Below are 51,706 nucleotides of genomic sequence, written 5' to 3'. Positions count from 1 at the left end.
TGTATACTACAGTAATTGCTATATGTTCATTATTTAACCTAAATTTAGCTTTATCGAGTTTTAAATTAATTCCTAGCCTATTTTTCCATTTCACTTTGTTGTTTCATTTTTAACCTTAATTCTAATCAGTTAGTATCTTGCTACTTAAATTAATTAATTCGTAGACTTGTGCCTCTATTGCAATAATAAATCCATCCGAAAATCCTTTTTTTACCCAATTTAAACACCCTTGTTCAGTTAATTTTCGAAATCTCGGCATTCAAACTCCTGCATTGGTAATCTAGTGTTGCCAGTTGTCTGCCAAATCTTCCTTTTCTTGCATCTGAAACACGCATCTTCCATAACTTCCTTTCTCCTTGAAGTGTTCACTTGAATCATAACCTTATCTTGTTAATATTCTATACCGTATAATTTGAACAATAATCCTCTCTTTATCTTTAAAGTCTTTTGAACAATTATTTATATCGATCCTAACTAATCGTACTTCAAATCAAAGGGTCACCCTATTTGTTGGTTTAAGTTTTCAGTAGTGACGTCACAATTGACTTTTTAGTCAATTGTTCTCAAAGCATTTTTTAACCTCCTAGCTCATCAAACTTATTTGCAGTACCGTAATTAACTGATATTCAAAGCCTAATTCTAATTGCATTTAGTAACGTTGAGTCTATGTAAAAAAAAAATAATTATCAAATTTTAAGTAGTAACCTCTGATTCAACCCTCTTGTAATCCGCCAGTAGTTCTTTGTTTTTGTAATCCGTTACTTTCAATTTCTAAACTTTGAGCTGTCGCTGTAAATTCCGAAACATCTTAAACTTAACCAACTTTTTATATATTATATTTATACATTTTCTACTGAATATGTCACGCCATTTAAGTCGCACAGGTTCAAAGACTTTTCAAGATAACCTGGCCGGTGTTGATTTTACCTCCCCGTCTGCTGAGTCCACTAGTTTAGGCTGGCCGACGAGGAAGCAGGTTCCTGTGAGTGGGCACTCAGTCCCACTCAACCCAGATGGTGAAGCCTCACCGGTAGACTCTATTGCTTTCACGAACTCGTTGCTTCGTCGTGGCGACGAGTGTCCGATCCGTGATCCCACACCACACAGTGGCTTACCTGTCGCATGCCACGAGTCAGCTCCACTATATCTGAGGTCGAATAGACTGCAGTCCGTCTGCCCTATTCGCCTCACCCTCCCCAATCTATTCCCCCTTTTCTGTCATTTCTCCATTTGCAGGAGGGCATCTCGCCCTTACCGAGATGTGCAGGCGTATCAGGACCATATGCGAGCATTCCATGGTTCGCGCGCCGAGTTCCTGATCACCTGTAGCAGGTGCTGCCGTGTTCTCCCTCGAGCTTACAAGCTGGATGGGGCCTTAGAGCACTGGCGATCCTGCCCCAAGGGCCTTCAATTGCCAACCTGCCTTCCCTGGCCGAGCAATGACCCGACGCCGTCGGAGAGCCAAACCAGGCCCCCTATGATGACCAAGCCTGGGCCTTCCTACGCCTCTGTTGTTAGGCATGAAAGGCGCCGGCCCTCGACTGCAGGCGCATCGGTCGAGGGGTCATCCCTTCCTTCCTCTTCCTCTGTCATCCGCTCTCAAGTCTTCTGGCGCCAAGACCTGGAAAGCACTTCCACTTTGCCCCCCCCACCTGACTTTATACCAGAACTTTTCCGTACTGTTCTATCCCATTCAGGCAAGACTTCGCTCAGCCCAGCTGATGCTGACAGCTTGCCTGATCTAGATGTGCTGTTTCTTCCTCGCCTGTCTTCGGCCGGACCTGGGTCGGAAAGTGGGGACTCTTCCGACTCGTCGAACAGCAAATCTCTTTCCTCTTCCTCCACTTCCTCGCCTGATAGCCCAACCACGAACGGTTACGGCCCTACTGTCAGTGCGAATCCTTTTCTATATGCACCTCTACGCAAGCCGACCTCCACCGGAGCCGTGGCAGTGGACTCGCTCGGTTTATCCAAGCCGGCTTCGCGCCCATCTTCTCTGCCTCGGACGGCTACCACCGGAGCTGAAGCTGGGGACTCAATCAGCTCTTCCAAGCCGCCCATGCAGACCTCTTCTTCCAAGTCTCTCCAACACTACCAATCTCACTCCTCCTTATCTTTTAATCCTGTTTCCATCTGCCCTATACAATCCTGTACCTCGACGCTGTCTGCCGAAGCCCGACCCTTTACCTCACCTACCCAAACCACCCACAATGAATTCCATTCCACTATCTCTTCCCAAACCTTGACTCGACCCCGAAGCGACACCATGGCATGCAACCAAGCCATGCATGACCCCGGACTCCCACAGACTACCCCAGGGATGTCCATCACACCCAACACTCAACGATCCATCCAAGACCCTGTTGAACCGGTCAGGGAAAGTAAGACGAAGAGCTCCAGGCGGGCTCTTTGCAGTTTAGTGAACCTTACTTTAGCGGGTGGCATAAATTTCGACCAGTTCTGCATTGAATTGGAAGAGTGGACCGCTGGCACTTCGCCGCCCAAGAGGACACGTCCTCGCAAACCACGCTTCAATCGTGGCGCCCGGGCTCGCGCGGCTCGCCGTCGTTCGAACGGGGGTTCTCCTCGGTCGGACGGCGGGGGTTCGCGCGGGAACGGAGCCCGATATCGTAGGGGAGTGGAGTTGCGAGCCGCCTTTTCGCGGGATGCGAAGGGAACGGTCCGTCGGATCGTTGAAGGAAAAAACTGCGACCTTCACTGCGAAATTCCCCCTCAAGAAATTGAGGAGAGATTTCGACGTGACATGGCCGCTCCTAAAGCTGGGAGTTGCTCGCAGATGCCTGAGTGGATGAACGCCCACCGTTACGAGTATGGCAATGTAAACCTCTCCCTCATCGATGACGGTGAAGGTCCCATTACGGCCCGGGAGGTGGAGGCGGTCCTCCAGTCGCTTGATGTCGGTTCCGCCCCTGGTTCTGACGGATTGTCCTACGGTTTCTGGAAGACCCTGGACCCAAGAGGGGGACTCTTGGCCAGCCTTTTCGAGACCTGCCGGATCAACCGTCGTGTACCGGACCAGTGGAGAACCAGCAGGATCACACTCATATGCAAAGACCCTGAGGGTGATCTGCACGACGTCAGCAACTGGCGGCCCATCTCCATCTGCCGAAACATATATAAGATTTACGCCGCCGTATTGGCCCGACGCCTGCAGCGATGGGCGGTGGAGGGGAATGTTATCAGCCGAGAGCAAAAGGGATTCATGCCCACGGAGGGCGTTTACGAGCATGTGTTCATGCTCGACACCATCCTCTCGGATGCACAGTCACGCAAAAGGCCTGTGTCGGTTGCGTTTCTGGACATTCGAAACGCCTTTGGCAGTGTCCGGCACGAATGCATAGCCAAGGTCCTGCGTCATTTCGACGCCCCCACAGACCTTATTGAGTGCATCTCCGACATATACGTCGCTAACACCTGCACCGTCCGCTGTGGCAATGGTGAAACCGACCGTATCCCTGTGGGGCGGGGAGTCCGTCAGGGCTGCCCGTTGTCTGGGCTGCTATTCAATTTGGTCATCGAGGTGCTCCTCAGGGGCGTCCGTGACAAAACGGATTGCGGCTACAACCTTCCTGCTAAAGAAGACGTCAAAGTACGTTGTATGGCATATGCGGACGACATCTGTCTCGTTTCTTCCGATCGCGAGCAGATGATCTCCCTCTTATCTACTACTGATCCCTTCTCTTCCTGGTCCGGGCTACGGTTCAACCCACGCAAGTGTGGCACCTTATCCTATAGGAAGGCGTCGGCGTCTCGTCTGCGGGTCGACCCGGAACCTTTCTCCCTAGCCGGGGAGGAAATCCGAGTCATCCCCAAAGGCGAAACGTACAAATATCTTGGCGCTCGAACCGGTTACGCCTCGGATGCGTCCCTTACCCAACCTTTCATCTCCACCCTGGAGAAACACATTTCCTCTTTAATGAAATCTTTCCTTACTCCAAGCCAGAAACTTCTGGCACTTAATTCTATCATTCTTCCGTCCGCGTCATACCATCTGCGAGTGCGGCGCTTCAGACAGTATGAGCTTCTGAAGCTCGATCGACTGGTATTGCAGTGTTTGAAGGTGGCGTGGCGTCTTCCCAGGTGGGCGTGCAGCGCTTTCTTTTACTGTAAGCCTGCATTGGGGGGCTTTGGTGTGTTGAATCTGTGTCGCGAAAGCGACACGCTTTTGATAGCCCAGGCCTTCAAGATGCTGACGTCTCCTGACGACCGTGTCTCTGCCATCGCTTTCGGGCAGCTTAGGCGTTGTGCCAGTCTGAGGTTCGGCACTCCAGATCCTACCCCGTGCCAGCTAGCCAGTTACTTGAATAAGGACCCCCCACCTGAAGGTGCCCGTTCTCGACCGTGCCCAACAGGCGAAAGCTTGTGGGGCCGCGTCCCGGCGGCTACCCGTCGTCTAAATGTACGTTGGTCCGCACGCCCGGATGGCGGTCTCGAGTTGACCGCGGGGAGCTCCAAAATCACCCCTCCCCTAAGAAAAAAAGTGGTTCCGACCCTCCACCAACACAATGACTTGTGGTGGAGGAGACAGTGGGAATCCAAACCTGACCAAGGCAAGACGGTCAGTGCCCACTGTCTGTCCGGATTTTCGAATTCTTGGACTCGGCGACCGGAGCTCCTGGATCACGCGAACCGTGCATTTGCTTATAAAGCCCGCCTAAACCTACTTCCCTTGAAATCAAAACCAAGCCATGGCCACCCATATAAACCTGCCATATGTCGCGCGTGTGGGAAAGCGGAAGAGACTCTCCCTCATATATTGAATCACTGCCCTACCGTGATGCCTGTTGTCACGGAACGACACAATTCGGTATTGTGGGAGATCGTGAAGCATGTACCTGCCGAATGGCAACCCTTGCTTACCATAGATAGTACGGTTCCACAACACGTGGAAGCGGGCGGTGCTGATCTGCGCCCTGACATTGTCCTGCAACGCCCTGACGGTGTCACGGTTGTATGTGACGTCACTTGCCCGTTCGATTACGGCGCGGATTCCCTTCGAAAAGCCGCCGACAGGAAACACGACAAGTACGGCGAGTTATGTGTAAACATATTGGAAGACAGGAAGCGCCCTTGCAGGGACGTCCTGTCACTTCCGTTCGTCGTAGGCTCCCTCGGGAGCTATGCTCCGTTGAGCTCTCGGGCTTTGGCGGCCTTGGGTGTTCCTGCTCGTGGGGTAGCAGAGGTGGCTAGAAAAGTGGCCTCCCTCTCAATCGAAGGTTCCCTCCGTGTCTGGAAAGCTTGGAACGCCGGGCTCACTCGTGGAGGGGCTACGTCATAGAAAAGACGATTCCAGCGATCAGAAGCTCAATTCCCCAACAGCAGAAGCTCTGCAGTAAGCATCCGAGCGCGCAAGATAGCAAACCTCAAAACCCGCCAGTAATTGTGTGACGTCATAGTATGTTAAATCCATTGTTTCATTATCAATTTACCTGTAAACAATTGTCGTTTCATCAGCATGCTGCAGCTCAATGAAGAATACAATCATCATCAATAAAATAAAATAGCAATATATGAATTAAGTATATATTGCATATCGTGAATGGACTCATATCATCATCAATGACGTAATATCATTAACAACACTGGATCTGTATTTTCATATTTCAATATTTTAGATTATCACACACTACCTTCTCCCGATATGCTGCTCTTTCCCGCTCGGATCAACCTCGCGTTGCTTTTAACTCATCGATAATCATGATTTCCCGATCAACTCGATGCAACCTCCAAAGTTTCATCCCACTATTATATATTTTTCCTGGTAACGTAGCCTAGTCATATCTACGCTTTGATCGCTAGTCCCCCCGACCCATCTGGGCGAACCTGCCTCAATGTCTGGCCAGTGCACATCCGTGCTCGTTGGTTCAACGTCAACACTTTTTCGGTAGGTAAAGCATACAATATATTCCCACTTACCATCTTTTTTTTTACACCAATTAATTGAGCCTTTGCTCCAGATTTTAAATAATTTTCGTCTCCCACGAGTATTCAAATCGTCCTTGTAGCTAAGCTTCTCTTCCTCGTGGGAGACCCCAAAGTTTATCCGCTCTGCCTACGGGCAGACCGGGTATAGGAGTCAAACGTACCTGTGTTACGGTCACGTGATGGAGACGTGGGCGCTGCCTGGCTTTATAAAACTTCTGTCGCCCGGCCCGTCGTGAGCTGACCTTTTTGCGTTTGCAGAAAGCAAATCCCGTCTCCCTGGCCCGTTCCGCCATTCTAACTTTTGCGGACGAGTCGCACAAAAATCTCGATCCACACTTTCCTTCCACAGGTACCTAGACTCCCCAGCCTGGCCCCCGCGACCTAAGCTGGTGGACTTCCCTTCCGGGTGCATCGCCACCCCATAATCACGCCGCTCCCCGCCTCCACGGGGCGTGGCAGGCCGGTTCTTTAAAGTCTCTGACCTGGCTATGTTTATTGTGTTCTTCTCGCCGTGTCAATTATTTTGTACTCGTGCGTCGTTGACCAAAATAAAACAGTTCATCATCTTCGACTCCAGCCACCCGCACTTGCTGTTGTTTCTCTGGGCAAGAAACTTTACGATAATTGCCTCTACCCAGTGATCGATTTCGAGTAATGGGTAGTACCAAATTTAAGTCATAAGTAGAGTAGACAACCGGAAACAGACATTGCAGTCGGCTGCAGCGTGGGTCAAGTGTATGTCGGAAGGCGTACACCAATGCATAGCGCTCAAGTCCGCTTTCCCGCAATGCAGGATAAATAGATGAAAAAAAAAAAAACAACAGCGCACGGGTACAAATAATTGACACGGCGAGAGAGCACAAGCAAACATAGCCAGGTCGAAGACTTTCAGAAACCGGCCTGCCACACCCCGCGGCGGCGGGGAGCGGCGTGATTTAGGGGTGACGATGCACCCGGAGGGGTAAGTCCACCAGCTTAGGTCGCGGGGGCCAGGCTGGGGAGTCGAGGTACCTGTGGAGGGAGAGTGTGGATCGAAAACGTTACATGACCCGTCCGCAAATTTAGAATGGCGGAGCGGGCCAGGGAGACAGGCTCTTTCTGCATTGCCCAGAAAGATGGCCTGCGACGGGCCGGGCGACCCGTCGCGTGTGGACGCTGGAACCGGCAGTAATTGACCGCCGGGCGGCGCCCACGTCTTCCTCACGCGACCTCGGCGCAGGTACTTGACTCTTATACCCGGTCTGCCAGTAGGCAGAGCGGATAAAATTGGGGTCTACCACGAGGAAGAGAGTCAACTATTTAAGGATAATTTGGCTCTCGTGGCAAACAAAATTCAAATAAAAATGTGGAGCAGAGGCTCGATTAATCAATAGAAACAAAAAATATAGGTCGGAATGTAATACATACTCACTGGAGAAGAGTAAGCTTTGATTCGGCGAGCACGGATGTGCACTGGCCAGACGTTGACACAGGTTCGCCCAGCTGGGTCGGGTAGGCTAGCGATTGAAACCAGAGGCACTGATAGGCTACATTACCAGAAAGAAGTAGAAAATTGGGGTGGAAATTTTGAGGCTGCATCGAGTTGATCAGGGGATCGTGTTGATCAATGCGTTGAAAGCAGAGCGAGGTTGATCCGAGCGGGCAAGAACAGCGTTACAAGGCGAAGGCAGCGTAAGATAATTCGAAACAATTGATTGATTAGTACATAAAGATATAGTGATGATTGAAGTTACTTAATTGCTGTTAAACCAGTCTCGATTCACAATGTACATTAGACATTTTATTCCTTTCCTTGATGACACTGGTTTATAGACATAAGATATAAGGTTATGACAATAATGATATAAGGTTATGACGTCTAAACGGTTTGCTGTCTTGCGCGCTCGGATACTTACTGCAACGTTTTTGTTATTGGGGAATAAGTTTCTGATCGCTGAAGTCGTCTTTTCTATGACGTAGCCCCTCCACAAGTGAGCCCGGCGTTCCAGACGCGGAAGGATCCTTTGATTGAGAGGGAAGCCACTTTTCTAGCCACCTCTGCTACCCCACGAGAAGGAACGCCCAAGGCCGTCAGTGCTCGAGAGCTCGTCGGGGCATAGCTCCCGAGGGAGCCTACGACGAACGGAAGTGACAGGACGTCCCTGCAAGGGCGCTTCCTGTCTTCCTTTATGTTGACACATAACTCGCCGTACTTGTCGTGTTTCCTGTCGGCGGCTTTTCGAAGAGAATCCGCGCCGTTGTCGAACGGACATGTGACGTCACATACGACCGTGACACCGTCAGGGCGTTGCAAGACGATGTCAGGACGCAGATCAGCACCGCCCGCTTCCACGTGCTGTGGAACCGTACTATCTATGGAAAGCCCGGGTTGCCATTCGGCAGGCACGTGCCTCACGATCTCCCTCAATACTGAATTGTGTCGTTCCGTGACGACGGTCATCACGGTAGGGCAGTGATTCAATATGTGGGGGAGAGTCTCTTCCGCTTTCCCACAAGCACGACACATGGCAGGTAGGTAACGGCGGCCATGGCTTGGTTTTGATTTAAGTGGCATTAGATTCAATCTAGCTTTGTACGCAAATACTCGGTCCGCGTGATCCAGGAGCTCCGGGCGCCGGGTCCAGGAATTTGAAAATCCGGACAGGCAGTGGGCACTGACCGTCTTGCCTTGGTCAGGTTTGGATTCCCACTGTCTCTTCCACCACAAGTCATTGTGTTGATGGAGGGTCGGCACCGCTTTTTTCCTTATAGGAGGGGTGATTGTGGAGCTCCCCGCGGCCAACTCGAGGCCGCCATCCGAGCGGGCGGACCAACGTACGTTCAGGCGACGGGTGGCCGCCGGGACACGGCCCCACAGGCTCTCGCCTGTAGGGCACGGTCTAGAACGGGCGCCGTCAGGAGGGGGGTCACTATTCAGATAACTGGCCAGGTGGTCAGTCGTGGGATCTGGAGTGCCGAACCTCAGACAGGCATGACGCCTAAGCTGCCCGAGAGCGACGGCAGAGACAATGCTGTCAGGTGACGTCAGCATCTTGAAAGCATGAGCTACCGAAAGCGTGTCACTTTCGCGACACAAGTTCGTGATGCCCAAACCTCCCAATGCAGGCTTACAGTAAAAGAACGCGCTGCAGGCCCACTTGGGAAGACGCCACGCCACCTTCAAACACCGCAAAACCAGTCGGTCAAGCTTCAGAAGCTCATACTGTCTAAAGCGCCGCACTCGCAGATGGTATGACGCGGACGGGAGAATTATAGAAGTGAGTGCCAGAAGTTTCTGGCTTGGGGTGAGAAAAGATTGCATTAAAGAAGAAATGTGTTTCTCCAGAGTGGAGATGAAGGGTTGGGTTAGGGATGCGTCCGAGGCGTAACCGGTTCGAGCGCCGAGGTATTTATACGTCTCGCCTTTGGGGATGACTCGAATTTCCTCCCCGGCAAGGGAAAAAGGTTTCGGGTCGACCCGCAGACGGGACGCCGACACATTCCCATAGGACAGGGTGCCACACTTGCGTGGGTTGAACCGTAGCCCGGACCAGGAGGAGAAGGGTTCAGTAGCAGATAGGAGAGAGATCATCTGCTGGCGATCGGAAGAAACGAGACAGATGTCGTCCGCATAGGCCATACAACGTATTTTAATATCTTCTTTGGCAGGAAGGTTGTAGCCGCAATCCGTTTTGTCACGGACGCCCCTGAGGAGCACCTCGATGACCAAATTGAATAGCAGCCCCGACAACGGGCAGCCCTGACGGACTCCCCGCCCCACGGCCACAGGGATACGGTCGGTTTCACCATTGCCGCAGCGGACGGTGCAGGTGTTGTTGACGTATATGTCGGAGATGCACTCAATAAGGTCTGTGGGGGCGTCAAAATGACGCAGGACCTTGGCTATGCATTCGTGCCGGACACTGCCAAAGGCGTTTCGAATGTCCAGAAACGCAACCGACACAGGCCTTTTGCGTGACTGTGCATCCGAGAGGATGGTGTCGAGCATGAACACATGCTCATAGACGCCCTCTGTGGGCATGAATCCCTTTTGCTCTCGGCTGATAACATTCTCCTCCACCGCCCATCGCTGCAGGCGCCGGGCCAATACGGCGGCGTAGATTTTATAAATATTTCGGCAGATGGAGATGGGCCGCCAGTTGCTGACGTCGTGCAGGTCACCCTCAGGGTCTTTACATATGAGTGTGATCCTGCTGGTTCTCCACTGGTCCGGTACACGACGGTTAATCCGGCAGGCCTCGAAAAGGCTGGCCAAGAGTCCCCCTCTTGGGTCCAGGGTCTTCCAGAAACCGTAGGACAATCCGTCAGAACCAGGGGCGGAACCGACATCAAGCGACTGGAGGACCGCCTCCACCTCCCGGGCCGTAATGGGACCTTCACCGTCATCGATGAGGGAGAGGTTTACATTGCCATACTCGTAACGGTGGGCGTTCATCCACTCAGGCATCTGCGAGCAACTCCCAGCTTCAGGAGCGGTCATGTCGCGTCGAAATCTCTCCTCAATTTCTTGAGGTGGGATTTCGCAACGACGGTCACTGTTTTTTCCTTCAACGATCCGGCGGACTGTTCCCTTCGCGTCCCGCGAGAAGGCGGCTCGCAACTCCACGCCCCTACGATATCGGGCTCCGTTCCCGCGCGAACCCCCGCCGTCCGACCGAGGAGAACCCCCGTTCGAACGACGGCGAGCCGCGCGAGCCCGGGCGCCACGATTGAAGCGTGGTTTGCGAGGACGTGTCCTCCTAGGCGGCGAAGTGCCAGCGGTCCACTCTTCCAATTCAATGCAGAACCGGTCGAAATTTATGCCACCCGCTAAAGTAAGGTTCACTAAACTGCAAAGAGCCCGCCTGGAGCTTTTCGTCTTACTTTCCCTGACTGGTTCAACAGGGTCTTGGATGGATCGTTGAATGTTGGGTGAGATGGACATCCCTGGGGTAGTCTGTGGGAGTCCGGAGTCAATCGTGGCTTGGTTGCATGTCATGGTGTCACTTCGGGGTCGAGTCAAGGTTTGGGAAGAGATAGTTGGCAGGAATTTAGAGTGGGTGGTTTGGGTAGGTGGGATAAAAGGTTGGGCTTCAGCAGACAGCGTCGAGGTACAAGGTTGTATAGGACAGATGGGAGCAGGATTAAAGGGTAAGGAGGAGTGAGATGAATAGCGCTGAAGAGAATTAGGAGAAAAGGTTTGCATGGGCGGCTTGGAGGAGCTGATGGGGTCCCCAGCTTCAGCTCCGGTGGTAGCCGTCAGGGGCAGAGAAGAAGAAGGGCGCGAAGCCGGCTTGGATAAACCGAGCGAGTCCACTGCCACGGCTCCGGTGGAGGTCGGCTTGCGCAGAGGTACATGTAGAAAAGGGTTCGCGCTAACAGTAGGGCTGTAACAGTCCGTGGTCGGGCTATCGGGCGAAGAATTGGAGGAAGAGGAAGGAGATTCGCTGTTCGACGAGTCAGACGAGTCGGAAGAGTCCCCACTTTCCGACCCAGGTCCGGCCGAAGACAGATGAGGAAGAAACAACACATCTAGGTCAGGCAAGCTGTCAGTGTCAGCAGGGCTGAGCGAAGTCTTGCCTGGATGAGATAGAACAGCACGGAAAAGTTCAGGCATAAAGTCAGGTGGGGGGGGCAAAGTGGAAGTGCTGTCTAGGCCTTGGCACCAGAAGACTTGAGAACTGATGACAGAGGAAGGGGGAAGAGGGGATGACCCCTCGACCGATGCGCCTGCAGTCGAGGGCCGGCGCCTTCCATGCCTGACAACAGAGGCGTAGGAAAGCCCAGGCTTGGTCATCATAAGGGGTCTGGTTTGGCTCTCCGAGGGTGTCGGGTCATTGCTCGGCCAGGGCAGGCAGGTTGGCAATTGAAGGCCCTCGGGGCAGGATCGCCAGTGCTCTTGGGCCCCATCCAGCTTGTAAGCTCGAGGGAGAACACGGCAGCACCTGCTGCAGGTGATTAGGAACTCGGCGCGCGAACCATGAAATGCTCGCATATGGTCCTGATACGCCTGCACATCTCGGTAAGGTTGAGATGCCCTCCTGCAAGTGGAGAAAGGACAGAGAAGGGGGAATAGATTCGGGAGGGTGAGGCGAATAGGGCAGACGGACTGCAGTCTATTCGACCTCGGGAAGGGTGACTCGAAATGGGTGGGGTAGCCACGATGTGGTGCGGAATTGCGGATCGGACACTCGTCACCGTGACGAAATGACGAGTTCGCAAAAAGCAGTGAGTCTACCGGGGAGGCTTCACCATCTGGGTTGAATGAGTGACCACTCACAGGAACCTGCTTCCTCGTCGGCCAGCCTAAGCTAGTGGACTGAGAAGGTGGGAAGGAGAAACCAACACCGGCCAGGTTATCTCTAGAAGTCTTCAAACCTGCACTACTTGAAAAGCGAGACATAATTCAAATGAAATAATTATAAAAAGCTGGTTATTACAAAGATTTAAAGTTTACGGCGACGTTTCTAAATTTAGAGATTTAAAAGTGACGATATAAGAACTGGTAGCAGGTTGTGATGAAATGAATTTAAAAACCAACGATTTACTAAAGATTTGACTGATAAAAAGCAATTTACGTTGATTTAACGTTACAGGATAATATTAGAATGTAAAAATGTTAGTGACAGATAAATAAACTAAAAAAAAATTTTAATTACGAATTGGTGGGAGGAATAAGAGGAAAATGATAAAGCTTTAAGAGCAATTGAATGAATGTACAATTGTGACGTCAATCCGTAAACTTTACTCCAGCTAGCAGAGTGACCCTGCGACGATTAATAAAATACAACAATTAAATATAATATAATACGCCAAAAGTCGTTACAATTGATTGGAAATAAATCAGTTAAATGGTTTCGGATCAACGATTAAGGATTCAGTATAAAACAATTAAAAGCGACACGTAATTCAAGCTTAAAAAGAGAGAATATGAAATTGAATTTGGGGAGCACTGGCAACACTAGTTTTTTTTTTTTTTTAAATTGATGCTAAAAAGCTATGGTGAAGAAATAATCAAAATGGGTGGAGTTTGGGTAGCCTAATTAAATGGGAAAAATAACTTATTTTTACAAAAATTTGAAGACACAACAGGCTGGTTATACAAATTAACTAAAAATTTTGAAATTGGTAAAAACTGAGCGACAATATTAGTACAGAGAAGGTCAAAAATTAGGCTAGGATTTTTTTTTTTAAATATTGCAACTGTTTTTTTTTTGTTTTTAAATTTACAAATCAAGGTTACTATTAAAATGGAAATAAAACACAAATAATTACGGTTTTAAAGTCTTTTTGTCCTTTCTTCTTAAGCTAAAAATTCTGTCTTCGGGGTAAAGATGGAGGGTAACAAGACTGGGCTGGAATTGCGAATCCCGGTGCTTGTTAAGGGTGGGAAAGGTTAACAAGGGTAGAGGTTGGGTACTGAAGTCTTTCCCGTTGATTGGGTAGGGGTTGATTATTAAGCTAGTCTTCTTAGTTGATTGCAGATGAATTTTTCTTGAGCTTTTTTTTTTTTTAGTCTTTAATTTTTCCGAATGGCTGAAAACTGTGTAGGCTACTTTTGTACTGGCAATTTTCTTTATCCAAAACTGTCTACTTTCCTGGCCAAGTTTGTTTTGCTTAATCGGCGTAAGCCAAGAGCGTCTACAGAGGCTCATACGACATTCTTACCTTTGTGGAAAGAAAACAAGAAACCAACCGTCGCCAAGGATATGCACTGTTGAAAAGGAGCGATCTTCCTGCCGTCAGCAGTGGTTTGGACACAGAATAAATCTTTCGCCTTTTACTAGAGATTTCCGTGGGAAGGAGCACTACAATGAGTCTTATCGATTTTTCGACCTCTGCTACGGCGAGGATATTTAAACATGATTAAAAACCGTTTTAGTCATCACTTGATGGAGGTAAGACCTTTTTTAGATACAGAAGGTAACGGCAACTGCTAGACGGTAACTGCTAACGGCAATCTCTGGATATTGGCAACACCTACATATGGAACACAAAACGGTCCACCATTCAAGCCCTGTGGGTGATGATGCCAAAAAACAAAAGACATAACATACCTTTGTCATCTGACATTTCCAAACCTTCTTCTACGGTCAGAAGAATCAGTGGAGACTCTCTCTCTTCAACCGCCCCTCTCAGCCGTCATCGATGGTAGGGACAACTGATTGCAGTGGTGGGTCTCACTAGCTCAGTACGGTCGTATAACATCTTTGAAGGAATTTAGACAGCCAAGGTCGTAACAACCAATCTTTAACCCGTCCCTCTTACTCATCTGAAACGCCCGATGCGGAAGAGTGGTTGCAGCGGGAAGTCTTTAACCGTACCTCTCCGTTATTCCACTCGCCCTGGGATGACAGGATTGCAGCGGCCCATCCCAAGAAGGCCGCCCTTCTCTGGCATCTCCGCCAAATTAGATGTCAGACTGCAGTGGCCTGTTTTCCACAAGCAGCTGCTTGTCTTCAAGCGGGCAACAAGAAGAAACACACAAAGAAACAAATTCAAATTAAATTAAAATCAGTTTTTTACTAAAACGCGCTAGTTCTCGAGCTTGACCCGCCATCTCCTAGTCTGCTCCAACATCAGCAAGAGGAAAGTCGAGACTGGCAGATCAGCTTGAGGCAGCCAATAACCATCCTTTTTACATCCACAAATTGCCATCTGCCGCGGTGGGTCCCTTCGGTCAGAATAAGTCCCTCGGTAAGGTACTTCCATGTAAGTAGGCCTATGGTGTGCCTGCTGAGTGTTTGAGTGTGTGGACGGCTCCCGGAGCGGACGCACTAATGATGAGACAGCGAACAAATCCATTTCTCTTGCAAGATGTAGTGATATCCATCTTGAACTCTGAGCATTGCACGAAGAAGAAAAAAAAAATCTTTCGCCTTTTACTAGAAATTTCCGTGGGAAGGAGCACCACAACCACAATGAGTCTTATGGATTTTTTTACCTCGCTTCGGCGAAGTTCATAACCTTATAGATAGGCTACTATTGTTGTCATTACTAACTTTTGGTTAAGCCTACAATAGTTTTGCAAGAACATCACATCACTAGTTGCAACTATCACTATTGTCGTATTCTCACCTACCACTTTTTTACACTAATTCATTGAGCCTTTGCTCCAGATTTTATTTAAATTTTGTCTCCCACAAACACCAAATTTCTTTAAATAGCTCAGCTTCTAATCCTCGTTGGAAACCTCAATTTTATATTGGAGTTAAAGGGACCTGTGTTAAGGTGTTATAGCAGCCACTCCTACGCGACCTCAAGCTGTAACAATTTGTTTGTTACAGGTTGAACAATGCAAATCGAATACCAACATCGCAACTGCATGTGCAATAAAGCTACATTGCATAACATGGCTTTGTGTATGACCAGAGATGTACGTATACGCCGCAAATTCTACGCCGCATACTTGCGGCGTAGAATTTTTGTTTGCGCTAACGCTTGCGGCCACATTTTTTTGGATAGTTTGCGCTTGAGGCTACGCCGTAAAGTTTTCGCGTTTTTTTAGCGCATAGCGTCAACGCATACTTTTTAATGTATTTTTTTCTCTGCAACACGACAATACCTTCCAGCGCTGCAGTTGAAAGAATGTTTTTAATGGGCGAAGACATATTGGAACCAAAACACAGCAAAATGTCAGATGAACACTTTCAGATGCTTGTGTTTCTTCGTGGAAATTCAAAATAAAACTTGTTTGTTTCGAGTGGTTTATATCGTGTGAATGTTTGGCACCTAGCAAACAAAATTAGTTTACGCTAGCGTATGCGCTGACGCTGACGCCGCCAACTTTTTTTACAAGTTGCGTTGACGCATACGGCGTATGTTTTTTCGAACGTTTGCGTTTACGCTGACGGCGTCAATATTTTTTGTATGCGCGTACATCACTGTGTATGACATACAAAAATGTAAGTTTGAATAGACCTTCAACCTTTCTGAACTAGCACAGCAGAGTGGCGCAGTGGAAGCGTGCTGGGCCCATAACCCAGAGGTCGATGGATCGAAACCATTCTCTGCTATGACGCTGTGATCGTATAGTGGTTAGTACTTCACGTTGTGGCCGTGACAACCCAGGTTCGAATCCTGGTCACAGCAAACTTTTTCCCTTTTATTTTTTATTATTTTTCTCTTTTGAAACCTATTGCAGGTTTGCAGAAAGCTTTATATTGTATAATTTCACAATTTCTTTGAAATATTTACTGTCGCGTCGATTTTACTCAGCTGCGGTAAAATTACTTTGCCAGCACCGTCCACATCAGAGTCTAACGTTGAGAGGTTGCAAAAATTTTATCCTCCTCAGGTGTCATCTATCAAGTTTATTGGTTCAACCCAGGCTTAATGGACTACAGCAAGAAAATAGAATGCATAATAAAATGCCCTAATTTAAAGCTAAAAATAGCTGATGAGGTTGAATTTATTATTAAAATGTTATGTAACGCAATGACGTCGTTCAAATCAAAGTTTTATCGAGCAGAAAGATTTCTTTTAGGAGGAGCAAATGTTTATTTATCTTTTTGGTGTCATCAGCCTGTTTTGCAGTTACCGGAACTTACCACGAGAAGATTGACATCAGTATTCCTGGAATCTGAATAATCCTTTCTCAAACACAAGAAGGAGATAAACTCTTGGTCATTTTCAATTATTCTTTTAGGACCGATGGTCTATCCTTTCACCACCTTCATGTTCACGATGTTTCCGGACTACACTGGCATGTTTTAAAAAGAACACTCGGCATAGTTAGAGAAAACAACGAAAACCTAGGGTGGCAAAAAGGTTCTCTGCTCCAAAAGTTGTTAAAACGATGACAGCGTAAACATACGCTCAACTGTAATGGAGGATTGGAAATATGAATAAGATAGCAGATAGGAAAGCATGCGCCAGTTTCAAAACGCTTTTCTTTGTAAGATCAAAAACACCGGTCAATTGTAGAGGTTCTCGTTTGTTTATAGGCTCCTAGTAAATTCCCAGTCTTTCCCCAGAAAACTCTTCCAAGGTTTCTCCTATGATTCGCCGAACTTATTGCTCTGACTTTCGGCTGATTACATTTTTGTTTTGAAATCATTAGATGATTGTTAATCATTATGTCTTTATATTCCTCACACAAAGTTACATCAAGGAGCAGTCGTCGAGAATTGTTAAATGGCAAGTAAAATGGAAAGTGGCAAGTCAATGGCAAGTCAAATAGCAGCACACCTCTATGAGCACTGGAAAAGATTAAATTAATTTGCAAACCAGTTGAGTAAGCAACGCGTTTATTTCATAAAATTCTCTTAATTATTGAGGGGACACAGATTTTTCTCTCTTGAATCCACTGCTAAAAATATCCTACGCTTGCCCAACGCTGCTGGTTTCGTGAAGAAGATGCATTGGGAGAAAAATTAGCAAGAAAATATTGCAAATATGGAAAACATTTACTTGCTTATTTCCTCAGTTTTGGGACAACATGTGACCAGATGCCCTCACAGCCGAAAGGGACCAAAATATTTTAGAAGGGTAAAAGGGAAAAAATTCCCAAATTGTTTTTTTGTTGAGGGGCTACTCGTGGAGGGGCTACGTCATAGAAAAGACGATTCCAGCGATCAGAAGCTCAATTCCCCAACAGCAGAAGCTCTGCAGTAAGCATCCGAGCGCGCAAGACAGCAAACCTCAAAACCCGCCAGTAATTGTGTGACGTCATAGTATGTTAAATCCATTGTTTCATTATCAATTTACCTGTAAACAATTGTCGTTTCATCAGCATGCTGCAGCTCAATGAAGAATACAATCATCATCAATAAAATAAAATAGCAATATATGAATTAAGTATATATTGCATATCGTGAATGGACTCATATCATCATCAATGACGTAATATCATTAACAACACTGGATCTGTATTTTCATATTTCAATATTTTAGATTATCACACACTACCTTCTCCCGATATGCTGCTCTTTCCCGCTCGGATCAACCTCGCGTTGCTTTTAACTCATCGATAATCATGATTTCCCGATCAACACGATGCAACCTCCAAAGTTTCATCCCACTATTATATATTTTTCCTGGTAACGTAGCCTAGTCATATCTACGCTTCGATCGCTAGTCCCCCCGACCCACCTGGGCGAACCTGCCTCAACGTCTGGCCAGTGCACATCCGTGCTCGTTGGTTCAACGTCAACACTTTTTCGGTAGGTAAAGCATACAATATATTCCCACTTACCATCTTTTTTTTTACACCAATTAATTGAGCCTTTGCTCCAGATTTTAAATAATTTTCGTCTCCCACGAGTATTCAAATCGTCCTTGTAGCTAAGCTTCTCTTCCTCGTGGGAGACCCCAAAGTTTATCCGCTCTGCCTACGGGCAGACCGGGTATAGGAGTCAAACGTACCTGTGTTACGGTCACGTGATGGAGACGTGGGCGCTGCCTGGCTTTATAAAACTTCTGTCGCCCGGCCCGTCGTCAGCTGACCTTTTTGCGTTTGCAGAAAGCAAATCCCGTCTCCCTGGCCCGTTCCGCCATTCTAACTTTTGCGGACGAGTCGCACAAAAATCTCGATCCACACTTTCCTTCCACAGGTACCTAGACTCCCCAGCCTGGCCCCCGCGACCTAAGCTGGTGGATTTCCCTTCCGGGTGCATCGCCACCCCATAATCACGCCGCTCCCCGCCTCCACGGGGCGTGGCAGGCCGGTTCTTTAAAGTCTCTGACCTGGCTATGTTTATTGTGTTCTTCTCGCCGTGTCAATTATTTTGTACTCGTGCGTCGTTGACCAAAATAAAACAGTTCATCATCATTTCCGTGGGAAGGAGCACTACAATGAGTCTTATCGATTTTTCGACCTCTGCTACGGCGAGGATATTTAAACGTGATTAAAAACCGTTTTAGTCATCAATTGATGGAGGTAAGACCTTTTTTAGATACAGAAGGTAACGGTAACTGCTAACGGCAATCTCTGGATATTGGCAACACCTACATATGGAACACAAAACGGTCCACCATTCAAGCCCTGTGGGTGATGATGCCAAAAAACAAAAGACATAACATACCTTTGTCATCTGACATTTCCAAACCTTCTTCTACGGTCAGAAGAATCAGTGGAGACTCTCTCTCTTCAACCGCCCCTCTCAGCCGTCCTCGATGGTAGGGACAACTGATTGCAGTGGTGGGTCTCACCATGGCCACCTAGTAGAATATGGCCGGCTATGTCACATATGAAGGCCTTTTTACAACGGGCCGATAGAAAAATACTTGAAATTTTGAGGAACAAAGAAACTGCTCTTACTGGCATGGGGAACAAAAAAGCAGATATTTTTCAGACTTGTTAGGCGTTTTTAATGCATTTAACAGGTGCCTGACCTTACATTTAGACATATTGCATTACCAAACTGGATAACGAATGGTGCAAGTTAATAATTTGTAAGTGAACAAACATCTCAAAATAAGCAATAACAAACAGCACAGACTATTTTTTACAACAGAAATAGTGTAAGGACATGCGAAAATAATGATATATGTTTTATTCGATGAAGTGGGGCGGAACTACAAAGACGATAGTAATCATGGTGACGCAAAAAAGACATCCCATAACTACAATAGAATCTTAAACTACTTTTGCCTTTGCTTAAATGCTACAATGTTATCCTTTCTTTTTGACTCATTTATAATCTTTTGGTACGGTAATTATTATAATAAATATTAACAACAATTTTCGATGCAAAGTGGTTGCCCCAGACCACCTGTGTGTCACATGCAAACTTTACACCGGAGAAAAGATAATTTTTGAAAACATAGGTTACTGCATAGCTTTTCGACAAGGCAATCCACATTTGAGTACCTTTTCTTCAACAACATCTAAAGCAGCAAAAGCACTATAAACAAAATCAGAAAGTGGCTGAGAAGGCACATTGAAGCCTCCCTTGACAAAAGCTGAAAGTACAAAGGAGCTTTAACTGCAGAATCAGCTGTAAGTAAACTTTTGCACATTGCACATTTGGAGCGTTTAACAAGTTTTTTGCAATATAACCGGCTATTGTAAAGCCAACTTCTGCACTATTAGAAGATAATGTTGCGTTAAACATTTCAATGGCAACTTCATCCACATCTTCCTGAAACTTTTCAAAGCTTGAAATGCATGGATCACTTGCAGCTAGATCCTCTTTCCGAAATTGAATATCCCTTTTCAACAAATCTATTTGCACATGCAAATTTCGATCTACTAACAGCTTCAGCAAACTTGGGAATGCCAGACAACTGGTCAGAAATAATGTTGCAAAAAATTTATTCCCGACAGTAGCCTATTGGAAACCTTCTGGGCAGTGTGCCTCATATGTCACTGAAAATAAGATATTCTGTTTTTCTGCGAGAAGTTTACCAGTTCATCAAGTTGTTTTATATGAATTTTGGGTGCTTTTCGTGGAGGTGCTGCTGGTGCTGGAGTTGGTAAAGCTGATGGAGTGATGGCGTTTTAATGCTTGAATTGAGTGAACTGACGGAAGTGGATTTAGATGCCACTTGAGGTTATTTCTTTTACCATAACTTATAAATTTCTCTTCAAAATGTTTCATACACAAAACAGACTTTTTGTAGGCTCCCAGTCAGATCGGTGAACAAATTTTATCCATTGCGGCAGCAACACTATACTATATCCAGAGGAAAAGCAAACTTAGAAATATTGGTAACAGAAATAAAGTAGCCTGATTTGCAACCAAACGCAACGCATTTGTTAGGCATTCTGTCACTTAATTCCTATAAAATGCAATGAAACAACAAGTCCATCATCTACTTGAACATGTGAATTTCAGATCATGACCGATTCGTGGTCATGTATAATTGTATAGGCTATCCTACATGCCAAGACTTGCATTACGGTTCATACATTGGTCAAAGAATTACAATATTTTGCTGACAGAAAACGATTGGTTTATCTAGTTTAGTTTTGCAAACATGAAGTTAACCTGCTTTCCTTTCGTCAACTGACTACAAAGTTAAAGTAGGCTACAGTAGCAATTAAAAAGTATGCTGAAGTGAAGATACAACTAGGTCTGTAGCCATTGCATATCAGAAGCTTGATTTGCTCAGTAATCAGCTGCATAATTTCGGTACCGTGCATTACTTTTCTGTGCTATGTTGCTTGAGAATATCACATGAAAACTAACTGCACAAGTGCACATATTGTGCGACTTTATTGTTTTCCTTTTCACTCTAGCTGCTAGATTTGCCTATGCTGTGACTAACTGCGTATGAGTTTACTTCTTGGTTCACTCCCATCAAGCAAAATGTCCAGCTGCGCAATGTTTCAGCTCTCAATTTACAAACTTTCTTTACATTGACTCAACGTCCACAAACCTGCGATTCATGTCTACATTCTCTTAAGGCAAAAGTAATGTGTTTTGTCTGCCGAACTGCCACGAAACAGTCGGCCCGGTATTTTAAGGCTTCAAAATGTGACATAGCCGGTCATCTCTACTAGTATGGTCATGGTCTCACTAGCTCAGTACGGTCGTATAACATCTTTGAAGAAATTTAGACAGCCAAGGTCGTAACAACCAATCTTTAACCCGTCCCTCTTACTCATCTGAAACGCCCGATGCGGAAGAGTGGTTGCAGCGGGAAATCTTTAACCGTACCTCTCCGTTATTCCACTCGCCCTGGGATGACAGGATTGCAGCGGCCCATCCCAAGAAGGCCGCCCCTCTCTGGCATCTCCGCCAAATGAGATGTCAGACTGCAGTGGCCTGTTTTCCACAAGCAGCTGCTTTTCTTCAAGCGGGCAACAAGAAGAAACACACAAAGAAACAAATTCAAATTAAATTAAAATCAGTTTTTTACTAAAACGCGCTAGTTCTCGAGCTTGACCCGCCATCTCCTAGTCTGCTCCAACATCAGCAAGAGGAAAGTCAAGACTGGCAGATTAGCTTGAGGCAGCCAATAACCATCCTTTTTACATCCACAAATTGCCATCTGCCGCGGTGGGTCCCTTCGGTCAGAATAAGTCCCTCGGTAAGTATCTTCCATGTAAGTATGGTGTGCCTGCTGAGTGTTTGAGTGTGTGGACGGCTCCCGGAGCGGACGCACTAATGATGAGACAGCGAACAAATCCATTTCTCTTGCAAGATGTAGTGATATCCATCTTGAACTCTGAGCATTGCACGAAGAAGAAAAAAAAATCTTTCGCCTTTTACTAGAAATTTCCGTGGGAAGGAGCACCACAACCACAATGAGTCTTATGGATTTTTTTTATCTCGCTTCGGCGAAGTTCATAACCTTATATATAGGCTACTATTGTTGTCATTACTAACTTTTGGTTAGGCCTACAATAGTTTTGCAACAACATCACATCACTAGTTGCAACTATCACTATTGTCGTATTCTCACCTACCACTTTTTTACACTAATTCATTGAGCCTTTGCTCCAGATTTTATTTAAATTTTGTCTCCCACAAAAACCAAATTTCTTTAAATAGCTCAGCTTCTATTCCTCGTGGGAAACCTCAAGTTTATATTGTCGTCAAAGGGACCTGTGTTAAGGTGTTATGGCAGCCACTCCTACGCGACCTCAAGCTGTAACAATTTGTTTGTTACAGGTTGAACAATGCAAATCGAATACCAACATCAAGTTTGAATAGACCTTCAACCTTTCTAAACTAGCACAGCAGAGTGGCGCAGTGGAAGCGTGCTGGGCCCATAACCCAGAGGTCGATGGATCGAAACCATTCTCTGCTATGTCGCTGTGATCGTATAGTGGTGAGTACTTCACGTTGTGGCCGTGACAACCCAGGTTCGAATTCTGGTCACAGCAAACTTTTTCCCTTTTATTTTTTATTATTTTTCTCTTATGAAACCATCTGCTTATGAAACCAATATTGCAGGTTTCTTCAGAAAGCTTTATATTGTATAATTTCACAATTTCTTTGAAATATTTACTGTCTCGTCGATTTTACTCAGCTGCGGTAAAATTACTTTGCCAGCACCGTCCACATCAGAGTCTAACGTTGAGAGGTGGCAAAAACTTTATCCTCTTCAGGTGTCATCTATCAAGTTTATTGCTTCAACCCAGGCTTAATGGACTACAGCAAGAAAATAGAATGCATAATAAATGCCCTAATTTAAAGCTAAAAATAGCTGATGAGGTTGAATTTATTATTAAAATGTTATGTAACGCAATGACGTCGTTCAAATAAAAGTTTTATCGAGCAGAAAGATTTCTTTTAGGAGGAGCAAATGTTTATTTATCTTTTTGGTGTCATCAGCCTGTTTTGCAGTTACCGGGACTTACCACGAGGAGGTTGACAACATTATTCCTGGAATCTGAATAATGCTTTCTCAAACTCAAGAAGGAGATGAACTCTTGGTCATTTTCAATTATTCTTTTAGGACCGATGGTCTATCCTTTCACCACCTTCATGTTCACGATGTTTCCGGACTACACTGGCATGTTTTAAAAAGAACACTTGACTTAGTTAGAGAAAACAACGAAAACCTAGGGTGGCAAAAAGGTTCTCTGCTCCAAAAGTTGTTAAAACGATGACAGCGTAAACATACGCTCAACTGTAATGGAGGATTGGAAATATGAATAAGATAGCAGATAGGAAAGCATGCGCCAGTTTCAAAACGCTTTTCTTTGTAAGATCAAAAACACCGGTCAATTGTAGAGGTTCTCGTTTGTTTATAGGCTCCTAGTAAATTCCCCGTCTTTCCCCAGAAAACTCTTCCAAGGTTTCTCCTATGACTCACCGAACTTATTCCTCTGACTTTCGGCTGATTACATTTTTGTTTTGAAATCATTAGATGATTGTTAATCATTATGTCTTTATATTCCTCACACAAAGTTACATCAAGGAGCAGTCGTCGAGAATTGTTAAATGGCAAGTAAAATGGAAAGTGGCAAGTCAATGGCAAGTCAAATAGCAGCACACCTCTATGAGCACTGGAAAAGATTAAATTAATTTGCAAACCAGTTCTTCTTCGTCGTATGAGCTGTTCTTCCGGACTATATGTTTGGGCATGATGTCATCAGCCACTCGACAGTCTCGTCATCCAGGGCCTTCAGTCCAAGCGTTCCATGTGGTGGTTGATGGATTGGGCAGTCATGGACGACATGATCTGGTCTGTGCACTGTAAATGAAAAAGGTTCGTTTAGGGTTCTTTTAGGGTTCTTTTTTCGAGAAAAACCCTAGGCTTAGGGTTCTTTTAACAAAAAAGGTTCTTTATTGCAAAAAGAACCCTTTGCTTGTCAAAAGAACCCTAAGCCTAGGGTTCTTTTTCGGAACTTGTTTCGAAAAGAACCCTGCAGAAAGGTTCTTTTCGAAAAGGTTTTTTTGGAACCTTTCTGTGAGATTATTTTAACAACAACGCAACTACACTGTAAACGAAAAAGGCTCGAAAAATAACCAATAAGGGAGCTACTGCGAATGGGGTTCTTTTTAAGAAAAAACCCTTTGGGGTTCTTGAAAGAACCAATACAGGGTTCTTTCAATAACCCCCAAAGGGTTTTTTTCTTAAAAAGAACCTTTTTGAGGTACTATAAGGAACCTTCTGAAGGTTCGATAAAATACATTTTAAATTTTTTTTTAATTAGTACCTTTTTGAGGTATTATTATGAACCTTCGATAAAATACCTTTCAGGGTTTTTTTCTTATTTAGTACCTTTATGAGGTACTATTACGAACCTTCGATAAAACACCTTTCAGGGTTTTTTCTTATTTAGTACCTTTTTGAGGTAAGCCTACTATTATGAACCTTTGATAAAATACCTTTCAGGGTTTTTTTCTTATTTAGTATCTTTTTGAGGTACTATTATGAACCTTCGATAAAACACCTTTCAGGGTTTTTTTCTTATTTAGTACCTTTTTGAGGTACTATTATGAACCTTTGATAAAATACCTTTCAGGGTTTTTTTCTTATTTAGTATCTTTTTGAGGTACTATTATGAACCTTCGATAAAACACCTTTCAGGGTTTTTTTCTTATTTAGTACCTTTTTGAGGTACTATTATGAACCTTCGATAAAATACCTTTCAGGTTTTTTTTCTTATTTAGTACCTTTTTGAGGTACTATTATGAACGTTCGATAAAATACCTTTTAGGGTTTTTTTCTATTAGTACCTTTTTGAGGTACTATAAGGAACCTTCTGAAGGTTCGATAAAATACCTTTTAAATTTTTTTTAATTAGTACCTTTTTGAGGTACTATAAGGAACCTTCTGAACCTTCGATAAAATACCTTTCAGAGTTTTTTTCTTATTTAGTACCTTTTTGAGGTACTATTATGAACCTTCGATAAAATACCTTTCAGGTTTTTTTTCTTATTTAGTACCTTTTTGAGGTACTATTATGAACGTTCGATAAAATACCTTTTAGGGTTTTTTTCTATTAGTACCTTTTTGAGGTACTATTATGAACCTTCGATAAAATACCTTTCAGAGTTTTTTTCTTATTTAGTACCATTTTGAAGTACTATTGTGAACCTTCTGAAAGTTCGATAAATTACTTTTCAGGGTTTTTTCGTATTTAGTACCTTTTTGGGGTACCAACCTTCGTATGGTTCCAATAGACACCTTTAGATAAACTTACAGTACTATAACTGCTTAAGGTTTTATTGAAAAAGACGGTACAAAGCAAATACCTTCACAAAACACGATTATCAAGTAATAGTGTTTTGTAGAAATGAACAAGTGGAAAGAAAACGAAAAACGATGAAGCATCTTTATTCTTTACATAATACAGAAAAGTATAACTTATACAACTTGCACTTGATTTTCTTTGCAAAAAATGTGCCCATTTTGTAGAAAAAAGCTTAGTAGTGGGGGTGAGGATCCCGGGGATGAAAGGTGAGATATGCCTTAGTCTACCTTATTTAGGTCGCCAATCGTCCCATTATACCCAGTAAACATCACATTATTGGGCCGATACTGTTTTTGTATCGGCGCGTATGGGGTTGGGTAACGTTTGCACCGTATCGGGCCGATACCGGACAGTACGTAGGCTACCGTATTGTATCAAGAAATGGTACAGTTTGTCCGATACAAACCCAGTATCGGCCCAATACAATGTTGTAAAGTTTGTACTGTACAGTGTGTGTAAGGTCACACCGATATCGGCACAGTAGAGTTTTGTAAAGGCAAAACTATATAGTTTGTGTGAGGGCAATCCGGTATTGGCACAGTAGGCTACAGTTTAGTAAAGGCAAAACTGTACAGTTTGTGTATGGGCAATCCGATATTGGCACAGTACAGTCTGGTAAAGGAAAGACGGTACAGTTTGTGTAATGGCAATCCGATATTGGCACAGTAGGCTACAGTTTAGTAAAGGCAAAACTGTAGGCTACAGTTTGTGTAAGAACAATCCAATATTGGCACAGTACAGTCTGGTAAAGGAAAGACGGTACAGTTTGTGTAAGGGCAATCCGATGTTGGAATACAGTTTGATAAAGGCAAAACTGTACAGTTTGTGTAAGGGCCATGTGTGGGCCACAGTAGCCTATGTAAGGCCATGTAAGGGCCACAGTAGCCTACAGTCTACAGATGGTGAGGCACTCACTTTTTCAAGTCACGTTTACAATAATTTTTCTTTAACAACAACAAAAACGATATCATACTAATCAAAAAAATAACAATTAGCAGCATAATTTCACATTTATTTAAAAATAAAATTCATGCGCGATATATCCTTTTGAACAAAAACATCTGTTTCCTTTATTTATGACTTCAACTTTAGATTGGAAGTTTAGTTTTGAAAAATCTCTCAGCTTAGATACTAAGTCTTCGGTGATTTTAGTTAAATTTTGTATGAAACAGTCCTTTACATTTACACTGCAAGAAATCACATAGGCTACACGTACTTTGCGGGCGTTCCAGCTTGACGAAAAAGGTTTCATACTAGCTGTGACGTCACATTTTAGACATGCCTCAAATCATAGCTAAATCGCTCATGATTTCTGGGCGACTTTGCGAAAGAAAAAGGCAGGCATAATGCAGTCTATGGAAGTTTTCTGATCTGAAGTGAGGCACAGCTTGGAGCTGCCTTTCCTCGCGTATTTCAACAATTTTGACCACGTGAACGCTCGATATGAATATCGCCACGGAAACAGAAAAAATTAAAGCACAGTTTGGGTGTAGAAACGTAAAATTTGCGGGAAAGGGGGCACGACTACAGCAATTCACACAAATTAAAGCACCTAAAAACGTGCAATACTTACTACTTTTTAACAAATAATATTAATTCTGTGATAAATAATTCTTTGATATAACCTTTGCTTGACCAGGGACGTGTAGTCAGATGAGGCACTGCCTCACCTGCCTCCCCTGACTACACGTCCCTGGTCTACACTCTACAACATTTGTAAAATGAGATGAAACGACACACGAATTTTGATTTGGTTTTTGTTTGTGCTTTTAATATGCTTGATGTGCATTAATTTATGCTACTTTAATGTGCGTATTAGACAATTTCACTTGCGCTGTAACTTTTGAGCTTTCGATTTGTGGACTGTCTTTGAAAAATTGAAATGAGCAATTTTAGAATGAATACAAATCGACTTATCAGTTACGAATCCTTTTTTTCTTTTGGCCATCAGTGCAAGAGAGTGCAAAACAATAAAGAACGCATGACGAAATATAGGAACACAAGTAGGCTAAACAAAAAACTAACGTAAATTTATCAAAACAACTTGTTGCTGGTTTAAATTATGCGGTTCACATTACACAAGACGTGCGGAACGAGGCCAAGACTTAGAAAAACAAATGGCGTGGCTGGGACTATAGGCCTACTGGTCAACAACAACAAAAATTCCGAGTTAATTTCAGTTTGAATATGGTCTAGGGGTAATTTGAATGCGCTGAATCAAAAAATGAAATTATTTTTTCTCTGTCACATCAAGTTTTCTTGCAATTTTGGAATTTATCTTTCCGTAAGCTTTTTTACGCTTATGACAACATCATGTTACTTGCATTTAACCTTCCAGAAACAAAGTGAAATTTCAATCTGTCACTGCATATATATTTTTTTGCACTGATCAGAAAACTGCTTAATTGTGCTACTGTAGAATGATAGATTGATATGCGACAGAATTCCACTTTAGGTCTTATTTAACCGGTTACAGATGGCAGCTGTTACTTCTTACACCCTTAACTAAAAAGTAGTTAACTTGATCGCTGATGAAATGACAGCGCAGAACACTGTATCTGTGCTGTTCATCTTATATTATCACCAGAGCTGTCATAAAGAGCCTACTTGGTCAGTTGCAGACTTTGATTCCCTTACAAAGCAATTGTTGGGCTACCCAAGTCTGGATTCTGCTACATAGACCTGTGGCTCATTGCAGTGCAATTCTTAAGCCAGTATATGTACCAAATTCCCTGATCTTGGAGACAATGATTTGGTCTATAGTTGAAATCATCAGACCAGGAACATATGTCGATTTTTAGAGATGAGTTTACCCATCCTAATGGAGTCTCCTACAAGTCAGCAGTTGTGAAATGAGCAATCAGTGACAACTGAGCTAGCAACATTTCAGCAAGCGCCTGAAGTTGGTAAAGGATGAAACTGAGCAAGCAACAACTGAGCAAGCCGAAAATTGGAATGTCACAATTATGTCACCAAAATAAGTTTGACAAGCGATGACCAAGCAAGTTCGACGTGAGCACGTAAATCTCATTTGTGGACTTGGCAGTAGCTAAAATGTTCTTGCTGAGGTGAAGCACTTGCTGAATTGTCGCATGCCGAGTGGTCCGACGATCTTCTAATGTGTCATTGAAGCCTTCGTTATCTAACAGAACAGATTCAAAATGATTACATATTTTATACCGATTTTTAGGGGGCACATGACCTAGTGCTCCCCTGAATCCGTTCCTGTCTACTAGGGTCAAGTCAACTGCATCATCTGTGTTACTTTATTGCAAAAACTTGTTATGTTGGCAGTTATCTGGATCTATAACTGTGTTTCATTTTGAGGTATCTGAGATCTGTGATTACGTGTTCTTCTTCATGTCAAAATCGAAAATATTTTGTCCATCTTGTTTCATTTTACACGTGTGCATTTCGAAAAATTCGTATAATTTCGTATACCGTCCCTTTCCAAAATTTGTCCTTGTTTCAAAGGGCAGCGTTTTATAGAAACTCCATTGTGTTTACTTCTAAAAAAATGTAGGCCTACTTATTTTGGACACACGTCTTTATTTTCTCTCCATGCGCTGAAACCGGAGCGTCTGATGTAAAGTGTGACACCTTCGGAGCTGGAGCGACCGATGTAAAGTCTGACACCTCCGGAGCTGGAGTCACTGGAGTAAAGCCTGACAGCGCAGGATCTATAGAGCCATGTACCGGTACCTCTTTTATAGCGGCACTGCAGCCCTGAGTCAAGTTGCAAATTAAATTTCAATAAAGCTTAAGCTCCTTGCAAAATAGCAGCACCAAGTGATAGAAGAGAGAGTACATAATAATAGGCTTAAGCTTGTTCTGCTACAAATTCCAAACACAGAAGACAGAAATTACCGCACAAACGAAACACTCAAAAGCAGTGGCGCAGCCAGAAAAAAAATTGGGGGAGGGGGGCAAATATTTGAGGAATTGAAGAGAACGACAAAGTGTTTGATTTAAGACATCACCACCTGATGTGCAATGGCGTATCCTGGTGGGTTAAGCAAAGGAAGCAATAAAGCTGGCGGGGGGTTAGAGCGTGCCGAAGGCACGCGTATTCTAGGGGGGTCCGGGAACATGCTTCCACGGAAAATTTTTGCAAAATTACACTCAAATAATGGATTATAGCGCTTTCTGGAAACACTTTTAGGGTAATATTTGTATGAAATTTATAGGCAGATAAACAGCTAGGCTATTAACTTATTAAAGATAGCTGTTACACACAAACGGGCAAAAACTGCGGCTAAAATTAGAGAACACAAAAAACTCAGCTACACAAAAACCCAACAGAGTAAGCGATTCTGAAATTGCTTCCACAGATTAGTTAAAAGAAGCGTAAATCGCGTAAACTTTGCGCGATTTACGATTTGCAAAATTTATTGGTGTCTTTCTGTGTGTCTAAAACAAGTCCTTATGGGGGGTGTTAATAGCCAGATGTCTTGGAAAACGATATAAATCTATACAAATTATACTATATTTTCAACAAATGGTTCAACTTCGGAATCCAAACTTTGAAAAACTGGAAGGGGGGCATGGCCCCTTTCGCCCCCCCTGGCTACGTCTATGCTCAAAAGCAGCCGCTCCCACGCTCCATCCACCCACAAAAACTTGTTGATGATACACGGGAGGCAGTGGGTGCATCGAAAAAAAACAGCCATTTACGTAAGTTAGATGCCCCTATAATGTTTCACATGAATTGACCGAAAACGCAAAAATTAGTCACCAACGCATTTTTATTGATTTCGTTGCGCTCCCTATGCGATTGTTGAAATTGCACCGAAACAAGACCACAGACATATAGATCTATGAATCCCTGATATAGGTCTTCTAGTTTTTATTGAGCAACAGACGGTACGTAATGCAGGTGCATCATTGATCTGTGATCTTGCATCTTCAATATCTGTCATAGTAGGATTCCTTTAGACTGATGGGAGAGGAGCTTCATCGTATCTCTCTACAAAGATAAAGGGGGTGCATTCAAGAAGATCGTAGATCTCTAAACGCTTTTTGATCGTGTTCCCTGTAAAGTTATCTGGTGGACACTGAGAAATATTTAATGGAAATGGTGGATTGTGCGACTTATACAAGGTTATGTACACTAATGCCAGGAGCTGGTGTTCGTGTTGGTGACCACTTGACGTAGGAGTAGGAGTACAGTAGGAGTACACACTAAAGTTTAGTATTAAGCTCTCTACTCTTCATTGTCGTTCTCAGAGGCTTTGTCAAGAGAGTTTCGAGCCGGTGTTCCTTGGGAAGATCTTTATGCAGATGACTTAATTATTTTAGCCGACGGCCTCGAACAATGAGTGTGTACAGAGAGGCTCCTGCCTTGGAAAGAAGCATTGGAAAAGAATGGCTTGAGAATGAACACTGATAAAACCAAGGTCGATCTGTGGTATAGGCCTTGAAGAACTACACGATTCAAGCAGATTTCCTTGTGCTGTCTATCGCAAAGGTGTAGGTCGCAACAGCATTCACTGCAACGGATGCCACAGTACTGGGTATAAAGAGATGCAGTCGATCTGATCACTTTGTCCGAAGACTCTGACTTTAGATGCTCTCAATACCTAGGCACAGCCCATTCGATCGACGGAAGAACGCAAACAGATGTTCAAGTGGTCGGGAAAACTGCAAGTTGTAAGCTCTTTTCGTTTTCTTAGAGACTTACTTTCCGCAGCAGGAGGATGCAATTACACAATAACGCCGCGTGGAAAAGCAGCTTAAAAAGCATTCAGAGAACTGTTGCCAGTCTTAAGATCACTCCACCTGTCTTACAAAACGTGTGGGAGAGTGTATAATAGGCTACTTGTGTGCGACATCGACAAATATGTTATGTGAAGTCCAACAATGCAACAACAAAAATGGTCTGACCACAAATGCGGTCATCCGTGTTGCAAGATCGACTGCTGGTTCTTGCTGACAAGGCTCCGCTGGTATGCACATGCAGAAAGATCTAACAGTGCATTGAATTTGGCCCGCAATTTCCAAATTCCAAGAAGACGTGGGGTTGGTATAGGCCAGTTAAATTGGGAATCGATAATAATAAAAGATCTTCGAGAGTGGAGTTTATTGAGATTTGACCCCTGTGACCCTGAGAAGTGGAGTGAAATGTGCAATTTGCCACGTGTGCAGCTAGCCAGTTATCTGGAGTGGGGACTACAAAAGAACTGCCTCTCAAAACCTAAACGTTAAAAAACAAAACTCGGCTACAATGAATGGAAGATGGAATGGAAGATTTCTATGGTGAAATGGAAATGGGATGGAAGAAAACTTCAGGATGGAAGATGAAAAAAACGTCCAATAAGAAAATTTTGACAGCCTTTTTAAAGGAACAATGGTTTGGACGAGTCTCTCCACACGATGATGGTTGAAGTGGAATCAAAATATACTAAACTCCAAACCTATCGTTCCGATACCGGTAACTTTTGACCCTCGCGATAATGAGCCTCTAACACCAAATAATCTTCTACTGATGGTATGCCCTTTACCAAATTTCCCCCTAGGTTGTTTGAAAAGAAGGACTGATTTGACGTTCGACGTCGGTGGGAGCAAATCCAATAAATAACACATCAATTTTGGCAAAGTTAGAACAGGCAATATTTGCCTCAAATTATCCAGCCACAAAAATGTTACCAGAAGAAAATAAATCTTCTTGTTCATTGATCGACCATTCTCAGCGGCGCTCTAAACGATCTATGGGTAAGGTTGTAGAAACCTATCCTAACAAGTGCGGAACTGTTCGAACTGTACTTGTAGACCCAACATAGGCTAATGCGGTAAAATGGCCAATATCCAGATTATTCGTCATCTAGATGGTATTGGTTAATAAGTGAACCTTTAAACAGGTCAAAAAACTGTGCACTCGATGTAGCCTAACTTATATTGAAGTTTTAAAGTAAATTCATACATTTGTAGGGGTAGGCTATGTTACAATTCGTTTATATTATACTTGATTGGAAAGTCTGAATGGCTTGCGTGGAAGCTACACCGTTCAGGGTTGCCAGATCCAAAATAGCTTTGCCTGCCAAATGTTTTGTAAAAACCGCCAAAAAACTGCCAAACTTTTCAGGGTTTCAAATAAACTGCCAAAAAAAAACTGCCAAACTGTTAGTGCGGCTTGTCCTGTTAACCAGCAAGGCCATACACCATTATATATGGTGCAAAATGTAGCTCTGATGGTATATTGTCTTAATTTAACTTGATAGACCACTTAGTATGAATAATGAAACACAAACTGCATGTATCAAGCTAAATTAAAACAAACTTTCAAAGGTTGTAGGAGGCAGCCACATAGTTGGAGCTATCAAGTATCAACGAAGCGCAATTAGAAGAAGGTGATAAAGACCAATTGGCCTGGGGGGAATCTATGGGGGAGGGCTGCTTTTCTAGCAGGTTTTACAAGTTTAGCCTGCATGCAATAGCATTCCTCATTATCAGAATCACTGGTAGTGGTATGTTAGTTCAAGTTTGTTTTCCTTGCTTGGCGACACAAACATTCTGTCCCACAATCTACTTTTTACAGTAGGCCATTCATTTAATGCATGCTTTATAACCAATCTAGCCAAAGTCTGAAAAACAAAAAACTCAGTGTTAAACTTCAACATGTGAAAAGAGGACAATGCCAAGAAACACCATTGGTAAATATCACAAACACTTTTAAGGTTTAAGGATTTTCACAATGTTAATGGCATGAAGGAAATACACCTACACCTGATAACTTTACATGTCAAGAGGCTACAGTTATTAGCACAAATACATGGCATCTGCATTGACGCCCTCAACTTCTTGGACGATTGGTGTAGAAAACACAAAATACAGATAATTTTTGCGACCCATTACAAACGTGTTTTATATCTGGCATCAGGTCTTGATTGTCACTTACTAACTAAGGAACTTCCGGTACCAATTCAGGTTCCGGTTCCGGTTCAAATTTCTACAAGGTCTCTGGCTTACGCTATGCTTTCAACTCAAACGGTGTGACATCGCATCATTAACCATAACCTGTTAACACTTACTAGTCCATTGGCAAGAAAATAAATGTCAAAACGCATCCCTCCAGCTGTCCAGTCCAACTCCAACTTTGGTTGGTGACTGGCCAGCCGCCAGAGGCCTCTGGAGCTTACATTTGATTAAATTAGGAATTCAGAGTTTCCAGACCATAAATTAAACTTTTTTGATGGACTTTCATTGATAAAAGTATTTGAAAAACTTTAGTGGTGAGTTGTACAGGTAATAATTACAAAAAAACGCCAAAAGATGCCAAAAAAACACTAAAGTAAAAACTGCCAAAAAAATGCCAAACTGCCAAACGTAATTTTCTCCTGCCAAACGCTTTCAAAAAACGCCAAATTTGTGGAATTTGGCAGGAAAAACGCCAATATGGCAACCCTGACACCGTTATGGTTAGCGAATCGCAGCTGCTCGCTGTACTAGCGAGTGCTCAGCCTTGTGCTGATAGCCGGGAAGAACGCCCCTCTCTTCACACGTCTTGTATATCCATTATGCAACCATGTGTTTTTATCATTTTGTGTCGCTGTTCAGTCAAGCTTGAAATCATTGTTCAGAAAACTTTTTTTTCTTCTTGTCGTCGTAAGCTAAGGAATAGTTTGTGCGTCTCTTGACGTAATTTCTACTAGTTATCGTAATTTTGCGGGTCAGACCAGTTTACGGGTCAAACTAGTCCATTCTCTGTGTCTCTGTGTGAATCTAAATATGTCCATCAAAACAAAACAGATATTGAGTGGTGGCTACAACGCATTTCACAGTTTACGATAATTAGATTAGTGTATCATAGAGTCAAGACATCTGCTGCTGCATAAGATAGTATCATTTTATGCCAACTATCGAAGTGCAGAAATGAACTCGTGAAGATCTGTATGCTACAACTATTTGGTCCAAAAATACGGCAAGCAGAAACGTCAGTCGACTTCTGCTATTGATGATGGTGATGATAGTATTGATATGGATATGAGGTGCAAAATATCAAGAATCAGTGAAAATCTGCAGGTATTAATTTACTAGTTGATTAGTCTGAAATGTAATAGCCTATATATCGGTTTTATTTGACTTTTCATAGGCATATTGGCCCATTTTAACAAGAAACAGTACAGAAACCGACTACTATACACTTTTCTGACTGCTGGCTCTGATTCAATCTGTCAGGAGCTTGTACTCCACAGTTCACACTGCACATGCTTTGAAGTCGTGGTTGAGAGCTTTACTATCTTCCTGTTAGGCGTAGAAGATCAAGTGTAGAGCAAGTTCAGTCGTATGATCAAGGACTGCCTTTTGGCTAAAAAGAAGGCCGATGCTGTCTTTGTTGATATTGAATGGTTGTGTACGCGCTAATTGTTGTGTTTTACAGTTGGTTGGCGAGGTAGAAGATGCTTTCAGCATTGAGCGTCATTTGAAGCAATTGAAAGGGGAGATGGCGAAGGGGGAAAGCCGTCGCAACAACGGGTCAGTTCGCGACCGAATGTTGCGCACTCGATCCACGCGTTTGCACGATGTGAACGAAATGTCGGTTGCGGATCTGCAAGCGAAATATCCGCCGTTAGGAACCGCTATTTGGGTATGTTGAACATTACGTTCATTTTTATATACATATGGCACTGTTTCAAGACTAAAGCCAGTATGACGTACTGGTTAGTAAGGTGACTAGGATCTAGCTGACATCAGATATATCAGGCGATAACTATCAGGCGATCGCTGCTGGAACTTGCTAGCTTAGTGTAGTAAACTCACAGTATAAACACAGAAGCCTGATTAATTGACAAATAGATTTCGCTTTTAAGGATTATTATCCGACTGACCCTGTGTTTATACTATATGAGTTTTAATATATCCTATATAATGATAGAAATAGTGGATGTATGTGAGGGTTAATTTGAGGTTTTTGTCTGTGCAGATGATCGAAGAAATGAACAGCCTGGTGCAAAAAGATTGTGTTGAACTGCTCTCAGAAACTAGCTACCACCGTTTTTATCAGAACGTTAAAAAGCAGAAATTGCCGGCGGACATTCTGAACTTAACAGGTAACATGACTAAACGTGCATTTTCATTATATCAAGTTAAGTTTAAACTATTTTTTCTTGCTTGAAGAGAAGGGTTCACAATTGACGTCACCCAGTTTTTTACCCCCTCCTCCAATATCAACTTTTAGGTACCCTCTCCAGTTACCGGTTGACGTTGAACGCCCCCTTATTTGTAGTTCGTACAGTATGCATAGTAACTATTAATTAATAGATAATAGTTCATTTTTTAGACAAGGACGAGTTTACTCCAAGCTGGCTACTCACGGTACCGTCACTCTTTCATGATAGTTATCATGGCTACATCACAACCAATGCAGTAAGCATCAATTTTCAATGCATGCTTTGTTACAGCAATTGGTGATTATAATTAAGCTAATTAAGAATGTAAAAGTTGATTAAGAACATTACTGATGTCCTGCATAGCGAGCCATCGCACTTGATTGATAATCGCTAAATGTGATACCAAGAAAAAGGCCCTTGATGGTTGTGTGTCTCCCTCCCATTATATTGTTTAGTGAAGCGAATGTTGCTCAATGCCCGCACTTGTGCTGGCCATCGAGTTGATCTATATGCTTATTGTTTGTTGTAGAATCCAGAATCAACATATCCGGTTGTACGGTTTAAAGAAGAAGATAGCTTCACTGTCATGGTCGACGGGTGTCAAGTAATTGGCATGGATAATTTAGTGGATGCAGTCGCCGTGCTGTTGAGTACTTACTGGGTGTTTAACATCCAGTAGCCTACCCCAAATCCACTAAGCATACCTTGTCTTTTTTGTCTACCCACATTTTACATTTAGATGTGGAGGTAACAAGCAAGGTATTGGGTTTTGTGAATAAATTGTAATGGGCAGTGATTATGCAGGATGCTCGGAAGGTTTTTAGGAGATCAGAAAACGTGCACCGGTATCTCGTTGTTGCAAGCATGTTTTCTTAGCTCTTTAAAAGCTATCCATCATCCTATGTAATTTTTGTAGTTGTTGTGGTCTGTATTTTTTATCGTCCTATATGTAAAGAATGAAGATGCTTCATCGTTTTTCGTTTTCTTTCCACTTGTTCATTTCTACAAAACACGATTTCTTGATAATCTTGATTTGTGAAGGTAAATTTGCTGTGTATACTGTCTTTTTCAATAAAACCTTAAGCAGTTATTGCACTGTAAGTTTATCTAAAAGTTTCTATTGGAACCATAGGAAGGTTAATTGGTACCTCAAAAAGGTACTAAATAAGAAAAAAAAACCTGAAAGGTATTTTATCGAACCTTCAGAAGGTTCATAATAGTACCTCAAAAAATTTCTAAATAAAAAAAAAAACTGAAAAGTATTTTATCGAACCTTCAGAAGGTTCATAATAGTACCTCAAAAAGGTACTAAATAAGAAAACAAACCTGAAAGGTATTTTATCGAACGTTCAGAAGGCTCATAATAGTACCTCAAAAAGGTACTAAATAAGAAAAAAACCCTGAAAGGTATTTTATCAAAGGTTCATAGTAGTACCTCAAAAAGGTACTAAATAAGAAAAAAACCTGAAAGGTATTTTATCGAACGTTCAGAAGGTTCCTTATAGTACCTCAAAAAGGTTCTTTTTAAGAAAAAAACCCTTTGGGGGTTATTGAAAGAACCCTGTAATGGTTCTTTCAAGAACCCCCTAAAGGGTTCTTTTCTTAAAAAGAACCCCATTTGCAGTAGCTCCCTTATAGGTTCTTTCAAGAACCCCCTAAAGGGTTCTTTTCTTAAAAAGAACCCCATTCGCAGTAGCTCCCTTATAGGTTCTTTCAAGAACCTCCTAAAGGGTTCTTTTCTTAAAAAGAACCCCATTCGCAGTAGCTCCCTTATAGGTTCTTTCAAGAACCCCCTAAAGGGTTCTTTTCTTAAAAAGAACCCCATTCGCAGTAGCTCTGCTTTAGAGCTCTGCTTTTAATCCAATCAATAGATGAAAAGCCCAAAATGTCTATTCTAAACTTTAGAATAGACATTTTGGGCTCTTCATCTATTGATTGGATTTTCCAAGCTTTCCAACTACTTTGCTCCCAAGCTAGAGCATACTTAAAAAACATTTGCCTGAGTTTAAAGCAGTTGATTCTCGACAGATCGAGCAGTTGATTCTCGACTATCGCAGTTAGCTCTGGAATGACAGATCGAGAATGAATCTGTCATTTCCAGAGCAGTAGCTCTGGAATGACAGATTCATTCTCGATCTGTCATTCCAGCGAACGGACGTGTTTTTTTTTTTGTGCGCCATCAAGATGCCATCTGGCAAGAAAATTTCAACCAATTTCAGCGAAGAAGACCGACAAGAACTTAAAGAAATAAACAATACAGTAAAAAGTTTAGCTAAAGAAATTAAAATTATAAAAAAGGAACTCAAAGAGAGCAAAAGCCATCTAAAACTACTGAATGAGGAAAATTTGAAACTAAAACAAGCCTTGAACCTAAACATTGCAAAGACTGATGAATTAGAACAATACGGCAGACGTGAAAACTTACGAATCCATGGAGTAACTGAAACCAATTCTAACAGTGACGATGGAGTAGAAACAATATTAAAAATTGCAAAAACACTACACGTTAGTTTGAACGAGAATGAAATTCAGCGAGCGCATCGCCTTGGGAAACAGCGCTCAGGAGGCAAGCCTAGAGCGATCATCGTTCGCTTCTCCAACTGCAAAAAACGGAATGAAATAATTAGAGCGAAGAAAAACCTGAAGGCAAACCACGATTTCAACAATGCCTTTATCACAGAAGACCTAACCACTTTAAAATCCAAACTGCTTTCATTATGTAAAAAATCATTGCGACGGTAAATTTGTTCTAGCGCACACCATCAATGGAAGAATTCGTATGAAAAGATCGGCTAAAAAAGCAGGACCGGTAAAAGATGGAAAAGATGAAGGTAGCCTACTGGACAATGGCTGCATATTAATAGTTATGATGATTTGTTTAAGGTTGGAATTGACATTGACTTTAATAAGCTAAATTATCAACCTTTGCTACTAAACGTAAATACTTCATTGGAAACTGCCTCTGACACCGAAATAGAAAGCGACTAGCCCTGAACTAATGTGTTGTTCTAGGAATGCGTCTGAAATTGCTTGCTCATGTCTAGCTCGATTGATTATAATCCTCTTGAATTTTTGCGTTCAAGTCAACCAGCCACGTTCATTTGCAATCCTAACGACAACTTTGATTTGTGTGAAACTCTAAGTCAAGATGGCACACTTAATCCTGAATGTAGAATCGATTTAAACGCATCGCTTGCTTCCTCTGGCAATACGTCAAACGAATTCGGGCAATTCGATGCTTTTTTCAATGACAGCAAGTACTGGGACACCAACTTATTAAACAATAACCTTGTTCTAAAAAAATTCGATGCTTTATTTTTATTACACATCAATATTAGAAGTCTACAAAAAAATATTGATAAACTGGTTAACTATTTATCTGAATTCAAACAACGACCTGATATCATTGCTATCACCGAAACGAAACTAACTAAAGATCAAATTTGCACCAATATTGGAATCAGCGGTTACGCTTTTATCCACTCTGATAGTTCAACCAAAGCTGGTGGAGTGGGTTTGTACATTAAGGACACTCTTGAATTTTCAATTTGGAAACAATTTGATCCAAACTTACCAAACTCTGAAAGTTTGTGGGTAAACGTAGAAACGGGAAATTACCACGTAACGATTGGTGTAACTTATCGTCACCCTGTGTACACTGTGCAAGATGTAGACAACTTTTGCGAAGCTCTATCAGATATTTTTCAAACTTTAACTTGTAAGAAAAGCCCATTTTATGTATTAGGTGATCTTAATATTGATTTGTGTCAAATATTAACAAACGATTCGTATCGCAGGTATGCAAATATGCTTTTAAGTTTCTCTTGCAAGTGCCTTATTAATCAACCTACTAGATTAACGCCGAACTCTAAAACATTACTTGATCATATTTATACATCGGACATAAACAACCAGATGTTAAGTGGCATCCTTGTGAGTGATCTCTCTGATCATTTTCCTGTATTTACCCTGATACAGACTCCAATAAAAACAATGAATAATGACTATGCATACTATGTTCGTGACATGCATAACTTTAATCTTGAACTTTACATTGACGAATTAGACCGTAAACTCAATTATAATAATAATCTCAACGATCTTTCAGTGCATGAATGCTTTGATAAATTTGAAAGCATTTTCTCTGAAGTAGTAAACAATCATGCCCCTTACAGAAAAGCTACCCGTAAAGAAAAGCGCCTCAAGCTTAAACCGTGGATCAGTCGGGGACTGCTAAAATCAATTAAAACGAAAAATTCCATGTTTAAGCGTCTACATAAAAAATTTGAGCATGCAATGCATGAACGATATAAAACTTACCGTAATCTACTAAACCGTATACTATCGAGGCTGCTAAACGTAAATATTATCACAACACCCTAACAGAAAACAAAAACGATTCCAACAAAATATGGAAAAGTATTTATGAATTATCCAGTATCAAAAAGAAAAAAACAACAATGCCCTCTAAAGTAATTACTACAAATGGCAAACCTCTGACGTCTCCAAAAGACATAGCAGAGGAACTAAACAATTTTTTTGTTAACATTGGGCCAAACATGGCAAAAACAATTAAACAATCAAAAGACCAGCGTAATATAACTTCGTCTCCAGACAGTGTCAAAAACTCTCTTTTTCTTGATCCCGCAAGTCCAGAAGAAATATATAAGTTAATCTCTAATTTGAAAGACAAAAAGTCAACAAGGAAATCTGACTGTGAAACTAAATTTATAAAATATGCCAGCCCTGTGATCTCTTTCTTCCTAAGTAAACTATTTAATTTGTGCGTCACTACTGGAGTGTTCCCTGATGCCTTAAAAATTGCTGAGGTTATTCCGGTTTATAAAAAAGGTGATCCTCATAATTCCACCAACTATCGACCAATATCACTGCTATCTCCATTTAGTAAAATATTTGAAAAACTTCTTCACACTAGAATTTACACATATCTAGAAAAATTCCACCTTTTGAGTGCTCAACAATTTGGATTTCGTCAAAATACATCCACTGCAATGGCAATAAGCACGCTGTATGACGATCTGTTAAACAATGTGAACAAAAATTTCTATACCTGTTGCATATTCCTTGACTTGTCAAAGGCATTTGATACAGTTGACCACAACATACTGACAAATAAACTTCAACATTGCTACGGAATACGTGGCACTGCTCTTGAGCTGATGAAAAGTTATCTTACTAATCGATACCAATATACCAAAGTGTCTAATTCTGCTTCAAGCTTGCAAAAAATCCTTTGTGGAGTCCCTCAGGGTTCAACATTGGGACCCCTTCTCTTCCTAATGTATATTAACGATCTTCCTTTAATGTCTAAATTTTCTACCGTGCTTTTTGCGGATGACACATATCTAGCTTTACGTGGTGAAGACTTGGAATCTTTACAAACAGAAACCAATACTGAACTACAAAAAATTGATGCTTGGCTACGAAGAAACAAACTCTCTTTAAACTACTCTAAAACAAGCTACATTTTAATAAACAAAGTACCTAAGCGTACTGTTGAAACTAATTTCAGGTTGTGTATAAACCAAACAGTGATTGAAAGAATGAAAACAGTTAAGTACCTGGGAATCCATGTCGATGAAAATCTAACCTGGTCCTCACACATTAAACATTTGTCGCTGCAGTTGGCTCGATATTCCGGAATTTTTTATCGCCTTCGTAACTATGTGTTAGAGGAAACATTGCTTATGTTATATTATAGTCTAGTATATAGTCGTGTTCAATACGGTATTACTATATGGGGTACTGCAAGTAAAACACTAATCAAGGAAGTTGACGTAAGACACAATAATATTATTCGCGCAATCACTAGAAGTACAAAATTCAGTCACGTCACTAGCTTATACAAATCTTTGAATATTTTACAACGTGAAGATATTTACAAACTCGAAATTGCAAAATTTATGCATAAAGTTTCCAATAATAATCTACCGCCTGTATTGCAAGATCGTTTTATAAAACTTGATAATATTCACTCGCACAACACTCGACAACTAAATAAAATGAAGTATTTTCTTCCACAAATAAACAAATCCGTGGCACACAATCTTCTGACACATCGGGGTACTAAATTGTGGAGTGAATTGGATGAATGTATTAAAAGCAAACACCTAGCTTTGTTTAAAAAACTTTATAAAATTACCTTGTTAAGTTCTTATTAAATCGTTAAAATCGTTCAGTTAAATTATTTTATCTCATGTAACCTCGTATTTGTGTTCTTAAACGATATGATTCATTATATGCTCATGTTTTCCCAGCTGGTCTTGATTCAATATTCTACAAAACCTTATATATACAATTCGATTTCGAAGCTACTGTTCCATCCATCATTATATTTTATTGATACAGTTATAATGTCTGATGCTGCAATGTAAGATGACTGATGACAGGCAGCACCTTGACTGGTTAACCGCAAGGTTGTTCGGTGCTGCCAGACCTTTCTATTGCCATATTTTGATTTGTATGTAATTGTGTTTCTTTATATCGAGTCGTATTAGAAAGGCAAATAAACAATATCTCTCTCTCTCTCTCTCTCTCCCTTATAGGTTCTTTCAAGAACCCCATAAAGGGTTCTTTTCTTAAAAAGAACTCCATTCGCAGTAGCTCCCTTATAGGTTCTTTTTCGAGCCTTTTTCGTTTACAGTGTGGCGCCACACTCGCATCCCGGTGAGGGAGCCAGGCCCCATCTGCACATGTCTGAACGAAAGCGACCGACGCCGGTTCGTAGGCGGTTAAGCCGGACCCACGCAAGTCTTGCAAAGGACATTCCCGGAGGGTGGGGATCGACGTCGGGTAGGAAATCACGGAGTCGGGAGGTGTTGTTTTGCCACTCCATGTTCCATGTGTAGTTCGTCCAGTGTGCCGCACTTATTCCAAGATCTTCAACGTTGTTCAGAAGCTGTCGTGCGGCGGGCACAAATGGGCGTCTTGATTTCAGTCGCTGCTGTCCTCCAGGTAGGCGCTGGAGTGTACTGTGGAGGAGGTGGCCGGGGTCCAGCGCGCGACGAGCAAGGGAAATCGTGGCTCCTTTACGGCGAAGCTCAGCAGGTTGGATGCCTGCAAGGATGGGAAGGCAGTCCGTTGGAGTGGGACGCAGGCATCCAGTCACAGTGCGTAGTGCGTCATTGATGGCGGTGTCAATGTGGCGGGTGTGAGAGCTGCGGCACCACACTGGTGCGCAGTACTCGGCGGTAGAATGAACGAGGGCCAAGGTAGCTGTGCGAAGGGTTTTCGCATCAGCTCCCCAGCCGGAACCCGCCAGCCGCCTCAAAAGTGCAACGCGCGCAGATAGTCTTTTGCGCAGTGACTCCAGGTGTCGTCGGTACGTGAGTGACCTGTCCAGGGTTCCTCCGAGGTAGGTGGGTTCGGCGCAGTAGGGGAGGTGTTCGTCATCGGAGGAGGATGATGAGGGCTTGATGCTTGGTGGCCAGGTGCTCGATGATGTTGAGCTTGCTGGCCGTGATGCCCTCGGTGTTCAGCTGCAGTACGGTGGGTCGTCGGTACTTTTTGACAGTGCGAGCACTGCCGTGCCCTGAAAAGAGCATTTCCCTACCCACCCTGCGCTGAACAGTCTCATTAGCTCTTGTTTGACAAGCTTCGTTTTGCATACGTATTTTGTATAATTTCGTATGATACTGACGGGGGGGACCACGTGAAGGTGCTTGTCTTCCTCCCCTTGTTGAGTAAGTTGTTGAGTAAGCAATGCGTTTATTTCATAAAATTCACTTAATTATTGAAGGGACACAGATTTTTCTCTCTTGAATCCACTGCTAAAAATATCCTACGCTTGTCCAACGCTGCTGGTTTCGTGAAGAAGATGCATTGGGAGAAAAATATGCAAATACATTGCAAATACAAATGCAAATACATTGCAAATACATTGCAAATACATTGCAAATACATTGCAAATATGGAAAACATTTACTTGCTTATTTCCTCAGTTTTGGGACAACATGTGACCAGATGCCCTCACAGCCGAAAGGGACCAAAATATTTTAGAAGGGTAAAAGGGAAAAAATTCCCAAATTGTTTTTTTGTTTCCACAAGTACTAAAATATTTCGGTCAAACAGATCCAATGCCGCACATGTATTTTTTACTCTGGCTTTCTTCACACAGAATAAATCTTTCGCCTTTTACTAGAGATTTCCGTGGGAAGGAGCACTACAATGAGTCTTATCGATTTTTCGACCTCTGCTACGGCGAGGATATTTAAACATGATTAAAAGCCGTTTTAGTCATCACTGTCACCTCCACTCAGGAGGTAAGACCTTTTTTAGATACAGAAGGTAACGGTAACTGCTAACGGCAATCTCTGGATATTGGCAACACCTACATATGGAACACAAAACGGTCCACCATTCAAGCCCTGTGGGTGATGATGCCAAAAAACAAAAGACATAACAGAAAAGCATAGCATACCTTTGTCATCTGACATTTCCAAACCTTCATCTGACATTTCCATCTGACATTTCCAATGGCACACTATCTTCTAATGTTAACAACATATCTTTGGGTGTCCCACAAGGGTCTATCTTAGGCCCTCTTCTATTCCTGATTTATGTAAATGACTTTCCTAACTGCCTTCAACACGGAACTGCAATTATGTTTGCTGATGACACCACCATTATATATAAAAATAAAACCGTTTCTACTGTATATGATATGGCAAATCAAGAGCTTGTATGCATAGATCAATGGCTATCAACAAATCGATTGTCTCTAAATGTCACCAAAACCAAACATATATTATTTTCAAGTCAAGGAAGCAAGACACTATCATGCAACCCACCCTTAAATATTCGAAAAAACAACGTAGAACAAGTTGCCTCAATAAAGTTTCTGGGAATAATTGTAAACGAGCATTTGTCATGGAAATCTCGTATGGAAATCTTGCTTCAAAAAATAAGATCAACACTCTGCGTGACAAAAAAAATTAAGCCTTTCCTAAACAAACAAGCACTTCTCTCCATTTACCATTCTCTAGTTGAGAGTCAGATATTATATTGTATCTCAACATGGTGTCATGAAAACAAAACTTCATTGCAAAAGCTGCAACGTACATGCAATAACTTTCTTCGTATTGTATTTGACATTGACCGCAGAGAAAGCATAAAAGGTGTAATGGAACTCAATAATTTAAAATCAATTAATCACATGAAAAATACAGAGATTGCAACTTTCATGTTTAAATATTCAAAAAACCTACTTCCCACAACATTTAATGATATAATTATGTGTAAACAATCAAATAGCCTAACAACAAGAAGTAATTCTCCTTATATTCCGATATATTGCAGAATTAACACTTGCAAACAATCAATACGGTACATGGGGCCAACAGTTTGGAACAAGCTTCCCCCTACTATAAGAAATGAATGCAAAACTGTAAAAAGCTTTAAATCAAAAATGAACAAGCTAAATTTTCCTTGAAATAATCCTATCTAAGTATAACATACACCAAACTTACTAATATATATATATTTTTTTTGCCCAGAAATGATAGGCCAATGTGTGTAGATTTATTAGCAAAATAGTAAGGTTGTAAGTACTCCTACTGGCCTTCTGGTTCTTGTGTTTTTTGTCCACAGAAGTTCTACAGAGTCTGCAGAAGTTTTTCCATCCTTTTCGACCAATCACCATCTTTCGATGAAGCGGTGGCCATGTGCTCCAACCAGTTGTTTTATATCAATATCTTGGAGTGGATCGTCATGCTATTGTCTGATTGTTTATCTATTTTTCTAACATGCCGAATTGGATTTTTTTTCACTTTTGTTATGGTTTAACGTGTAAAACATACGGTGGCCTAACCCAAATTTATCACATTACTGTGACATGCCACTACTACATCCCAGCTGGCGATGCCTGTCGTTTTTGCATTAATTCAACGTTTGCTAACGTTGGATCAGTGTGGAGGTGACGAGTTTAGCTGACTGGAGTATAAAATTATCGCTTTATCAACGCAAGTTTTATCAAAGCACGCTTGATATCTTCAAGATATAACTTCCCTGGGTATAATTGAATTTCCGCAAGATGATGATGTTGTTTTTGCTAGTTTGTTTTATTTGTTTTTGTCATTGTTTTCCTGTCGTCAAGTTATAGCCTATCTATTTTGTGAGTCGTGCAAGGCCTATGGTGCGTTGCGCTTGAAATGGCTTTGCCCGTGGTAGGATTTCTTTGTGGGGTTTTCTTTGCCTGCCTTGCTCTTCTTTGCTATGAGCTAAACGCATCAAGACGTGTTCCCCTTACGACCATCAGCACTCTTGATAACGCACCATGGCCGATCTTCATAGCAACTGTCCATACAAATCTTAAATATATCAGCTAAAGCTATGTGGGCTAATAAAGCTATAGCCTAAATATATGTTGTTTAATTGTTTTTTTGTAACATTTTCTTTTTTTATTTTCCCTTTATATCTTAAATTTTTCTGAAGGTGTTGCGACCGTGCCAAATTTCTTTCAAATCAATAACTTACTTCGGTCTCAAGCACGTTTTAACGTTCGCGTTTTGTCGCTTCTACCCTTTTCTCGACCTTTGCTATGTTGACGTGTATTGTTTTGATATGATGGTCAGAAATAAAAACAACTGAACTGAACTGAACTTCTTCTACGATCAGAAGAATCAGTGGAGACTCTCTCTCTTCAACCGCCCCTCTCAGCCGTCCTCGATGGTAGGGACAACTGATTGCAGTGGTGGGTCTCACTAGCTCAGTACGGTTGTATAACATCTTTGAAGAAATTTAAACAGCCAAGGTCGTAACAACCAATCTTTAACCCGTCCCTCTTACTCATCTGAAACGCCCGATGCGGAAGAGTGGTTGCAGCGGGAAATCTTTAACCGTACCTCTCCGTTATTCCACTCGCCCTGGGATGACAGGATTGCAGCGGCCCATCCCAAGAAGGCCGCCCCTCTCTGGCATCTCCGCCAAATGAGATGTCAGACTGCAGTGGCCTGTTTTCCACAAGCAGCTGCTTTTCTTCAAGCGGCAACAAGAAGAAACACACAAAGAAACAAATTCAAATTAAATTAAAATCAGTTTTCTACTAAAACGCGCTAGTTCTCGAGCTTGACCCGCCATCTCCTAGTCTGCTCCAACATCAGCAAGAGGAAAGTCAAGACTGGCAGATCAGCTTGAGGCAGCCAATAACCATCCTTTTTACATCCACAAATTGCCATCTGCCGCGGTGGGTCCCTTCGGTCAGAATAAGTCCCTCGGTAAGTATCTTCCATGTAAGTATGGTGTGCCTGCTGAGTGTTTGAGTGTGTGGACAGCTCCCGGAGCGGACGCACTAATGATGAGACAGCGAACAAATCCATTTCTCTTGCAAGATGTAGTGCTTTTCTTCAAGCGGGCAACAAGAAGAAACACACAAAGAAACAAATTCAAATTAAATTAAAATCAGTTTTCTACTAAAACGCGCTAGTTCTCGAGCTTGACCCGCCATCTCCTAGTCTGCTCCAACATCAGCAAGAGGAAAGTCAAGACTGGCAGATCAGCTTGAGGCAGCCAATAACCATCCTTTTTACATCCACAAATTGCCATCTGCCGCGGTGGGTCCCTTCGGTCAGAATAAGTCCCTCGGTAAGTATCTTCCATGTAAGTATGGTGTGCCTGCTGAGTGTTTGAGTGTGTGGACGGCTCCCGGAGCGGACGCACTAATGATGAGACAGCGAACAAATCCATTTCTCTTGCAAGATGTAGTGATATCCATCTTGAACTCTGAGCATTGCACGAAGAAGAAAAAAAAAATCTTTCGCCTTTTACTAGAAATTTTTGTGGGAAGGAGCACCACAACCACAATGAGTCTTATGGATTTTTTTTATCTCGCTTCGGTGAAGTTCATAACCTTATAGATAGGCTACTATTGTTGTCATTACTAACTTTTGGTTAGGCCTACAATAGTTTTGCAACAACATCACATCACTAGTTGCAACTATCACTATTGTCGTATTCTCACCTACCACTTTTTTACACTAATTCATTGAGCCTTTGCTCCAGATTTTATTTAAATTTTGTCTCCCACAAACACCAAATTTCTTTAAATAGCTCAGCTTCTATTCCTCGTGGGAAACCTCAAGTTTATATTGTCGTCAAAGGGACCTGTGTTAAGGAGTTATAGCAGCCACTCCTACGCGACCTCAAGCTGTAACAATTTGTTTGTTACAGGTTGAACAATGCAAATCGAATACCAACATCGCAACTGCATGTGCAATAAAGCTACATTGCATAACATGGCTTTGTGTATGACATACAAAAATGTAAGTTTGAATATACCTTCAACCTTTCTAAACTAGCACAGCAGAGTGGCGCAGTGGAAGCGTGCTGGGCCCATAACCCAGAGGTCGATGGATCGAAACCATTCTCTGCTACGTCGCTGTGATCGTATAGTGGTGAGTACTTCACGTTGTGGCCGTGACAACCCAGGTTCGAATCCTGGTCACAGCAAACTTTTTCCCTTTTATTTTTTATTATTTTTCTCTTTTGAAACCTATTGCAGGTTTCTTCAGAAAGCTTTATATTGTATAATTTCACAATTTCTTTGAAATATTTACTGTCTCGTCGATTTTACTCAGCTGCGGTAAAATTACTTTGCCAGCACCGTCCACATCAGAGTCTAACGTTGAGAGGTTGCAAAAACTTTATCCTCTTCAGGTGTCATCTATCAAGTTTATTGGTTCAACCCAGGCTTAATGGACTACAGCAAGAAAATAGAATGCATAATAAATGCCCTAATTTAAAGCTAAAAATAGCTGATGAGGTTGAATTTATTTTGAAAATGTTAGGTAACGCAATGACGTCGTTCAAATAAAAGTTTTATCGAGCAGAAAGATTTCTTTTAGGAGGAGCAAATGTTTATTTATCTTTTTGGTGTCATTAGCCTGTTTTGCAGTTACCGGGAGTTACCACGAGGAGGTTGACAACATTATTCCTGGAATCTGAATAATCCTTTCTCAAACTCAAGAAGAAGATAAACTCTTGGTCATTTTCAATTATTCTTTTAGGACCGATAGTCTATCCTTTCACCACCTTCATGTTCACGATGTTTCCGGACTACACTGGCATGTTTTAAAAAGAACACTTGACTTAGTTAGAGAAAACAACGAAAACCTAGGGTGGCAAAAAGGTTCTCTGCTCCAAAAGTTGTTAAAACGATGACAGCGTAAACATACGCTCAACTGTAATGGAGGATTGGAAATATGAATAAGATAGCAGATAGGAAAGCATGCGCCAGTTTCAAAACGCTTTTCTTTGTAGGATCAAAAACACCGGTCAATTGTAGAGGTTCTCGTTTGTTTATAGGCTCCTAGTAAATTGCCCGTTTTTCCCCAGAAAACTCTTCCAAGGTTTCTCCTATGACTAAATGAACTTATTCCTCTGACTTTCGGCTGATTACATTTTTGTTTTGAAATCATTAGATGATTGTTAATCATTAGTATAGCTTTGGTAGAGAGGTACTTTTTAAAAGTTTTGCAGAAAGTTTTGCCGAAAACGTTTGAAGTTATGTATTTATTTCATTTCTGTAGTAATTTTGAATTATGCAATTCAATGTTATTAAGTTGTTATCGATTGTTTGTCTATGTTAATCATTATGTCTTTATATTCCTCACACAAAGTTACATCAAGGAGCAGTCGTCGAGAATTGTTAAATGGCAAGTAAAATGGAAAGTGGCAAGTCAATGGCAAGTCAAATAGCAGCACACCTCTATGAGCACTGGAAAAGATTAAATTAATTTGCAAACCAGTTGAGTAAGCAATGCATTTATTTCATAAAATTCTCTTAATTATTGAGGGGACACAGATTTTTCTCTCTTGAATCCACTGCTAAAAATATCCTACGCTTGCCCAACGCTGCTGGTTTCGTGAAGAAGATGCATTGGGAGAAAAATTAGCAAGAAAATTTTGCAAATATGGAAAACATTTAGCCTACTTGCTTATTTCCTCAGTTTTGGGACAACATGTGACCAGATGCCCTTACAGCCGAAAGGGACCAAAATATTTTAGAAGGGTAAAAGGGAAAAAATGCCCAAATTGTTTTTTTGTTTCCACAAGTACTAAAATATTTCGGTCAAACAGATCCAATGCCGCACATGTAATTTTTACTCTGGCTTCTTCACACAGAATAAATCTTTCGCCTTTTACTAGAGATTTCCGTGGGAAGGAGCACTACAATGAGTCTTATCGATTTTTCGACCTCTGCTACGGCGAGGATATTTAAACAAATCACACCTTTCCCCACTTCCGCGGGGTGTGGCAGGCCGGTTCTTTAAAGTCTCTGACCTGGCTATGTTTATTGTGTTCTTCTCGCCGTGTCAATTATTTTGTACTCGTGCGTCGTTGACCAAAATAAAACAGTTCATCACCAATGATTAAAAACCGTTTTAGTCATGACTTGATGGAGGTAAGACCTTTTTTAGATACAGAAGGTAACGGCAACTGCTAGACGGTAACTGCTAACGGCAATCTCTGGATATTGGCAACACCTACACATGGAACACAAAACGGTCCACCATTCAAGCCCTGTGGGTGATGATGCCAAAAAACAAAAGACATAACAGAAAAGCATAACATACCTTTGTCATCTGACATTTCCAAACCTTCTTCTACGGTCAGAAGAATCAGTGGAGACTCTCTCTCTTCAACCGCCCCTCTCAGCCGTCCTCGATGGTAGGGACGACTGATTGCAGTGGTGGGTCTCACTAGCTCAGTACGGTCGTATAACATCTTTGAAGAAATTTAGACAGCCAAGGTCGTAACAACCAATCTTTAACCCGTCCCTCTTACTCATCTGAAACGCCCGATGCGGAAGAGTGGTTGCAGCGGGAAATCTTTAACCGTACCTCTCCGTTATTCCACTCGCCCTGGGATGACAGGATTGCAGCGGCCCATCCCAAGAAGGCCGCCCCTCTCTGGCATCTCCGCCAAATGAGATGTCAGACTGCAGTGGCCTGTTTTCCACAAGCAGCTGCTTTTCTTCAAGCGGGCAACAAGAAGAAACACACAAAGAAACAAATTCAAATTTAAATTAAAATCAGTTTTCTACTAAAACGCGCTAGTTCTCGAGCTTGACCCGCCATCTCCTAGTCTGCTCCAACAACAGCAAGAGGAAAGTCGAGACTGGCAGATCAGCTTGAGGCAGCCAATAACCATCCTTTTTACATCCACAAATTGCCATCTGCCGCGGTGGGTCCCTTCGGTCAGAATAAGTCCCTCGGTAAGCAGTGTTGGGCGCGATAACTCATTTTTCAGTTAAGCGATAACGATAATCGATAAACGAAAAATGCCTAAAGCGATAACGATAAACGATAAATCAAAAAAAAGTTAAGCGATAACGATAAACGATAAATTATCGCCGATAATGTCCGATAACGATAATTTTTTTTTCTTGATTAGCGCTGCCCTATCCCATGCAGCACGAACTGTTTTCACCAACATGCCGAAAAATTGAACATAATATACTGTAAAGAGACAAAACTTTTTGTAAGTTATGCATAAATAGAATCGCAATAGCGGCAGTAGGTATCGAATCTTCAACCTCTTGATCCAGAATCAAACCAGCACTGAGGTAACGTGCGTGCTTATAATTATACCTTCAGATACCAGTTGGATGCTTTTATCAATTGAGTTACACTGCCGCTTACGTGCAGTAGGCAAAATAATTAAATCAAATGAAAACACCATAAAAAATTCCAAACTTTGTATTTTGCTTTCTGCTAGGGCTGTTTACAGCAAAGTCAGCAATAATTGAAAAAATTTCCAAAAACGCAAAATGCTTGAAAATTTATCAGTAATCTTAAGCGTTATTGGTAGTAAAAATGTGCATACTGTGAAATCCATCAAGCTTGTCAAATTAGTCGTGTTTATTTAAGAACAATAACATAATTATCGTAATTTACTGATAATTTCAGATAATTTTTTTTTGTTTTCTTTGTGAACACCATCATTAAAGCAATGGCAGAACGCTGAGTTGTTGAGATAAGAATTACAATGTAAGCACTGTATTAGTGGGAATAAAAATATTTGATTGAGATAGGCTATGTCGCATAGGTAGGCTACA

At 42.3% G+C, this 51,706-nt stretch overlaps 1 protein-coding gene and 5 non-coding genes across 7 annotated transcripts; all 6 read left to right on the top strand.

Moving 5' to 3' along the window:
- Positions 1 to 13,668: 13,668 nt before the first annotated feature.
- Positions 13,669 to 13,779, top strand: LOC145780393 (U5 spliceosomal RNA). Its single transcript, XR_014290627.1, has one exon. It is a non-coding gene; the product is annotated as a U5 spliceosomal RNA (small nuclear RNA).
- A 2,166-nt stretch (positions 13,780 to 15,945) lies between these two features.
- Trnah-gug (transfer RNA histidin (anticodon GUG)) lies at positions 15,946 to 16,017 on the top strand. Its single transcript has one exon. It is a non-coding gene; the product is annotated as a tRNA-His (tRNA).
- An 18,313-nt stretch (positions 16,018 to 34,330) lies between these two features.
- LOC145780127 (uncharacterized) lies at positions 34,331 to 36,686 on the top strand. Of its 2 annotated transcripts, none has more exons than XM_082591836.1 (5): positions 34,331 to 34,543; positions 34,902 to 35,108; positions 35,445 to 35,571; positions 35,802 to 35,887; positions 36,161 to 36,686. In XM_082591836.1, exons 1-5 carry the CDS (start codon positions 34,499 to 34,501, stop codon positions 36,308 to 36,310), a joined length of 615 nt encoding a protein of 204 aa, XP_082447962.1. In that variant the 5' UTR covers positions 34,331 to 34,498; the 3' UTR covers positions 36,311 to 36,686. The 2 variants fall into 2 exon arrangements, with proteins under 2 accessions (XP_082447962.1, XP_082447961.1); XM_082591835.1 differs by having other exon boundaries at positions 35,790 to 35,887.
- A 7,059-nt stretch (positions 36,687 to 43,745) lies between these two features.
- LOC145780389 (U5 spliceosomal RNA) lies at positions 43,746 to 43,859 on the top strand. Its single transcript, XR_014290624.1, has one exon. It is a non-coding gene; the product is annotated as a U5 spliceosomal RNA (small nuclear RNA).
- A 4,165-nt stretch (positions 43,860 to 48,024) lies between these two features.
- Positions 48,025 to 48,096, top strand: Trnah-gug (transfer RNA histidin (anticodon GUG)). The gene has a single exon. It is a non-coding gene; the product is annotated as a tRNA-His (tRNA).
- A 1,652-nt stretch (positions 48,097 to 49,748) lies between these two features.
- LOC145780386 (U5 spliceosomal RNA) lies at positions 49,749 to 49,861 on the top strand. The gene has a single exon (XR_014290622.1). It is a non-coding gene; the product is annotated as a U5 spliceosomal RNA (small nuclear RNA).
- The last annotated feature ends 1,845 nt before the right edge of the window (positions 49,862 to 51,706 follow it).

Source organism: Aplidium turbinatum, chromosome 11 (genome assembly GCF_918807975.1).
Source record: "Aplidium turbinatum chromosome 11, kaAplTurb1.1, whole genome shotgun sequence".
NCBI classification, from domain to species: domain Eukaryota; kingdom Metazoa; phylum Chordata; class Ascidiacea; order Aplousobranchia; family Polyclinidae; genus Aplidium; species Aplidium turbinatum.
This window is presented reverse-complemented; position numbering and strand designations above follow the sequence as displayed.

Bases quoted from the DNA above. Each gene is read 5' to 3' on its own strand.
- LOC145780127 (XM_082591835.1), top strand. From the start codon at position 34,499: ATGGATATGAGGTGCAAAATATCAAGAATCAGTGAAAATCTGCAG. The intron at 35,572-35,789 runs GTAACATGACTA...AATAGATAATAG, and splicing joins GGACATTCTGAACTTAACAG to TTCATTTTTTAGACAAGGAC. The intron at 35,888-36,160 runs GTAAGCATCAAT...TGTTTGTTGTAG, and splicing joins GCTACATCACAACCAATGCA to AATCCAGAATCAACATATCC.